This window comes from Mytilus trossulus, chromosome 14, assembly GCF_036588685.1.
Source record: "Mytilus trossulus isolate FHL-02 chromosome 14, PNRI_Mtr1.1.1.hap1, whole genome shotgun sequence".
NCBI classification, from domain to species: Eukaryota; Metazoa; Mollusca; class Bivalvia; order Mytilida; family Mytilidae; genus Mytilus; species Mytilus trossulus.
This window is the reverse complement of record NC_086386.1, coordinates 32332561-32404649: the sequence shown is the minus strand read 5'-3', so window position 1 is coordinate 32404649 and position 72089 is coordinate 32332561. Positions and strand designations below refer to the sequence as shown.

The following is a 72089-nucleotide window of genomic DNA, read 5'->3' as shown; positions in this document are numbered from 1 at the left end:
TCGTTAAAATCCGGTGATTGCAATACGCATAGATCTGTCTTTGTAATAAACTGTTATCTGATTGAACATGTAATCACGTGCTCAATATCCAGGCTTCTTTGTTGATTGTTTAATATAAGGTGACATTCGGTAATTTACGGTTTAATGACATTTTTTTACGAAAACTATAATGATTTTTTGTATCAAATTTTATTTATCACTAAGTTGCAGAAGTGTGAATGGCGGCGTTGTTGTTTTTGGACGAGTATTGTTGCAATTAGTTTCCCAGTTTGACCGATGCAATATTCTATATATATCTATATAGTTTGAATCCCGGCGAGGGAATAACGAAACATTTCCTAACGCAAATTGACAGTTCTAACATTGTTAGGCTGATATAAGACGAATTATATATCTATATACAAGTCAAAATTGAAAACTACGTTTCAACCTATGATTGCATTGGATAAAAAGCGCATTTTTTTACGTGTGCATGTTAAACAAATGTCGTTGTAGAAGGTTCTAAATACAGTACAAACAACATTTTCCAAAAGATCAAAAAAGTGATAAAGTATATTTTAACAAAATGCATTTGACTAACAGGTCGAACAACTGATGGTCTTATACTCTGTTGACTGTCATTGGCGATTGCCAAATAAATTGATCACAAGTGGTCACAAAATGGATCTTAATATGATTTTTTTACTGAACAGAAAACAATAAACTTGCAGCAAAGATGTTATACCACAAACATGAGATGCCAAATTTTTTTGTTTACACATACATGTTCTCGAATTTGGAAACATCTTGTCTTAATATTATTTAGTTTCTCTTTGTGTCTTTGATTTGCATATTCTTGGTATATTAACGAAAGTTTAACATGAAGTAAATATTGTAACCTTTATTTACCTATACATCCAATAACTGTAGAACGGTATCCCGGTTTACATTGACATGTTGGTCCATCTGCATTTACGCAAACTTCATTGACCTTACACTGGACATGGGCACATGTTTTCACTGAAATATAATTCGAACGTTAGATACTACAATTGCGTTTGAATACATTTTAACCACGTCATGTGACTTTCCACCCAAAAGTGGAAATAACTATTTATCTTTCTTTGAATAGGTTTGCAACTAATTTGAAAAACTTAATCTCTAATAGGTATTTATGTTGATATATATTGGAGGTAAAAAAATCATCATGTTTTCTGGATTTGTATATTTTTTTTAAATTTTAACATCCGTTAACTACTGTGGCTTTAATTTACCTGTACACTTGTTGTTCACGGAGATTTGTCCTTGTGGACAATCCTTGCATTCAAATGATCCTTGTAGGTTCACACATGTTTGAAGATTCGAGTTACAATTAGCAGTATTTGTGGCACACTCGTCGATATCTATACGAATATAACAAAACACATATTACAATTAAAATCAATTGAACACAAAATGAAAATGGTGAATCAATTACTTCATTTAAATAATGAACATTTGACAGTGTACATTAATCTGGAATTCAACATAGTTCTTCATATAACTTTTTTTAAATAATATCCGAGCACATTTAAATAAAAAATAAATTTTAATTAATTTCAAGATTTAGAATAAAATATTTTTCCCCACATTTCTTCTTAATTATAACATATTGAGAACTTGAAATCTCAGGATCCCATTTATTGTTTTTTGTTTAAAATTCTAGTTTCAACAGAACGTGTATTAAACTCTAGAAAGAACTTCCTTTTACCAATCAATACAAACTGATTATATATTTTTTTTATTTTAGATTAAATAATCTTGACTTAATATATCACATTAAAATAATCACAGTTGTATAAACGAATGTCCGAAATACATGTAACAGTTGACAAGAAAATGTTCCCAAAACAGAACAAAACAAAACCGTGGCATTCTCTGGTGACCCTCAGTTAAATTTCTAAACAAATTGGTAACTTATGTTAACTGAACCATTGAATTACTTACTCCAAATATATATATTGAGAGATGCACACGCCTGATGAAGCTAATTTGTTTAGCTAAATATTGCGTATTTCTATTTAACATCTAATAGAACTTTTTAATGTATCAATTAGTGTGTTTTAGTTATATCCTTATACATCAATATAATTTTAATTCAGTAACTGTATCAGTTTATTTTCACAAACTGATCCACGCTTAATTAGATTGGATGTTGATTGTTGCTATTTTAGACATTATATATATATATATATATATAAATATATAAAATCGTAATTTTTTTTGTTTGAAAACACTAGTTTGTGTATTTTCGTTGTGTTCAACAAAACAGATGAAATACGTGAGTTTCTTTTGAACAGTGTCAATAGAAGAAAAAATGGTGTACACTCGAATAATAATATCTATAACATTAAAAGAAAAACTGAAAAAATACTAGTTTTTCTTAATGTCAAATGAAAGCGCAAATTAAAAAGAATTGATGCATTTGTTATTCTATAACTAAAGGGATAGTTTTCGTTATAAATCTTATGTACGTTTACTGTTTATGGAATAAAATTCTTAAAATTGTCCACATTTAGAAGAAGTATATTTTTCCGAAATCATTTCCGTATGCCAGTGACCTAAGCGCGACCCTTCTCGTTAAAACCCGGTGATCGCAATACGCATAGATCTGTCATTAGAATAAACTGTTATCTGATTGTACATGTATATGAGTTTGACTGTCCCTTTGGTATCTTTCGTCCCTCTTTTATACATGTGTTCAATATCAATGTTTTTTTGTTGATTGTTTACTATAAGGTGACGACTGGTAAACTACGGTTTAAAGACAATTAATTGGCTGCCATATTTGTTAAATCATGACAGACAGAGAAAAATATAATTGACGATTATACGATATTTTTTCGTAATAAATGATAAAATATTCCACAGAAAACTAGGTTCATGATATATACATGCATTGGTTTAAGAATAAGATAAACATTATCTTTTCCTATGACTTTAAACAGAAATTTAAATGTATTTACCTACGCATTTGCCATCTTTTTTCTCGAAACCATTTTTACAGTCACAAACTCTCCCATTATCAGTATCTCTACACTGTTCAGTTGCTTGATTGCAGCCATCTGGTTTGTCTTCACATCTTGGCGCTGTAGTAAGTATAAAAGACTATTGTATTTCCTTCGTATTTAAGTGTTGTGCGATTATAAGTAGTTATCAAAGGTACCAGGATTATAATTTAGTACGCCAGACGCGCGTATACGCAGTTTACATTGCAATTCTTTTTACGGGCGTACAAACACGTGATCAGTTTTTAATATTTAAAAAAAAAACAAAAAAAAACGATAACGCAGAAAAAGGTAGAAAGCATGTCCCCTATTCATAATTGACATCTAATACACGCATTGTTGTGTCTGTCCTAAGTTACTTTGTTAGCCTGTTTAATGTTTTTCATTTATATGCTAAGAAGTTTCACGTGACGTTCTTTTTAGCTGGTCTAGTAGAAACTTTCTTTGGGTCAAGTTGAAGCCTGACTCCGGATGCGGTATTGAGCCACTTTTTTGAAGACTCATTGAGGTCCTTTTGATATTTTCTACTCTTTGATCGGTTGGTTGTCTCTTTGACACATTTTCCATTTCCAATCCTAAATTTATTTGGTTACAGAATCGCTACAGAAGTAGTTACCTGTTGGTCACCGAACAAAATTCCACAAATAAAAAAAAAATATATATCACACACGGTCGAGATGAAGTCATACCAGGCCAATGCAATAATGACAAATGATTAGATTTATGAGGAGGACCATATGTTTTATATGTGGAATAAAAAAAGTACTAAACAAATAAATGAGCTATTTGATCTGAATTTTAATGTGCGTATTGTTATGCGTTTACTTTTCTACATGGGCTAGATGTATAGGGGGAGGGTTGAGATCTCATAAACATGTTTAACCCCAACGTAATTGTGCTCCTGTCTCAAGTCAGGAGCTTCTGGCCTTTGTAAGTCTTGTATGATTTTTACTTTTAGTTTTTTGTGTATAATTTGGAGTTACGAGTTTCTCGCTACATTGAAGACCCATTGATGGCTTTCGGCTGTTGTCTGCTCTATGGTCGGGTTGTTGTAGCTTTGACACATTCTCCATTTCCTTTTTCAATTTTATATTTCATAAATCACTATAAATACCCAACAGTAAATTATATTTTTTCATCATGTTAAACTGAAAAAACTCAAATAGCGTGCCTTATCGAGTCAGTTTTATTCATAAAAATACGAAAATGCACCAAGGGACTTATTGCAATAACAGTTTACAACTATAGGTCATCGTACGGTCATCGTCTAAACATTGCCGTAATCAAAAATACTATCTTTCAAATGAAATTTGATAAGAAAGTGTTAACAGTGCACCCATTGACTCTGAATGCTTCGATGATGTAGATGAGTCACAAGGATATTTAACTAGTATTATAATTTTACATTATAGTTAAAGATTTGCCTTATATTGATATTAACTAATTGTCTTACCTTCACATTTCTTGCAGTCATCCAAAACTACAAAAAAAAGTTGAATAAGGATAACATGTGCTAAAAAAAATAGCCAAACGTTGGATTTTCTGTTATAAATATTAATGGGAGTAGTGTATACTAGTTCAAAGATAAAAATGAAAAGGAATATTGATTTAAAAATCTAGTCCTTAAAAAAAAAAATCTTTATTGCTTAAAAACTAATTTTAACCTAGAAGTTTCAACAAATTAGCCTTGATCGGGAAAGTTAAATTCAGAAAATTTGAAAACCGAAGTCGTTTGCATTTGTCGAAAAGCTTTTGGAACATACAATGAATACTAGTTTGACGATTTGATTGAATGTTATCTTCTTTTCCGTACAAATATTATTTCATTGGAAGCAGGGTGGAAAATATATTTCATGCAAAATTAATACACAAATGTAGTCCGTCAAAAGCTGATTTATACAGAGTTAATTCAGTAAATGACCGTAGATGTAAATGTAGATGTCAATTGGAAGATTCGAATATTTTTGTCCTTAAACTATCCACTCTACATAAGGGAGTAGGTTCAGAAAGACCTCTTTTTGGCCCCAACATAAAGCAGTTTTACAAAATTATTAAAATACAAACTTTTAGCTATTTATTGGAAAATAGAATACTTCTGCTACATAAATATGGGCAGGTTTTTTTACAATAAAATGCTTATATATCGGATTCTGGCTTCATTAAGTCACAGAAATCTTTACAATTTTAGAATTTTAGTTAAATTTTAGACGGTTTCCTCTGAAATGGAAGGGGCCGCATGCGTGTTCATTCTTAATATTTAAATGTTAGTTGTATTTGATGATAATATATAACATATATGAAGGTTGAGAGTGAACACGAATGACTTAATCAGTTCAAATATTTCACAGAAACTAGTTGAATGGACTTAAAAAGCCACTTAAGTGTTTAAAAAGTGTCCATAATCTTTCATCAATATGTACCTGAAATTTAGGGCTAAAAACGGCCCTAACCTGACCTACTCCTTTAAGAAATCACTTCTTTAAAAACATTCAACACTCAGTTACCATAGAACATTTTATGGAAGAAACGAAATTAGTATTGAACAAAACACACTCAGAAATATATATAAATATACACGCAATACAAACAGATTCTTTGATTAATATTGCTGAATGTTAAAGTATTCAACTGTCACTGTTTAATCATAAGATATTTATTGTACCTAATTTCCATATTGTACGGAATTAAATAATTGCTGTCATCTTGAAATTTTGTAAATTGTACTTATTTAGAGAGGATTATTTTAAGTTGTTATAACTTGTATCAACTCGTATTGTATATTTAGACAATAAAATATATGTTAACAAAATCATTTTCATTGCTAGTTAAACATCCCTCAAATTCCACGTAATTTTTTAACATCGAAAACATTAAACGTATAAAAACATGGAAACTTTATTTGTTAAAAAATACGTACCATCACAATCCCAGAGACAGTTCTCGTATCTGAGAGGATTAGAACCTGATAAAAATAAAATAGCATACATTATTCATATTTTTATAGACACACACTCGATCAAAGAAATTCTATTGAAACATTTAAATGCAAAAACACTGTTTAAATTGTAAACACTTCTGTAAATAAAAATGTTTACGATCACAAAATTTCGAAACAAGTTGGAAAAATTATTTAAAAAAAAATATAGCAAGTTGAACATAGGTAAAATAATGATACCGTATAAACCGGAAGTTCAAACGTCATAACTCTATTGCAAAGATACCCTCGATATGGTTAAGGGTTATCGGCTATGCACTATGTTTCACCTGCTATATGAATTTACACAATAACATATCGCGCAGTGAGTTTTGACACCAACACATAGAACCGATCTTCTATATATGTTTTGATAAAAAGTCAAGCATTTTTTTTTTATTTATCATCGGTGATTTTTAGTTTTGACACTATTGTTTCACATAGTTAGATTTGTTTCGACCTTAAATAAAGAATATGTGTTTTATATCTTTATTTTGTAATAAAAACCATAACCTCAACCCGAATTACAAAGGAGACAACTCTGTGAACAATTGCCTTCGTCCATTGATCTGGTTCGGACCGGAAGGACAACTAGAAAAATAGTCTTCAAAATTATGTCAAAACCCCCTTCAAAATTGTGTATTTCTTAAATGTATTCTGAATTGTAGAATTTCTGAAACTTTGGTTTAAGACAAAAAAGTATAACAAAATATTTTGAAAAAAAAAAATGTAATTATTATCATTTTATATGACAATGACGTACAAAGTGAAAATAGAAAAAAATCGTTATAAACTTACTCAGATGTTTGCACAATGTTTCACAATCTGAAAAGAAAAACGTAAATGTTATGTAAGTAAAGATACAGAAGGCATTGTTTGAATACAGTGGCATGAAATTATATACAAATTATGTAAATGTTCTGTAAGCAAGGATTTATAGATAGAAGAAGATGTGATATGAGTGTCAATGAGACAACTCTCTATACAAGTCGCAATTTGTAAAGGAAAACCATTATAGGACATAGAACGGTCTTGATAAAGACTGCATTGTTTAAATACAGGGGTATTCTGATTTGTCCTTTATTTGGTTATCAAATTGAATTCAAAAAATATATCAAACGATTTTTAAATAAAAAGTTTAAAAGGTTATTAAGTTAATTATAACGAATTTAGTTAATTAATTTATCAAAGACACCAGACTTAAAAACACCCTTACAAAGAAAGAGATAATGAAAAATAATTAGAATACTTCAACTTAAAACGGACTAGCACAATTTTGTTGGATAAGATAATCTTGTTTTCTTATGTGTTCAGTACCCAGAAGAATATAAACGGACTTACTTCCCATAAGATTACAAAGTAAATTAAAAAGTGTACAAAATACCGAAACCGCACATGGTAAATGACAATAAAAAATGTTAGAAATGAATTAAAGAACAGAAATATTTAATATGTAAAACTCAATCACTTCATGATGACGACTGAAACATTTGGAATTAAAGTAATTAGTTTAGCCTTGCTACATCATAACACTGCGAGGGTAGTTACGTATATTTAAGGTACATGGGGATCAAAATTTATATCCATAGAACTTGTCCATAATTTGTCAAATTGTACCTTGTTATTACGCTACATGTTGTGTGCACAATTGACAGATTTTGTATAGACTATGCATGATAAACCCAATTTTGTGTCATAAAACAAAAACTTTAGTCTTTTAAGATAAAAAGAAAAAAACATGTAGCTTTAATAATATGCTTTTAGATTAGAAATAAAAATTGGATAACCGAACTCGTGTTCTTGCTAAAAAATAAGATTGGTTAATTTCCAAAGCATGTAATTGTAAAATTTGCTGTATCTGAATTATCTTCCTTACATTGAGTTATCTACCTTTATTTTGCAAGGTTGAAACAAAATGATAAAACAGAAAATATCGATAATTTTTTTAAACGTATCTATAAATATGATAAAAACATATCATTTTCTGTACTGACATGAAAAGACTTACACATGAGTTAACATTTACTCTCGAAATTTGCACACTTTATTAAAGATCTAGACCGAAGGTTACCTGGTAGTTCCAAATCCAAGATGGCGGAAGACACCTATCTACCTTAATAAAGTTAATTGTATCCATTTATCGGCAAAACCGTAAAGAATCTTCCTATTTTAATGGGCAACATTAACACCATAAGCCGGAATAAACTTTATTTAATTTTTACTATATCAAAAGTTGGGAAGAAGAAAATGAAATCAGTCCGTTTAAAAGATTTTGTTTTAATTAAATAAATTATATCAAGTTCGCCTGTTTTGGAAGTTACTTGTAGTAATTGATGTATGTTTATTTTATTAAACAGTTTAAGACGATTATGTGGAGGATCGAATATTCATAAAATCTCAAACTCAAGGCGATATCAATTTTTTTTGAAAATATCATTTATTTCTTTACGATTAGACATGTCTTAATAAAATGTTTGTGCATTAATCATAAGTTTACATATCAGTCAGTATACTTACTGGTAGTAGCTGAAACTTGGCTCAAAAGAACAACTGCTATAACACCTCCGAACAACATTGTTCTGTTAATTTTCTGAACAGATTGAAAATTCTATGGCGCAACAGTGAATTATACCACCTCGCTACAAAATTAACCAATCACATTTAAAAAACAATATCACGTGATCATATACCTACACGTAAATTACGCAACAATTAAGAAACAAAATATGCAAAAGTACCAGATGGCTTCGACAAGAAAACAAAATTTTGTGTAAATTTACGAAAAACCATGTAGCGTTTTAGCATCTGTTGGTTATACTTGTTAATTCAATATAGATTTGCGTTTCGATTTTTATGTTTTAATATTTCTATACTTTCCTAAAATCTTATTAAGATGTTTTATTATTAAATGAAAACTAACAGCAGTAAATGACAAACGCTAAATCACAGGCTCCCAAAATTCAACTGACCCTAAAATAGTCTATTCGTTTTGATTGATTAATTCAACAAAACGTTTTGTTATCTTGATGATATTTTTTCTTCAAATAATCAAAATTTCTCTAATATAATGCCGAATTCTACAGAAAAATCTAGTAATTAAAATGATGAAATATAAATAGCAATAATTGTATACGTTTAATTCTTGGATTAAGATATTCCCGTTTAACCCAAGACAACTTACACAAAAAGGACTACAAAAGGAACGATTTCTTTTTATCTCTATTGTTATTTTTTTTTCTTTTTTGGACTGTTATGTTCTTTTTAACTTATAAACATGAATGTTTTTTAGTTGTTATTGGCTTTGAGGTAGATGTCAGTAAATACGAAATCCCACCGTGCAAGTGCTGTATATATAGCTAGCCAAGGTTGTTAAACAATATCGTCATCATCAGTAACTAAGAGTTCTCTCGAAAATGAAATATCTGTGTTTTTTGGTTGGTAGGGATGTATAGATTAAAGTCAAAATGATGTAGATTTTAGTTTGCTTACATTGTCACATTTGTGATTTATTTTTAACATTCCACTATAAACGACTTATTCAAAAAACATTTTTTGTCACCAAATGCCTTATAAAATATTGTCAGGACTGTTTTTGAACTGTTAACTTGGCACGAGTGTTGTATTCATATATAAGATTATGAGAATATGTATATACTCAAGATGTTTTATTGTATAATTGTCCTGTTATGACAGAATTTTGAAATATGTTTTGTAAGTGAAATTTTCCATACATTTGAACGGGAAGGATTGTGCCTGATGTTCATATTATGAAATCATAATCCTTCAGTCAGTTTAATTGAAGTCTGGAGCTGGCATGTCAGTTAACTGCTAGTAGTCTGTTGTTATTTATCTTTTGTTTATTTTCTTTGGTTACATCTTCTGACATCAGACTCGGACTTCTCTTGAACTGAATTTTAATGTGCGTATTGTTATGCGTTTACTTTTCTACAATGGTTAGAGGTATAGGGGGAGGGTTGAGATCTAACAAACATGTTAAACCCCGCCGCATTTTTGCGCCTGTCCCAAGTCAGGAGCCTCTGGCCTTTGTTAGTCTTGTATTATTTTAATTTTAGTTTCTTGTGTACTATTTGGAAATTAGTATGACGTTCATTATCACTAAACTAGTATATATTTGTTAATGGGCAAGCTGAAAGACGCCTCCGGGTGTGGGAATTTCTCGCTACATTGAAGACCTGTTGGTGACGTTCTGCTGTTGTTTTTTTATTTGGTCGGGTTGTTGTCTCTTTGATACATTCCCCATTTTTATTCTCAATTTTATTTGAGAAAGTTTTCCCGATTAACCAGGCACACAACCTGCACGTTTACACCATATGAAACATACTTTATGTAGTTAATCAAGAATTTAAATATTGATTGTATCTCCGTTTTAACAAGGAACAGAATAAATAACTGATTTTATGGCTGCATTAAATGTGTCTTTTAGACTTAGCTATTTGAGGAATAACAGTACTGTAGTTGAAGAGTTGCCACCGCCAATTGTAGATTTGACGGTCGCAAATGCAGTTCTACTGGCGATGCGTAGCGGAAACAGTAAAACGGAGAATTGCGACCGTCAAATCAAAATTGACGGTGGCAACTCTTCGACTACAGTACTGTTATTCCGATTCTAATTCATTTCAAAAAGAAATAATACAAAAAAAACTTAGGAAAATGTCTGAATTTGACAAATAAAAAAAAAATCCGCGAAACTTCATAAATGATTTTGGCACAAAGACGTCATGGCTAAACGTGACGTTTTACAAATGAAACTTTACAAACTGGAGGTTATTACGTTAACTGTACGCTTCAAGTTGGATAAAATTACATTAAAACGGTGAATTCGAGGTAGGTGTTGTTTTATTTTTGATTATATAGTAGTTTGTTAATTCATTAATTCAAGTTACGCCTGGTCAACTGTGGATTTGACGGCAACTTTTAGCCAATGAAAAAAATTGTTTCATCCAAATTGCATTAGAATTCAAATTATATTGTATCGTCTTGAACTTGCATGACATATTGACACTGTACGTTAAATAATTGTCATTTAATCAATTTAACTTGATCTTGAACATCACTGTTTACCTCATCAACTTTTTATAGGCCCTCATGTAGTAGCGGTGGCATCACCTTTGTCTCGTTTGGTTGGGTCTATTTGAAGACTCATATTCATTCTAATTTAGTAAAAAACTATTTCATATTCAATTTGTTAGTTTATCCTTTTTAGTAATGGGCATGTCATTATGTTCATTCAAGATATATTTGATCTTGTTTAAATCCAAAATTAAACTATTTAAATGCCCCAAAAAGCCGAATAAATCTTTTTCCGAATTTAACTTTATTGCAAACATTTTAGTGTGAAAATGATATTTGCACTCTTAGATTAAGAGGAGATAACTCACAATAGACCCATCATTTGATATATATAGCTCGTATCGTTGTTTTCGTTACATGATGATGACTGCTGTACCCATATTTTGACTATTTTATATATTATATAGATATAGGAAGATTTCTGTTTAGTTCACGCATCAAAATTGTAAATATAACGGAATTTGATGAGACTGTCATCAAAGTGAGAGGTTTAGCGCTTTAAAACCAGGTTTAATCCATAATTTTCTACATTTGAAAATGCCTGTACCATTTTGGAAATATGATAGCTCTTGTCTATTCGTTTTTGATGTGTTTTGTCATTTTATTTTGCCATGTGATTATGGACTTTCCGATTAGATTTTCCTCTTAGTTAAGTATTTTTGTGATTTTACTTTTTTCGTATGCTTTTGTAAAAAGCATATTGAAAATCAATTATCCTGTACTTCTATGAAGATTGATCGCATTTTCTCTAATTCAATATAATTATGTAATTTGCTTCAAGTATGTTTATAATTTACATTTACATGTACGTCTATTTAAATTTCTACTTACATATGAATAAATATGTTAACAGTACAGTCAGAGATTGTTAACCTGTACATTTTTCTGATTTAAAAATTGTAAGATTTGTAAGTAACTTATGATAACAAAGCAAACATAATTATGAATATTATCATAGATGTACGTACCTTTTTTATTTACTAGCTACTTGTTTTATCATAAAGGGCTTCAACGTTTTTGATACTAGGTTTTTAAGCGTTCTTGCCTAATTCCAAAAAGAGCTTCGAATGCTGAAATTAATAACATGATGTGTTCTTTTTTTTCTTAGGTTTATATTGTATGATAAACCACCGATTAGTTATGAATATAATATTGCTGAAGTTAGTTTCACCAGCATTACTGAAGAGGGAGATGACGACTGAAATATAAAGCATCGATTGATTTATGAAATGACTGACCGTTTGGTGTGAAACTCATTACAGTGTTATTGTGCAATTTTTCGGTTGTGAGTTTTTATTTGTGGAGGAAGCTAGAGTGCCACGAGAGAACCAACGACCACCTGTGAGAAAACTTTCAATCTAAGTCATATAAAAAAGAAGATTTGGTATGATTGCCCATGAGACAACTTTCCACAAAAGACCACAATGACACAAACATTAACAACTATAGGTCACCGTACGGCCCACACCGCATAGTCAGCTATAAAAGGGCCCGATAAGACAATGTAAAACAATTCAAACGAGAAAACTAACGGCCTTGTTCATGTAAAAAAATGTTGGGTCAACCAAATATCATCGCTATATATATATTTCAAATGTATGAGATGATGAAAATTGATGAAAAATAATAGCTTCTCCGAAGTATTGTAATACTATGCTTCCGTGTATTCTTGTCTTTCATTTTTTAGATAAAGATTTTTAATATCAAGAGCTTTTGCAAATATACTTTGTTTATTGACAATAGACAATATTTATTTATATGACTTACTGATACATATGGCTCTTTACCTATACATCCCGTCGTTTGCTATTGTTCTATGATATGCTTTGTATTCTTGTCTTTCACATTTGCCAATATGCTTTGTATGCCTTTTTGTGTCTCTTTGATACATATGACGTAGCTCTCTTCATTGTGTTATTGGGCCATGGAAAATGTTTGTTTTTGTTTGTTTTTACAGTGATGAATATGATAGCACAATGTTTACTGCTGTGTCCCTTTTTTGACATTTTCACCTCAAATGTCTTGTTTTGTTCACACATCGTTGTCAATGCAATATAATCATGATAATAGAAGTAAAGGTTTAGCTAGCTATAATTATATAATAGTTCTTGAAAAACTGGTCATTATCGTGATATATGGACTGTCCTACGGGCAGTCCATGTATCACGATAATGACCAGTTTTTCAAGAACTATTATGTTTATTTCATTGAGAAACCATGTTTTGGAAAATTCTCATAAATTCAAAACGCCTAAAGCGAACTCGAGTAGTTGTACTATTTCTATAGCAAAGAGTGAAAACCAGTCGTAGTAATACTGCCATTCATTTTAGTGCAACTTTTTAGTATATAAATTCTTAATTAAGTTCTCTTTAATTTTACAATTAACGAAACAAATATAATAAACAATTCAACAACTTACATGTAATATTAAAAACAGGAACAGGTTTTATAAAAGGTACATCTTTCTAAACAGAGAAACTACGCCCACTGGTCATTAACAGAGAAACCACGCCCCAACAGTCATTATCAGACGTAAACCACGCCCCACCGGTCCATAACATGTAAAAGTTCATTAACGACCGGTTTTCTGGTCCGTATTGTTCTGTTAATAACCGATGGAATTTATTACTGAGATTAATGAATGTCATGTGACCCCTCTTTATCCAATAAGAGAATCTTATTCTCAACCGGTATGAAATAACCAAGTTTAGTCCAACATTTTCTACATAAGAAAATGCTTGTTTCAAGTCAGGAATATGACAGTTGTTGTACATTCATTTCATGCTTTTAAGGTTTTGATTTAAACATTTGATTAGGAACTTTCCATTTTGAATTTTCCGCGTAGTTGATTTTTTTGTGATTTTTTCTTTTCAAATCTTATCATATAAGAGTTCAAACAGTAGTTTTCAAATATGAACTAAAACAAACGTTACACTTCTTTTATATCCCTTTATCTCAGTAGAGAAAAGGTCAACTTATTCTAAGAAAATTTGATACTATTGTTGTCTCCTCTTATCCTTTCTCTTTAAGAAATTATGTCATGTATTGAAAGAACAGTCCGGTAAGAGCAAGTTTGTTTATTTTTTAAGATTTATGCTAAAACATGGCTGTATGTTACACTGTCGTGTTTTGTAAACTCTTGTTCGTCTTTTAGTCGTGTTCGTTTTTATTTGTGAACTTTTCGTCGACTAAATTTGATTTTGATCAACTTATTGGGATCTTCTGCCTATTTGTTCACTCTATTTCGTTAATCACGAATTCAGTTTTATAATACGTGATGACTTTTTTGGATAGGCATATATCAAATTTAAAGTACTAGTAACAATTTCATTATTTATTTTGAAAAAAAAATAATAAGCCTGTCATTGATTTTACATATAATAGTAATTGTTTATTTTTTTCTGCAGCATATCATTATTCTAGCTGCTTTCACCACAGAAGTTTCATCTGGTTAAATAATCATCAATACAGCTACGAAGAGCATAAATCCACCGGACCACCCTATCACCATGGCAGAAAATCTATCGTCTGTCATTAAAATAAAGCGGCGACGGTATGATAATAACCGTTTTTTGTTTACATGCAAATCAGAGAATATAAACTGCGAATCTTTGCTTAGGGTAAAGTGTGGAGTAATACACGTGCACCATACAAACTGTAGAAGAACTGTTTGAGATGGATCAAGATGTAGTACTTGTCTGCGTTAAGTCAGACATTATAGGAGTACTGCTCTGAGCTAATATAGAACTTGTAAATGTATTTGTCAGAGGTAACATATATTCTGGTGTAGTTATTCTCTGAGTGCAAATTGATCCTGTTGGAAAACTCCTCTGATGAGTGATAGATTCTGCTGGATAAAAATAGTGTTCGATTAATGATACATGTGCTACAGGAACTCACCACATTGTTGGTCATATGTTTCATATTTCAAATGATCTACAGTAAAAAAATAAAGCGGTGGCAACATACCTTATACTATAAATCACATAGTGTGACGAATAGTATGAGGTATACGATATATATTGAGTCAGTAAATTTCAGATAGGGCAAAAGTGAGAGAAGCCCTCGCTGAAATACTCCAGAGCACATCAGATTGGGTGTTGGTGGGGTTCCTGTTATTAAGTCTTCAGTTTTTTATGTTGTGTTTTGTAGATTCCAGGTTGTCTTGTGTTTTTTGTTGTTGTCGCAATGGAATTGTCAGTAGAGTTTCGACTCTTGTGACAAACTGTCCTTTTAGTATCGTCCGCCTCTATCTATAATACTAAAATTACGAGGTCCAATTTGTCAGCCGTCATCACGTAAAAACGACGAATCAAAGAATTCAACTTTATATATAACTAATATAGTACAAAGGTGTAGATTAAAAATTACACCACTCCAGGGCTTTTTGTTTTCCATGTAATTAATATTGCCAATAATTAAGAAGTTACGGGTCGAGTCCGATACCGATACCAATAGTATATTCACCGGTTACCTATTACCTTATCTGTACATTCCGCATATGACAGGCACACCACCATGAACGGTGTATTCATTATTAATATGCTATATACACAAGTCATAATCACGGGGTTGACACTACTAAATTGTCAAATTGTAACCTATTGTAGTATTTTAATCAGTAAGACTTTCTAAGATAACAATACGAATACTAAAAATCTGGACTAAAAATAAGGCGTACAGGTACAGTTTTCAATTTGTTAGTAGGCATGACGTAAAACAACGAATCAAAGAATTCAAATTTATTTATAACTAATACTAGGACAATGCTGTTGATTAAAAAATACTCCATGACAGGACCTTTTGTTTTCCAAACAATCAATTTTACCAATAATTGATTCGACGGGTTAAAACAGAAAGATTTGAAAGCAGAGAAAACTGTGTATCTTATAATCGGTATGACTTTATCAGATGACAATACTAATACTAAAATAAGGCTTGCGCATAGTTATATACTTTAATTCAGTGACAGACTCGCGATATCACGGGTTTGTTCTAGTTTTATTTAAAACGCCGCAACAGAAGTAAGTGAGTAATATTCTGCTTGATACGAAATATTAAGAATAATCAAATGCTCCTGGAACAGTTTAGTTCAACAATTATCTTTTTCAAGTTCAGAGTTAAGGAAATCATATTTCAATTTTGATTAGGATTTTCGCTCTGTAAACATCTCTGTGTTGCTTTAAACTTATTTTTTACAGCATGCATTTATCATGCTATATTAAAGTTTAGTTGTTCATAACTTTAATCGTATAAATGCACTCATACTAGATTCCAGACACAACATTCTGTACACAAGACGTACAAAAAGCTCATGTTCATCATGATACTAGAATATAAAACATTAAATATAAAGAGATATAGGAAGATGTGGTATGAGTGCCAATGAAACAATTCTCCATCCAAATAAAAATTTATAAAAGTGAACCATGGTAGGTCAAAGTACGACCTTTAACACGGAGCACTGGTTCACAACGAACAGCAAGCTATAAAGGGCCCAAGAATTTACTAATGTAAAACCATTAAAACGGGAAAACTGTCGGTCTAATCTATATAAAAACGAGAAACGAGAAACACGTATGAACTACATATACAGACGACAACTACTGTACATCAGATTCCTGACGAAAGACAGGTGCAAACATTTGCAGCGGGATAAACCGTTTTTATGGTACCAAATATTAATGTCTACAATGAAAAGCTCAAACAATGAACAATCAAGCAAAATACAGATTTCTGTCGTTTTTGACAAAGATAAGTGTACATGGTTTCCAGAGGGTATTAGTAGTTAATGAATTTCAAAAGCCTGATATGAATAAAATAAAAGGCATCGTCAGTAGACCAAATAGTAAGCAATGAGTTTTATCCAATAATAAAGTAAACCATCCGCCTAAAAAAATTAAAGAGTCAACATTTGTGTACATGTATGAATGATATCAGTTAGTTGTTCAATCCTTTATCATTTATAATTCATCGTCAAAGTTTTACCTGTAGTATCACCAACCGTGGGTGTGGTTTCCGTTGAATGCTTGCTCTGTACTCCAATATTTCTAGAAGCTGATGACTGTGTTGTAACACCATAGTTCATGCCTTTGTATTTTATGAAGAAGAAAAAGTATAGTTACTTGCAAATTTTTACCCCCGAAACATGAATTTTTAAAATTCTTGTATTCCTTGCTTGGATCCAGCTTAAGATCATGTCAAACAAATGTTTAATTGAGTTCTGATTCCCAATGTCTAAAATAGCACACTCATGTCACCATTGAACTCCAGAATTACCAACTAAGTATTTAAATTATATGTTTCGAATTATTAGAGGGAGTACGGTGACTTATGTCTTAAAAATAGATGTTGAACCACCAATTCACTGACCCCAATCGAGAACATCATAATGTGTCCCATGCATTGAGATGCCAGTCAACTAACTAACACATTTGTAGAACTGAAAAAAAAGTGGTTAAAAGAGGGACGAGGGACGAAAGATACCAAAGGGACAGTCAAACTCGTAAATCTAAAACAAACTGACAACGCCATGGCTAAAAACAATAGTACACATGACACAACATAGAAAACTAAAAAATAAACAACACGAACCCCACTAAAAACTAGGGGTGATCTCAGGTACTCCGGAAGGGTAAGCAAATCCTGCTCCACATGCAGGGGACATCTTTAGAAGCAATTGACCTCTACAAGATTTTCAAACCTTATTCTTTGAAAACTAGCATACAAAAAAGTGATACACATACAATATAGGTTTCTATGGAATAAAACTTAAGGCAAATATATCTAGAAATCTGTAAGAATCGAAAAAAATGCTTGATCAAACAGGGGGTTCGTATGGTTATCTAAAACCTCTACGTCATTTGGTCTCGAGTGAGAAGGTGTTCTTGGCAATCAGACCACATCTGTGTTAGTCTTCAACTTTTTTAATTGTTTTGCTTTATAACTATTATGATCTGAGCATCACTGATGAGGCTTGTGTAGACGAATTGCGCGTCAACCGTTTTAAATTAATATCCTGGTACCTTTGATAACTGTTAGTCGTAATGTATTCGATAAAACTGTAACAAGAAAGGTAATCGAGAAAAATTTCTGTAAACATGACAATTGTTCAATAGATCGATTTCATCGACAAATAATGTTCAGACTAGATAAAATCAGACGTTTCACAAATTAAGAAAAAAGTGGTTGAAACGAAACACAAATTAAGGATAAAGATGAATTCTAGACTTAAAACAAAAAAATATATATAGCAATTTGACGAGTGACACAAAATAAAACGCAAATAAAAGATAAATTAGAATGTGTGGTATGAGTTCCACCGAGACAACTCTTCATCCAAAATATCAAGAACGTAATTATGAGATTAACTACTGGAAATTAAATTAAAACATTTCACACAAATGTCAGTTTTTGTTTCAGGTCATTCTTGATTATTCGACAGGGTTTGACTTGGTTTAAAAATATGACCACCCTAAGACATTCACCGTCTGGTCAGAATAAAAACCTTTACAAACGAAGAAAATTATCGAAGTGGTGATTTCAATATCATGACAATTGTTCAATAGATCGATTTCATCGACACATACTGTTCAGACTAGATAAAATCAGACGTTTCAATAATTAAGAAAAAAGTGGCTGAAACGAAACACAAATTAAGGATAAAGATGAATTCTAGACTTAAAACAAAAAAATATATATAGCAATTTGACGAGTGACACAAAATAGAACGCAAATAAAAGATAAATTAGGATGTGTGGTATGAGTTCCACTGAGACAACTCTTCATCCAAAATATCAAGAACGTAATTATGAGATTAACTACTGGAAATTAAATTGAAACATTTCACACAAATGTCAGTTTTTGTTTCAGGTCATTCTTGATTATTCGACAGGGTTTGACTTGGTTTAAAAATATGACCACCCTAAGACATTCACCGTCTGGTCAGAATAAAAACCTTTACAAACGAAGAAAATTATCGAAGTGGTGATTTCAATATCATGACAATTGTTCAATAGATCGATTTCATCGACACATACTGTTCAGACTAGATAAAATCAGACGTTTCAATAATTAAGAAAAAAGTGGCTGAAACGAAACACAAATTAAGGATAAAGATGAATTCTAGACTTAAAACAAAAAAATATATATAGCAATTTGACGAGTGACACAAAATAGAACGCAAATAAAAGATAAATTAGGATGTGTGGTATGAGTTCCACTGAGACAACTCTTCATCCAAAATATCAAGAACGTAATTATGAGATTAACTACTGGAAATTAAATTGAAACATTTCACACAAATGCCAGTTTTTATTTCAGGTCATTCTTGATTATTCGACAGGGTTTGACTTCGTTTCAAAATATGACCACCTAAGACATTCAACGTCTGGTCAGAATAAAAACCTTTACAAACGAAGAAAATTATCGAAGTGGTGATTCAATATCACCAATTGGAACTTTTTCTTTAAAGGATTTTATTTTTATGAAAAGCAAATTTCCATCAAGGAAATTATGATAGGAAACACAACTATTGAAATATCATATCAACTCAGAGATATATAATTCATATCAGGTGCTGCTGGAATGTTGCTACATAGAAAATGGAATGTTCATAATTAAGAAGATTATAGCTCTTCATCTTTTATATAAATTTTGGATTTCAAATATTTTGGCCACGAGCATCACTGAAGAGACATGTATTGTCGAAATGCGCATCCGGTGCAAGAAAATTCGTACCGTTAATTTTATCAGATCATGTTGAATTGACATATTATATAAGGAACTAAATTTTTGGAATATTTTATTCGGTATTTTTTCAAACTTGATTCTAAGCCTAAAAGACATGCACAAACAATCAAGATTATACATAAAAACAACATCAACGCTTGGTACTACTAAACACGCTCAATGATGTCTTCGATAGACATAAAGCAACGTATTTTTCAAACATAAAACCAATCGTCACACAAGTCAAAGGACAAATTAAAGTAATCTCATTTCCCCCCGAATGCTGACTTGGAAGGTCGTATAGGTACAATTAAAATGAACAAAAACTGCCCTTCACCCCTTTTAAAAAAATTAACAAAAAATAAACATTTTTTTTACAGAGAAAATAAGATTGCATTCTTTTAGAACAAATATTTTGGAAAATTGTGAAATATTTGAATACGTTTAATGTTAACTATAAAACTAAAAGTGACTGCGTGTGCATCCGCTTTGTTATTATTATAATTTATAGAATATGATGTTTTAAACTATTTTCCCGCTCTTACGTTTAATTTTAGGCAAACATCATAAAAGTTTGCGATCCAAAAATGTTTTAAACATTTTTTTTTATCAAAAACTATAATTTAACCATTTGAAGTATATCATCAAACCATAAATTCTGATTTTAAGATTTTTCATGTTAAGTAATCATAGATAGTAAGCCATGCTAACTTTATCAATAGACAAACACTAAGTCTATTGATTTCAAATGACGATGTACAAAATGATAAGACATAAGCCTCTCAAGAGCCTGAATCGCTCACATGTTCTTTTTAACTTCAATCTTTCATCATTGATTATTTTTGCTTTTCAGTATATATTAATGAGTGGCTTAAAAATGCCATTCAGGTGTTCATTGTATCTATCATTTATCCTACAAAATCAAATAAATGCATTTTACCCATATGTTCCATTGTAGCCATAGTGTCTATGATTTTTGACGTACAAGGAGGTAAAATACCAAATTTATACTAGATTCGTTTGAGAAGATTTCAAAGTAAGAAAACATAAAACAATTTATGTGTAAAATTTTCCTTAACGGTGATCAAGTTGATTTATTTATACATGTTAATTTGCTGAACAATTTTGCTGTTTACATTTTTTATTTATCTATTTTAATATTTAAGATAAAATGCAAAATTTCCGTAAGAGTACCAATTTAGGGGAAGCAACTCACCAACGTCTGAAAATTTAAAGGCAGAAAGATCTTGACCCGATGAATAATTTTACCGCTGTTAGATTTGCCCTAAATGCTTTTCTTTTGAAGATATGCCAAAAACTCCATTTGACAACTTTGTTCTATTTTTTGGTCATGGCGGCTATGTTTGTTGATGGATAAAAAATTTGTCATAAACTAGATTCCTACAGGAACATTTATTTGAAGTTTAGAAGTATTAGGTACAGTTGTGTCAAAGGAGAATACTTTTAAATGTTAGCAAACATGAATAACAAAATGTGAAAAAAAATATTCTATAAAGGACAATAACTCCTTAAGGCGTCGATTGATTATATTAATTTTTTTTACAGACCTTACTTTGGTAAACATTATTGCTCGTTTCAGTCTATCTCTATCAATTATTCAACATTACCAATTTAGTGGCAACATCCCAACAATGGGTTGTTCAATTAATATTCGTCTGAAAATTTGAGGGCTGATAGCTCAGATCAATCTTTTGGAGTTCTCTTTTTAGCCATGGTGGTAAGGTTTCTTGATGGATCAAAACTTCGGAGAGAATTTATAAATAAATACCCTAAGGAACATTCAGTTAAAGCTTCAAGGTATTTGGCTTAGTGGTTTCAGAGGAGAAGATTTTTTAACTAGTTTACGACGAAAGACGACGACAACGGATGATAGACGACGGACGACGGTGGACGCCAAGTGATGTCATTAGCTCACACTGGACCCTTCTAGCCCCGGTGAGCTAAACAGAGATTTAAGGAAATTTTAAATCGGGAAGTCCCTAATAAAATGGCAAAATCAAAAGATCAATCACATTAATTGAACGTAAAACACCTGTCCTAATTCTGTCTTGGTACATTGTAAAGACATTTACTCTATAGAAAAGGATGTATTAAAACTGGTTGGATAGCTACCGAAACCACTCACTTGTACGACCGTCGCAATAAATTCAAACATATTGACAACAATGTGTGAACAAATCAAACAGACATAATGGATCAAAATATCAAAATAGGGGTGTAGCAGTCAACATTGTCTTATTATATTATTGAGTATAAACACAAACAAACATGTCAACAAAGAAAAGTAAAATGGAAAAAGACGAATCAAATAAGCAAAAATGAAAGAAAGAAATTAAGAAAATGTCCACGACACAACAGTACTTTTGAGGAATACCACTGCAAAAATAGTTTACCAAAAATGAAATAAACAGTAAAGGTGAAGGTTTTATACCATTAAAACCCTCACAACCGCTGCAATTGTTTGAACTTGTCCTAAGTCAGGAATCTGATCTTCAGTAGTTGTCGTTTGTTGATGTTGTTCATTAGAATGTTTTTTTCTTGTTTTTTTTATATAGATTAGACCGTTGCATTTTTTTGCGTTTGATTGGTTATACACTTGTAGTTTTACTTTTATGAATTGTGACTTGGACGGAGAGTTGTCTAAATAGGCACTCACACCACATCTTAATATATTAATTAAAGGTTAGTAATTGACAAGACAAGTAAAGACTACCATCACACAACGGCAGTAGTTCAAATCTATACTTCAAGACCATCTTGTATAATTTATGAAGTTGATACTGAATATTTATCAACCTGGACTTGGTATCTGTGAATGAACTTTGTTTTAAAAAGGACGAGACGTTCTTTGATATAACTGTGGGTCATCATCTTCTGCTAAGACATTGGTGACTAGCAAAAGTCTGGATACCAGTTAGAAGGTATTAAATACAGGATGAGTCAGTAAACGCATATTCAATATGCAGGTGAAGTGGTTATATTGCTACTCAAGTGAAAATCGGATCACCATAGGAGTTGCTTCCCCTTCCGTAGTACAAAAGTGCATTCCCATTTGTGTGGTGTTTGTGTTTTCAACATGCTTGCAATTGGATGTCGGTCAACTACATTTAATTGTATTTATGATTATTTTCGTGATGGTGATTATTAAACTGATGTATTGTCGATTTCAATCGTTCTTCCTCATTTCTTTTTTAAAACATTTGTTCTGTAATGAGCGCATCCCTGTTTATGAACTACGTTTATGAGATTTTCGCACTCATTGCAATATGTGCTTTTCTTTATTGAGAAGCAGAAACTAATTGACATATCTTAAAGTTAATTTCAACAATTTTGCAAGATACCTTTTCTTTTTTTTTCTTTTAGTATTTTGTATGAATTCCACCTAACGTTAACACAGTTGAAAGTAGTCAAGGATTGGTGCACAATCAATTCGCATGTAAATATCAAACAAATTACAGCTGCTAAAACTACAATGCTAGGGAATCTTCAATCTTAAACAAAAATAACTGTTCCTTTTCTTTTGTCAATTGATAATTAATTTAGATGAGAAAGCATTATTATAGCATATTTTCTATGCCAACAAAATATAAAATTTAAGCTAGATTCACACTGCCGATCAGATTAATTCAAGCAAGCCCGATCAAGACAGATAAGATGAACGGGAGACTAGTCTGACTCAATCGACAAGAATGTTCGAGGTTGTCTACCTTGGTCGTCATCAATCTGATTTTCTACCCGAGAATTTTTTACATGTCAAAAACAATCGAGTAAGAATCGAGAAGCCACTCACTCGAGAAGAGATCGTTTAGTTTTCGAGTGTCGGTCGAATTTATTGGGAAAGGATCGTGTAGGGATCGAGTTTGGTAGGAATGCAATTATTTAACCGATCAATACTCGATCATCCCGACTATTATCTCATCATTTTCCGATCAACGCCGACCTGGTTGATATGTGGTGTCCAGATTAACTCTACCTATGTTATTCGAATTCAGATCACTGCGACTTCTTTTTTTCCCCCCATCTTTCCAGACAAACTCGACCAATACCCGATCTCTACATGACCACATTCGACCACTCTTCGATCTCTAGCCGGCCATACACGAGGACTCGTGACTGCTATGCAATTCTCTAAAATTGTGTGCAGATATGACTGTCATAACTTTGCTTCCGAAAAAATACACTGACACTGTTTCTTTTTAACTGTCCAACAATTCCTCAATGTACAAGTACTTGTCAGTACTTTTGCGAGAAGGGGTAAATGTTTTTAAATAAACGCAAACATGCCAAAGGATAAATATCCACTTTTTGAAACATTTTTCTGCAAATGAATGCAGGTTGTTGCCATGGATCGATACACTAACAAGAAATATCTATAACTATTCAACTCTAGATATCAATTTTATTGAGAATATTGATTACATACATATGCACTTAATGGACAAGAATTTTGATACACTTGGTTGTGGAAATTTGGACAATCGGGATCATCGAGTTGATTTAATCGGCAGTGTGAACTACCTTTACATAGTTCTCAAGTTTTCTAATGTAAAGAATAATTAATACTTTGTAATTTGTAGTTCATTTAGCGCTATTTAGCCTAAAACTCAAACGACAGATTTTTTATGGTGTGAAGACAATTTCAACGACCGTGGTACATTAAATGGAAACAAACTCCGTACATTCAGACTGTGCAAACAAACTGTAAACGTTGAATCATATGTACAAATGAACATTCTACTTAGTCAGAGAGAGATATGGCTATGTTTCGAGCCGGCTCGTTACCTCTGGCATTGGAGACGGGTCGCTACTCCAGGCCGCTAGTTCCACTTGAAGAAAGACTTTGTATATATTGTGTTCTCAGACCTGTAGAGACGGACAAATATTTTCTGATGGAGTGCCCTTTATATGCAGATATGAAATATAATTTTTTTGTGTGAATGTAATTAATTAATTGAGAAGTTTGATACAATGCATAATATGGACGATAAGTTTATATGTCTAATGAGATCCGACCAAATTCAGAAATGTATATGTAAAATTTTAAAGAAATGTTTTATGAGAAGGAAATTATTTACATTTGATTGAGGATATACAATGTTTTATTTTGATAGCCTAGTTTTTGTCTAAGTTTTAAACATTAAGCATATTTGTTTTTCTCAAATTTTTGAAATAAGATATTTTTATTCATTGAGATTATCAACTTCAAATATGTAGGCAGTCTCTCGGTTACACACCGCAGAAACTTATAAACTTTTATAATTTTTAATCCTATGATATTAATTATTTAGAAATAAGTATAACCAAATTCAGTCATCTGTATATAATTAAGTGTTTCCTTATGTTTCAAGGTGTTTATATAGTTGCTAAAAGTATACCCTAAGATAGTGCTCAACAAGTTATGGAGGAAGAAACTGAACTGAACTGTCTTAAAATGCAATATTTTTTAGATTTAAAAAAAAATATGTTTCCATGAAAGCATTCGCAAATACATAGGTCTTACTTATATATCAGAAGCTGTTCTGGTAATTTTAAACATGTAACCTAATAGTTTTCATTTCATCACATCTACGTGAAACTGATTATAACCACAGGGACTCGGTTAGCAGATTAAAATTTTGTGAAATAATGTTTTTTATACTTTTTTTTTATAGTATTTCCTGTCTTTTTGTATTACTTTATTAACGTTTTTGACGATGACATCGATTTTCTTTGTTTTCTAGCAGTGTGCAGTTTGCAATCAATATCCGTATACTGGAAACTCACTTGATTATTGTAATATTATAGTTTATTCATATTTATTTGAAACTAAATTGTGTGGTAATCTGTTTTTCGCCATTTGATAAATTAGAGATCATCAAAGGTTATATTAATTAATAGTTATATTTATATTTCTTTGTTTGACTAGTGAGCCCTAAAGATTTGCATATGGTGCCCTAGTAAAGTTATGTAAGGAGCACGGAACACTAGGGGTCCGGATCACCGGAGCACCCGGATTACCGGAGCACGGACTACACTTGCCCTAATTTTGTATTTGTATATAGGCTTGTAGGAGTCATATAAAAGAGAGAAAGAGCGTGAGATAAGGTGGGAGAGAATTTATGGTGAAAAGAGGACAGTTGCGTTTATTTAGTAGAGAGGAGAGCTGTATTGTTAAGCGTGAAGTCAAATGTACATTGTGTTTTACTTGTAACTTTGTTATAATCGTGTGATTTTAATAATACAGTATTAAAATTTTATTCGATTTCGTGTATATGTTCACTTACACGACTTTGTTTAGACTTCACCGGGATCATTTATTTATTTCTGTGACCAGGATTCCCTTTATCACGCTATCAGTAGATTTCAAGGGTAATCCTGTTAAAGAGTTTACTTGGCATTTGTCCATCCATGTACGAGTAAACATTAGTGTAGGTTAGTAAAAATGATTGGTTGTTGCTTGCTTAACCTCCAGTCGCAAATATGTAATGCATTTTTATGACGAGAGAAATATACCATTTGATACACAAGCTAAGTCCTGTAATCGTCAATTTATTTAAATCAATATCAATGAATCTGAAATAATGATACCATTCAGAAATTAACATCGAGGGTTGGTTGACATCTAAAACTTTACGAAAAAGTGATGATTTAAAATTTTCTTTTGTGAACGTTCCATTTCCACCTGTGCCTGTATATATATACGATACGATAAGATACAATAGTCAAGTTTTCGGGTTTTCTTTCTTATTGTCTTGATAGAGAGTTGCTACTTGCAAGGATGCTGTGATACCAAGGGTTTCAATGAGCGGAGAATCATGATAGATTAATGATTCAGAAGGATTTTTGAGTTTTGAATTTTGAATTTTGAATTTTTGAATGATCCTTCTCGGCTTTCGTAAAAAAGCACTAAAATGACACCGGTTAAACAATTCTAACAGAAACACACACAGTATAATCTGTATGCATAAACCAGAAATGAGAAACACTTATGAAACCCACCATCAAACAACAACCACTGAACAACAGGATTATAACTTAGGACAAGCTGGTGGACGTTTCGTCCCCGAGGGTATCACCAGCCTAGTAGTCAGCACTTCGGTGTTGACATGAATATCAATTATATGGTCAATTTTATAAATTTTCTGTTTACAAAACTTTGAATTTTTCGAAAAACTAAGGATTTTCTTACCCCAGGAGTAGGTTACCTTAGCCGTATTTGGCACAACTTTTTGGAATTTTGGATCCTCAATGCTCTTCAACTTTGTATTTATTTGGCTTTTTAACTATTTTGATCTGAGCGTCACTGATGAGTCTTATGTAGACGAAACGCGCGTCTGGCGTTTAAAATTATAATCCTGGTACTTTTGATAACTGTTTACATCACTGGGTCGATGCCACTGATGGTGGACGTTTCGGTCCCGATGGTATCACCAGCCCAGTAGTCAGCACTTCGGTGTTGACATGAATATCAATTATATGGTCATTTTTATAAATTTTCTGTTTACAAAACTTTGAATTTTTCGAAAAACTAAGGATTTTCTTACCCCAGGAGTAGATTACCTCAGCCGTATTTGGCACAACTTTTTGGAATTTTGGATCCTCAATGCTCTTTAACTTTGTATTTATTTGGCTTTTTAACTATTTTGATCTGAGCGTCACTGATGAGTCTTATGTAGACGAAACGCGCGTCTGGCGTTTAAAATTATAATCCTGGTACTTTTGATAACTGTTTCCATCACTGGGTCGATGCCACTGATGGTGGACGTTTCGGTCCCGATGGTATCACCAGCCCAGTAGTCAGCACTTCGGTGTTGACATGAATATCATTTATATGGTCATTTTTATAAATTTTCTGTTTACAAAACTTTGAATTTTTCGAAAAACTAAGGATTTTCTTACCCCAGGAGTAGATTACCTCAGCCGTGTTTGGCACAACTTTTTGGAATTTTGGATCCTCAATGCTCTTCAACTTTGTATTTATTTGGCTTTTTAACTATTTTGATCTGAGCGTCACTGATGAGTCTTATGTAGACGAAACGCGCGTCTGGCGTTTAAAATTATAATCCTGGTACTTTTGATAGCTGTTTACACCACTGGGTCGATGCCACTGCTGGTGGACGTTTCGTCCCCGAGGGTATCACCAGCCCAGTAGTCAGCACTTCGGTGTTGACATGAATATCAATTATATGGTCATTTTTATAAATTTTCTGTTTACAAAACTTTGAATTTTTCGAAAAACTAAGGATTTTCTTACCCCAGGAGTAGATTACCTTAGCCGTATTTGGCACAACTTTTTGGAATTTTGGATCCTCAATGCTCTTCAACTTTGTATTTATTTGGCTTTTTAACTATTTTGATCTGAGCGTCACTGATGAGTCTTATGTAGACGAAACGCGCGTCTGGCGTTTAAAATTATAATCCTGGTACTTTTGATAACTGTTTACACCACTGGGTCGATGCCACTGCTGGTGGACGTTTCGGTCCCGATGGTATCACCAGCCCAGTAGTCAGCACTTCGGTGTTGACATGAATATCAATTATATGGTCATTTTTATAAATTTTCTGTTTACAAAACTTTGAATTTTTCGAAAAACTAAGGATTTTCTTACCCCAGGAGTAGATTACCTCAGCCGTGTTTGGCACAACTTTTTGGAATTTTGGATCCTCAATGCTCTTCAACTTTGTATTTATTTGGCTTTTTAACTATTTTGATCTGAGCGTCACTGATGAGTCTTATGTAGACGAAACGCGCGTCTGGCGTTTAAAATTATAATCCTGGTACTTTTGATAGCTGTTTACACCACTGGGTCGATGCCACTGCTGGTGGACGTTTCGTCCCCGAGGGTATCACCAGCCCAGTAGTCAGCACTTCGGTGTTGACATGAATATCAATTATATGGTCATTTTTATAAATTTTCTGTTTACAAAACTTTGAATTTTTCGAAAAACTAAGGATTTTCTTACCCCAGGAGTAGATTACCTTAGCCGTATTTGGCACAACTTTTTGGAATTTTGGATCCTCAATGCTCTTCAACTTTGTATTTATTTGGCTTTTTAACTATTTTGATCTGAGCGTCACTGATGAGTCTTATGTAGACGAAACGCGCGTCTGGCGTTTAAAATTATAATCCTGGTACTTTTGATAACTGTTTACACCACTGGGTCGATGCCACTGCTGGTGGACGTTTCGGTCCCGATGGTATCACCAGCCCAGTAGTCAGCACTTCGGTGTTGACATGAATATCAATTATATGGTCATTTTTATAAATTTTCTGTCTACAAAACTTTGAATTTTTCGAAAAACTAAGGATTTTCTTACCCCAGGAGTAGATTACCTCAGCCGTATTTGGCACAACTTTTTTGAATTTTGGATCTTCAATGCTCTTCAACTTTGTATTTATTTGGCTTTTTAACTATTTTGATCTGAGCGTCACTGATGAGTCTTATGTAGAGGAAACGCGCGTCTGGCGTTTAAAATTATAATCCTGGTACTTTTGATAACTGTTTAAACGTTTTAACAGGCAACAACCATCATCCTAATCAGAGACAGTAGAGTAAAATTACGACATAAAAGACCAGAGGCGGATCCAGCCATTTAAAAAAGGGGGGGGGGGGGGTCCAATTACATGTCCCAAATCAAATGCATTGATTGTCCAAAAAATGGGGTGGTTCCACCCCCTCACACCCCTCCGGGTCCGCACCTGAAGACAACGTATAAAACATTGATTGATATGGTTAATCTCGATCAAAATGACATTCGTTTGTTGCCGTGTTATATATTTGTTTTTTTCGTTCAATTTTGTACATGAATTATGCCGCTAATTTTCTAATTTCGGAACCTTTGATGGCTTACAATATCATATGGGCCTTTCTCATTGTCGCACGGGTACCTTTAGTTTTGATATTCTGTATCATTGATTGCCTTGTGAAGATTCATAAACCTTGGCAAACATACCACATCTACATTTTTTTACAGCTGACTATGCTGTACTGGCTTTGCTTACTTTTGATAGCTGTATGGTGACCTATAGTTGTTAATTTCTGTCTCATTGGCAATCATATCACATCGTTGTTTTGTTACATGATGAACATCGGTAAACCATTTCCCACAAATTCATGGTAACAAGCTTTTTTATATTTGGAGATGTTAAATTGTCATCTGATAAAATTCTTTCAACAGGGCTCAAGCCCCTGCAATGCAATACAACAAGAAAGATCTCTATTTTAACTAAAATTTTATTTCAATAGAAGAATTTGTGTTTCTTCATCTCTGGCCTAAAAGTTCCTCCTGATCTGAAAATTTCTCTGTAATTCTTTAAATATTTTTATCGTAAAACAAGGTAAAACAAAACAGAACAATCAAAAGTTGTAGAATGAGAATAATTTGAAATATCGAATTAAATAGTCGGAAAAAAGTACAGAATATATATATGTTAACATGACAAAGCCGTCTATCTACCATAGTCACCTGAAATATAAAGAAACATGATTAAAATCTACCTACATAAATCATAAATACATAAATTATAAATACATAGATCAAAAATACATAAATTTACAAATAAATCAAAATCATCTAACGAAGAACCCAAAAAAGTTGTGTTCCTATTACCAGCTAGAGAAAATCCGATCAATTATAGAATACACGTTCATACAATAATAAAGAAAAAATATGTTGCAATAATGTGAAGCTTTAAAATCTTTGGTATTAAATTTAATGACATGTAAATATATTTTTTTCTTCAAGACTTTGAACATCGAGTACCTATCAACTGGTTACCATCGTTTACATTTTCAACAGACGCATGTCCTAAATCAAGTTCTTGTTATGGTAATAGTTGGTTTAATAATGTATGCATAAAAGTTTAGGTTTGTATTTAAAAAACACTACATATTATTCAATGTCTTTAATGTAAAGGTTAAGTTATAAGGAACATATGGTTATTTTTTATAAAAGATACGCTGTCGTTATATTGTCAAATTCATTTATATATACAAATCTAAGAGCAAGGCATTAATACATTATTTTATGTTGTATTTATCGGTTCCTGTATTAGACAATGGAAAACAGGTGGTTATTTAGTGTCTAAGCCGTAAGTACCAATTTTCGCGGATTTTTTTTTAACTTGAAGACGGATCGTACTTACGCTGATGTTTGAATATGTGGTTTTGCAAACTAAGAATACAGTCATAGAAAATTGTAATTCGGTTTTTGAACGCATAAGGTACTGACTAATGTTATATATGGTTATTTTTTTCTCTCAGAAATATGATGTATTTCTACTTTTATTATAGATGTTTAATATTTCTAACCAGGGTTATTTCGTTTTACAATATATTTTGCACGTGATTGATCATGGTTTGTCCTTTTACTTCTTTAAAAATGAAACAATATTTAATCTTTATCACCAATATGTCTAAACTAGCTTACCATTGCAGTAATAGGAATAACATGATTTGTACATATAAGCTGAAACAAAACATGACAGACGTATTAGATTGAAATCATTGCATAAACACAAATATAAGCAGAGCAAATATTTAAAATACAATTGATGGTAATAAATTATTCAATTGACACTATATGTAGCAAATATAGGAAAACTAATAATGCATATTTGAGATGCATATACTATCAAGATGGTATACATGTACACGACAACCACTTTAAATTGAAAAACTTGTGTCATTTTTAACAATAACGTACGTTCAAACTAATCATTTCCGATCATTTTGACTTTGTTATGTTTCAGGAGTTTTTTTCAGTGAAATATAAAGATGTTCGTGTTGCTGCTGTATGACAACTTAGTTATGGATCAGCAGATTCCCTGGTGTTGTGACATTTGATTTTAAGCGGTTTTGATGAGGCTTAATAAAAACAAGTCCTATGGTCGTGAAAGATTTTAAATTCTTTGAAATATCTTGCGATTAAATCTTTTGTAAAAATATTTAAAGAATAGTTCTGCTTACTGATTTGATTTTTGTTTTCTTTTACATCATCATTTATAACATAATAGAGTGCATTCAAAATGAAAATTTGATGTATGTTTCCGAATTGCCTTTTATAAATATCTTGTTTTGACCGTTTTGATAATGATAAACGAATTAATGGTCAACAGAATTTTCAGAATCGTTTCCATTCACTACATTAATTGCCCTTCTCCCCCCAACAAAGAATATGATAAAATAAATGACTTACTTCCCTCTGTATATTGCTTGCAGATAACTTTACATGCTACAAGATAAGAATATGTAAATTGATATGTGTTATCAATTCCCTGTTCAGAATATAGTGCATTCTAGATGATATTTTCAAAATCGTACACCAAGTACGTTGTTATTTGCTAACACGTTCAAAACAATTGAAATTCAACCAATGACGTAAAGTTACTTTTATTTGGGTGTTCGAGATTACCCAAATACTGCTTTAAGGCGAATTGCTCAATAATACTAACATTTGATATGTTTATTCATTTAATCGCCCACGGTAACAACCTAGAAAATTGTGGCTGATCGTTATATGTTTTTTCCCCAGAAAATAATGCTCAGGAATTCGTCGTTTCAAAATCTTATCCACTCTACAAACTATGAGATTATCTATGGTCCGTCAAATTCTGAAATGTCGAATCAAACTCATATTAACGATTTATTTTAGTGGAGACAAAATTGTTTGTACGGCACCTTTCATAACCATAATTAAATAGTACCAATATTTTTCTGCTTACAATGCGCATTTTGAGTAAATCACATCTTCTTATTTACGTTCAGTGGTACTCGATGCCAAATGATTTGAAAAAAAATATTCTTAATATGAAGTGCTGATAAAACCCAAAATGGACAAAAGGTAAAGCAAAAGCGCATGTGCAACGTTTTTCGACGGAATATATTTTCTACATTTCAACTTTTATATGAATACGTTAATTCTAAACTGATCTGAAATAAGGAAATACAACTCTGTGTTATCAGATGTTGGGGGGACTTGTATTATATATTTTTTATTGAAAAACTTATTGCCGATACTTACGATAGCACTTTCCAGTTTTAGTGTAACAGTATTCATTATAACTACACTTCACATGAGGACATTTCACAGCAGCTGAAATATTATACATAATTGAAAATTACTTAAAGAAACACATTTTTACTAAATGCAAAATCGCCGATTGTGCGATATGGGTTTAACTCATCAGTGATTGCTGTACGGTCACCTGTCATTTTAACTTTTACTCCATTTACTCTCCAGTAAAGAATTGCCGTTTTGTCAATCACATCACATCTTTCGTTTTGGTTTTTCTTAAAAATTTGATGTGAATAGTTTTTGATTAATAAGAACATTATAAATAACATGAAACAATTCAATAAATTAAGAGAAATGCATCTCTTTAATAAAAAAAACCAAAAACGTTTATCCTATCAAGGAAACGATATAGATCTGTTTACAATACATAGCATTACGGAATGATTGGTTTATCTTGATATATACATTAGAAATTAATGCATAAAAAGTTTTGGTCTTAGCGGTACTCTTTGAACTTACGCATTTACGAACGTGACATTGTCGTCCGTAAAAAGGTTATACCTTAATAGTTATCAAAGGTACCAGAATTACAATTTAATACGTCAGACGCGCGTTTTGTCTACATATGACTCATCAGTGACGCTCATATCAACATATGTATCAAGCCAAAACAAGAAAAAAGTTGAAGAGCATTGAGGATTCAAAATTTACCAAAAATTGTGCCAAATACAAGGGTCTGGAAAAGCAAAAACTAAGAACAATTGAATATTAAATTGTTTTAAACATATACATCTTTATAAGGTACGTTACCATTTAAAAATGTATAAAAAAAATTATTACCTTTACATGCGTTTTCATGGTAATAGTACCCCTGCTGACATTCACATTTGGGTCCATGCTCTGTATTTTTACAAACTTCGTTGTATTCACACTTGTAAGTTGCACATGTTGCCACTGTGAAATATAACAATAACGTTCACACTGGAATGAGTTTTGATAAAAAATATTTTTTTGTTAATTGACCTTCATTGAATGAATCAATAGTTTTTTTCTGAGACGTTTTTTCACAGTGTCTATAACTAGTATAAAGTAGTTGATAATTTGGTAAAAGTATACTACTTCTGAAGAATATACTATAAGTAAAACACTGTGAAAATAAGGGGATGTGGTACGAGTACCAATAAGACCTATCCGTGTAGGACAAAAAAGACAAATATATTAAAAAAGACACGTATTTGTTTTTTTAAATTGTACACTTCATATATTCTTTTTCCTTGCCCCTTGATCCTAAAGTAAAAAAAACCCACAAAAATAACATCCTCATATGATTTAAGGCATCAAGGTTGTTTAATATATAACATACGAATATTTCATATATCCATTAAAGACCATAGGACTCAGACATCAATATTAGGTCATGGTATGCGGCCTTCATCAAGACTAAATCACTTATCAAAGAGAGAATTAATGCACAGAAAAGACTCTATTTAAAACTTGATTGGCTAAAACAATTCGGGACAGACAGGAACCATAGATGGACCCGGGTCTATACGATCGGGTTAAAAGCAAGAAGCAAATACACAAAGATATGAAATGTTTGTAAGAGGTCTAAACTTACACTGTGACAATGATAAAACCATGCAACATTCGAAAAGCTAAAAAAATTCAGTTTGAATATTTTGACTTGGCAGATTGGTATTGAGAATACGTAGAACCAAATAAGCTTTAAACAAGAGTGTCCTTTTCATGGATCATGATGTACCCATATGACAAATGTCCTTACCAAAAACATATTTTCTAAGATTGTTTTATATATCTTTTAGATAAAGCAGAAATAATCTCATTTACACCAGAATAATAATATAGTGTTTTCAGTGATTAAATAGTTGCATATTTTTTGTGAATAATGTGGTTCAAAGATCTTTCCGTTTATAAGATCTCTTGTAATTCGTTATTTTTGTTATTTAACTGTTCACAACTGAGTATATAAGCGTAAAAATTGAAGCCAATTTAGGTTAAATTTGACAACTTTGTCTTTTTTTTATGTAGCTCATTTCTTTTTTTCTTTTCAGCACATAGCAAATAAAGATGGACTGGTATCCATGCATCAAAGTGGAAAATCAATGATAAATATATCCTATAGACTTTATACATTATATAATTAATTGTTATGTGTTTGTTTTTTAAATTGATATATTTTAAACTGTTCTCTTCATATTCCGTGGTAAAGGAGAATGCATTGATAACAAATTTTTACCTTTACATTTATCTTCATGGTAGTAGTACCCCTTTTTACATTTACATTTGGGTCCATAAGCTGTATCTATACAAACCTGGTTGTATTCACACGTATGATGAGCGCATGTTTTCACTAAAATAGAAATTGTATGCATACACATATGGTTTTGCTTTTCGTTATTTCCCCAAGACATGTGGATTTTGATCCAATGAATAAAAATGGTTTTTTTTTCTAGTTGAGCTTACAATCAGACCGTTTACCGTTTTTTTTTTTGGTTTCACATGAAATTAAATGTTCATTTACCTTTCTTAACGTTTGATTTTTTTAAACATGTTTAAGCATTTCTATACACAGCCTAATGCTCAGCTGCATTTTGTACAATTTGTCGGAATGTTTCTATTTGTTGCGGTTCAACTTCGGCTGTTATTTGCATAATGAATTATTTTGTTTCAAGCACCATATGTGAGTATATACGGACTAATGTGTGCGGTTCGTATCTTTAATCGGTTGTTTTAATAATATTTTTTTTTGTTACAAAAGAAAAGAAAAATATGTAGTATATAAAGTAACTTGAGTTGAGACTTTATGTTTTGAATTCTCCTCTGCATTATTCTACTTTTGATAAATATTCTCTCTCGGCCATTGATACATTTTGTGTTAATTTTGTTTTTCCTTGATTAATATCTACATAGACCATTACTTCATTTTATCACAGGTTAACTAGTGTCACCTTAATTTACCTTTACATCCATTTACAGTATAAAAGTGTCCCTTCACACATACACATTTTGGTCCATTTTCTGATTCCTTGCACTCTTGATGTTCGCCACATTTGACATGGTTACATGTTTTCACTGAAATATAGTTCGAACGTTAATTTCATTGTGATTTTGTGTATCAATGGCTTTAGAATGAAGATTGTACGTCACGTGACTCATATTGAGAATTCAACCTATAGTTACTGGTAACTACCGTTGTATAGAAATAGTCTTTCATAACTCGGTCTCATGAATGAAAACAATATAGAAACGCCTGCTAATCTAAAACAACATACTTCAAATCGCAGTAATTGACCAATAAGTGGACATTACTGTCACTCTTTCTTTGCAATTAATTTTGGAAAATCAATCCCTACTTAGCTGGATTTGGCAAAACTTTTAGGAATTTTGGTCATCAATGCTCTTCAACTTCGTACTTTATTTGGCTTTTTTTTATTTTTATTTTTTTATTTTAACTTTTTTGGATTCGAGCGTCACTAATGAGTATTTATTAGACGAAAAGGAAGGCTGGTGTATATATAAAAAAATTAGTCCTGGTATCTATGAAGAGTTTATTTATAGGTATTTATGTTTAAATATATTGGTGTAAAAAAAGTCATCATGTTTCCTGGATTTGTATATTTTTTTTAAATTTTAACATCCGTTAACTACTGTCGCCTTAATTTACCTATACACTCGTTGTTCACAGGGATTTGTCCTGTTGGACAATCTGTGCATTGATATGATCCTGGTAGGTTTTCACATATTTGATTCGGTTTACAATTAGCAGTATGTGTGGCACACTCGTCGATATCTATATGAATATAACAAAACACATGTTACGATATATTAAAATCAATTGAACACAAAATGAAAATGGTGAACAAATTACTTCAATTAAATACTTTAAATTTGTCAGTGTGCATTAATCTGGAATTCAACATAGTTCTTCATATAACTTTTTTTGAAATCCGAGCACATCAAAAATGAAAATAACCAATTACTCCCATAAATACTTTTTATTGAAGAAAATTCTTTCGTTCATCCACATTTAGAAGAAGTATATTTTTGGAATTGCTTGCTTCTTCATATAACTTTTATCAAAATCAGTGCACATCAAAATAAAAAAATAATTTTTAGTTAATTTCTAGATTTAGAATAAGTTAAATTTTAACCTCATTCCTTCTTAATTGTAACATTTTGCAAACGTGAAATCTCAGGATTCTGTTTACTCATTTTCTGTTAAAATTCAAGTTTCAAAATGCGATGTCTAACCCTCTAGAAAGAACTTCCTTTTACCTATCAATAAGTACTGATCATAAAGAATCTTGATATCAGATCAAATAATCTTGACTTATGATACCACATAAAAATTATCATATTTGTATAACCGACACTCCCAAATACATGCAAAAGTTGACCAGAACATGTTTCCAAATACAAACAAAACGTGGTATCCTCTGGTGACCCTCAGTGAACAGTTAAATTTCTAATCATTTCGATAATTTATGTTAACTGAATCATTTAATTACTCACTCCGAATATATAATTATATAAAAAGCGAGAACTTGAGTCTTGGTCGATACAACAACGAGTTCTGGATTAGGTATTGTTTTTCAAAGTGTCACACTTAGTTTAAACCTTGGAAAATTAATTTTTTTCTGAACCCAGCTACCAAAATTATAATAGTATAGGCGTATGAAATACAACATATTTTATGTTAATGCTGCTCAAATTCGCGTTTTACTTGACCAACAAATGGTATAGAATCGAGTGTCATTGGTAGACAAAGCGCTCGTCTATCGAACCAAAGTATGAGACTAGTATTTCGATCATTTTTTATAATTATTGTTTGCCTTTTGCAACAAAAAACGTTCAGGAAAAGATTGTGGTAATCGGAGTAATCTGTATAAATAAGTTCTCGAATTTGAAATCATTTTGTCTTGATTTTCTTCAGTCTCTGTTTTTTCTTCGATTTGTCTATACTCAGAGGATTTACGAAAGTTTAACATCGGGTAACTACTGTCGCCTTTATATACCTTTACATCCGTCGCCAGCATTTTCGTATCCCGATGCACATTTACATGTTGGTCCCGCAGCATCTGTTTGTTCGCATACTTCATTGTCTCCACACTGTACATGCTCACATGTTTTCACTGAAATATAATTCGAACGTTGCATACATTGATGATATAATAGATATAATTTATATCAATGGCAATTAATGACATGAAGATTGTACCATGTCACGTTACACGAATTGATAATAGTTATTACTGTATTTTTGAGGTAGTCTTTATAACTTGTTATAATAAATTAAAAACAGATATACAGATGCCGAAGTGAATGTATTTAATTAAGATAATGTTATATCGTTTTCTATTATTTGAATAAAAGTTTGTAAATTCTTCACTCTAATAAGAATTTGATGATGCTGAAGATCAACTTTATTTCTGAGCATTTGTTCAGATGATACGTAAACATGTAGATGAGTCTTCAAAATTAATACACACATATAAGTGGTATATATATATATATATATCTGAGAGCACAAAAAGCAACATAATTTACTATTTTATAAACAAACTAATGGATATGGACCATGTGGTAAATATTGTGCACTATTATCACATATAAATGAAACCAAGGTATTTTGTGATATAGTTATTTCCACAAGACATGTGGATTTTGATCCAATGAATAAAAATGGTGGTTTTTTTTCTGGTTGAGCTTACAAATGAATGAAAACAATACAGAAACACCTGCTAATCTAAAACAACATACTTCAAATCGCAGTAATTGACCAATAAGTGGAAATTACTGTCACTCTTTCTTTGCAATTAATTTTGGAAAATCAGTCCCTACTTAGCTGTATTTGGCAAAACTTTTAGGAATTTTGGTCCTCAATGCTCTTCAACTTCGTACTTTATTTGGCTTTTTTTTATTTTTATTTTTTTATTTTAACTTTTTTGGATTCGAGCGTCACTAATGAGTCTTTATTAGACGAAAAGGAAGTCTGGTGTATATATAAAAAAATTAGTCCTGGTATCTATGAAGAGTTTATTTATAGGTATTTATGTTTAAATATATTGGTGTAAAAAAAGTCATCATGTTTCCTGGATTTGTATATTTTTTTTAAATTTTAACATCCGTTAACTACTGTCGCCTTAATTTACCTATACACTCGTTGTTCACAGGGATTTGTCCTGTTGGACAATATGTGCATTGATATGATCCTGGTAGGTTTTCACATATTTGATTCGGTTTACAATTAGCAGTATGTGTGGCACACTCGTCGATATCTATATGAATATAACAAAACACATGTTACGATATATTAAAATCAATTGAACACAAAATGAAAATGGTGAACAAATTACTTCAATTAAATACTTTAAATTTGTCAGTGTGCATTAATCTGGAATTCAACATAGTTCTTCATATAACTTTTATTGAAATCCGAGCACATCAAAAATGAAAATAACCAATTACTCCCATAAATACTTTTTATTGAAGAAAATTCTTTCGTTCATCCACATTTAGAAGAAGTATATTTTTGGAATTGCTTGCTTCTTCATATAACTTTTATCAAAATCAGTGCACATCAAAATGAAAAATAATTTTTAGTTAATTTCTAGATTTAGAATAAGTTAAATTTTAACCTCATTCCTTCTTAATTGTAACATTTTGCAAACGTGAAATCTCAGGATTCTGTGTACTCATTTTCTGTTAAAATTCAAGTTTCAAAATGCGATGTCTAACCCTCTAGAAAGAACTTCCTTTTACCTATCAATAAGTACTGATCATAAAGAATCTTGATATCAGATCAAATAATCTTGACTTATGATACCACATAAAAATTATCATATTTGTATAACCGACACTCCCAAATACATGCAAAATTTGACCAGAACATGTTTCCAAATACAAACAAAACGTGGTATCCTCTGGTGACCCTCAGTGAACAGTTAAATTTCTAATCATTTCGATAATTTATGTTAACTGAATCATTTAATTACTCACTCCGAATATATAATTATATAAAAAGCGAGAACTTGAGTCTTGGTCGATACAACAACGAGTTCTGGATTAGGTATTGTTTTTCAAAGTGTCACACTTAGTTTAAACCTTGGAAAATTTATTTTTTTCTGAACCCAGCTACCAAAATTATAATAGTATAGGCGTATGAAATACAACATATTTTATGTTAATGCTGCTCAAATTCGCGTTTTACTTGACCAACAAATGGTATAGAATCGAGTGTCATTGGTAGACAAAGCGCTCGTCTATCGAACCAAAGTATGAGACTAGTATTTCGATCATTTTTTATAATTATTGTTTGCCTTTTGCAACAAAAAACGTTCAGGAAAAGATTGTGGTAATCGGAGTAATCTGTATAAATAAGTTCTCGAATTTGAAATCATTTTGTCTTGATTTTCTTCAGTCTCTGTTTTTTCTTCGATTTGTCTATACTCAGAGGATTTACGAAAGTTTAACATCGGGTAACTACTGTCGCCTTTATATACCTTTACATCCGTCGCCAGCATTTTCGTATCCCGATGCACATTTACATGTTGGTCCCGCAGCATCTGTTTGTTCGCATACTTCATTGTCTCCACACTGTACATGCTCACATGTTTTCACTGAAATATAATTCGAACGTTGCATACATTGATGATATAATAGATATAATTTATATCAATGGCAATTAATGACATGAAGATTGTACCATGTCACGTTACACGAATTGATAATAGTTATTACTGTATTTTTGAGGTAGTCTTTATAACTTGTTATAATAAATTAAAAACAGATATACAGATGCCGAAGTGAATGTATTTAATTAAGATAATGTTATATCGTTTTCTATTATTTGAATAAAAGTTTGTAAATTCTTCACTCTAATAAGAATTTGATGATGCTGAAGATCAACTTTATTTCTGAGCATTTGTTCAGATGATACGTAAACATGTAGATGAGTCTTCAAAATTAATACACACATATAAGTGGTATATATATATATATATCTGAGAGCACAAAAAGCAACATAATTTACTATTTTATAAACAAACTAATGGATATGGACCATGTGGTAAATATTGTGCACTATTATCACATATAAATGAAACCAAGGTATTTTGTGATATAGTTATTTCCACAAGACATGTGGATTTTGATCCAATGAATAAAAATGGTGTTTTTTTTTCTAGTTGAGCTTACAAATGAATGAAAACAATACAGAAACACCTGCTAATCTAAAACAACATACTTCAAATCGCAGTAATTGACCAATAAGTGGAAATTACTCTCACTCTTTCTTCGCAATTAATTTTGGAAAATCAGTCCCTACTTAGCTGTATTTGGCAAAACTTTTAGGAATTTTGGTCCTCAATGCTCTTCAACTTCGTACTTTATTTGGCTTTTTTTTATTTTTATTTTTTTATTTTAACTTTTTTGGATTCGAGCGTCACTAATGAGTCTTTATTAAACGAAAAGGAAGTCTGGTGTATATATAAAAAAATTAGTCCTGGTATCTATGAAGAGTTTATTTATAGGTATTTATGTTTAAATATATTGGTGTAAAAAAAGTCATCATGTTTCCTGGATTTGTATATTTTTTTTAAATTTTAACATCCGTTAACTACTGTCGCCTTAATTTACCTATACACTCGTTGTTCACAGGGATTTGTCCTGTTGGACAATCTTTGCATTGATATGATCCTGGTAGGTTCTCACATATTTGATTCAGCTTACAATTAGCAGTATGTGTGGCACACTCGTCGATATCTATATGAATATAACAAAACACATGTTACGATACATTAAAATCAATTGAACACAAAATGAAAATGGTGAACAAATTACTTCAATTAAATACTTAAAATTTGTCAGTGTGCATTAATCTGGAATTCAACATAGTTCTTCATATAACTTTTATTAAAATCCGAGCACATCAAAAATGAAAATAACCAATTACTCCCATAAATACTTTTTATTGAAGAAAATTCTTTCGTTTATCCACATTTAGAAGAAGTATAGTTTTGGAATTGCTTGCTTCTTCATATAACTTTTATTAAAATCAGTGCATATCAAAATGAAAAATAATTTTTAGTTAATTTCTAGATTTAGAATAACTTAAATTTTTAACCCCATTTCTTCTTAATTGTAACATATTGCAAACGTGAAATCTCAGGATTCTGTTAACTCATTTTCTGTTAAAATTCAAGTTTCAAAATGCGATGTCTAACCCTCTAGAAAGAACTTCCTTTTACCTATCAATATTTACTGATCATAAAGAATCTTGATATCAGATCAAATAATCTTGACTTATGATACCACATAAAAATTATCATATTTGTATAACCGACACTCCCAAATACATGCAAAATTTGACCAGAACATGTTTCCAAATACAAACAAAACGTGGTATCCTCTGGTGACCCTCAGTGAACAGTTAAATTTCTAATCATTTCGATAATTTATGTTAACTGAATCATTTAATTACTCACTCCGAATATATAATTATATAAAAAGCGAGAACTTGAGTCTTGGTCGATACAACAACGAGTTCTTGATTAGGTATTGTTTTTCAAAGTGTCACACTTAGTTTAAACCTTGGAAAATTAATTTTTTTCTGAACCCAGCTACCAAAATTATAATAGTATAGGCGTATGAAATACAACATATTTTATGTTAATGCTGCTCAAATTCGCGTTTTACTTGACCAACAAATGGTATAGAATCGAGTGTCATTGGTAGACAAAGCGCTCGTCTATCGAACCAAAGTATGAGACTAGTATTTCGATCATTTTTTATAATTATTGTTTGCCTTTTGCAACAAAAAACGTTCAGGAAAAGATTGTGGTAATCGGAGTAATCTGTATAAATAAGTTCTCGAATTTGAAATCATTTTGTCTTGATTTTCTTCAGTCTCTGTTTTTTCTTCGATTTGTCTATACTCAGAGGATTTACGAAAGTTTAACATCGGGTAACTACTGTCGCCTTTATATACCTTTACATCCGTCGCCAGCATTTTCGTATCCCGATGCACATTTACATGTTGGTCCCGCAGCATCTGTTTGTTCGCATACTTCATTGTCTCCACACTGTACATGCTCACATGTTTTCACTGAAATATAATTCGAACGTTGCATACATTGATGATATAATAGATATAATTTATATCAATGGCAATTAATGACATGAAGATTGTACCATGTCACGTTACACGAATTGATAATAGTTATTACTGTATTTTTGAGGTAGTCTTTATAACTTGTTATAATAAATTAAAAACAGATATACAGATGCCGAAGTGAATGTATTTAATTAAGATAATGTTATATCGTTTTCTATTATTTGAATAAAAGTTTGTAAATTCTTCACTCTAATAAGAATTTGATGATGCTGAAGATCAACTTTATTTCTGAGCATTTGTTCAGATGATACGTAAACATGTAGATGAGTCTTCAAAATTAATACACACATATAAGTGGTATATATATATATATATCTGAGAGCACAAAAAGCAACATAATTTACTATTTTATAAACAAACTAATGGATATGGACCATGTGGTAAACATTGTGCACTATTATCACATATAAATGAAACCAAGGTATTTTGTGATATAGTTATTTCCACAAGACATGTGGATTTTGATCCAATGAATAAAAATGGTGTTTTTTTTCTAGTTGAGCTTACAAATGAATGAAAACAATACAGAAACACCTGCTAATCTAAAACAACATACTTCAAATCGCAGTAATTGACCAATAAGTGGAAATTACTGTCACTCTTTCTTTGCAATTAATTTTGGAAAATCAGTCCCTACTTAGCTGTATTTGGCAAAACTTTTAGGAATTTTGGTCCTCAATGCTCTTCAACTTCGTACTTTATTTGGCTTTTTTTATTTTTATTTTTTTATTTTAACTTTTTTGGATTCGAGCGTCACTAATGAGTCTTTATTAGACGAAAAGGAAGTCTGGTGTATATATAAAAAAATTAGTCCTGGTATCTATGAAGAGTTTATTTATAGGTATTTATGTTTAAATATATTGGTGTAAAAAAGTCATCATGTTTCCTGGATTTGTATATTTTTTTTAAATTTTAACATCCGTTAACTACTGTCGCCTTAATTTACCTATACACTCGTTGTTCACAGGGATTTGTCCTGTTGGACAATCTTTGCATTGATATGATCCTGGTAGGTTCTCACATATTTGATTCAGCTTACAATTAGCAGTATGTGTGGCACACTCGTCGATATCTATATGAATATAACAAAACACAGGTTACGATACATTAAAATCAATTGAACACAAAATGAAAATGGTGAACAAATTACTTCAATTAAATACTTAAAATTTGTCAGTGTGCATTAATCTGGAATTCAACATAGTTCTTCATATAACTTTTATTAAAATCCGAGCACATCAAAAATGAAAATAACCAATTACTGCCATAAATACTTTTTATTGAAGAAAATTCTTTCGTTCATCCACATTTAGAAGAAGTATAGTTTTGGAATTGCTTGCTTCTTCATATAACTTTTATTAAAATCAGTTAAAACAGAACGTGTCTAAAACTATTAAAAGAACATCCTTTCACCTATCAATAAAAACTGATTAATTTAATTTTGGATGTAACGTGTCTTGTTATTGGCTGACGTCGTTTTTTCTTGATCAGCCCACATATATAATTTTATCATGCGACCGTGGAGTTAGCAACGTGTTTTCAAGATTTCCTCCGTTTTTAAATGGAATTAAGAATTATTCAGTGTGCATCACAATTTTTATGTTATTTCTTCATAATCAGAACAAAATATTACAGTCAAATATTATATTAAATAGTCACGACTTATAATACCACATATAAATATTCATAGTTGTATAAACGACTGTCCTAATTACACGTAACAGTTGACAAGAACATCTTTCCAAATCAAATTAAAAAACAATGTGGCATCTTCTGGTGACCCTCAGTGGACACTTCAATTTCGAATCAAATTGATAACTTATGTTAACTGAACCATTAAATTACTTTCTCCAAATATATGTTTGAAAACTCTAATTTGTGTATTTCGATTATTTTTAACCAAAAACACAAAATACGTGAGTTCTTTTAAACAGTGTCAATAAAATAAAAAGTGTAGACTCGAATAATAATACCTAGAACATTTAAGACAAAACTGGAAATTTACTTGTTTTTAATGTCATATGAAACCGCAAATGAAAAAGAAATGATGTATTTGTTTTATTATTAAGTTTCATTATAAAACTTATGTACATAGACTTTTAATTGAATATATTTTTTTTATTTGTTCACATTTAAAAAAATATTTTTGAATTGCTTGCTTCCAGGAAGCAATTCGCCGAAATCATTTACGTATGCAAGTGACCTAAGCGTGACCCTTCTCGTTAAAATCCGGTGATCGCAATACGCATAGATCTGTCATTGAAATAAACTGTTATCTGATTGTTTATGTTATACACGTGTTCAATATCCATGCTTCCTTGTTGATTGTTTACTATAAGGTGACAATCGGTAAACTACGGTTGAAAGACAATTAATAAGCTGCCATATCTGTTAAATCATAATAGACAGACAAAAAGTAAATAAATATTATACGATATTTCTGCATTATAAATGAAAAAATGTTCCACAGAAATCTAAGTTATGATATATACATGCGTTGGTTTAAGAATTGGATAAACATATTTTTTCCTATGACTTTAAATAGAAATTTGAATGTATTTACCTTTGCATTGGCCGTCTTTTTTCTCGAAACCATCTTTACAGACACAAACTCTGCCATCATCAGTATCTTTACAATTTTCAGTTTCTGAATTGCAGGCATCTGGTTTGTCTGCACATCTTGGCGCTGTAGTAAGTATATAAGACTATTGTAATTCCTTCAATAGTGTTTAAGTGTTGTGCGATTATAAGCACTTTACATTGCAGTTCTTTTTACGGGGCGTACAAAATACATGATAAGTTTTTAATATTTAAACTAAACAAAACTGATAACGCCGGACGAACAAACCATAACATTTAGGTAGAAAGCATGTCCACTATTCATAATTGACATCTTATACATGCATTGTTGCGTCTGTCCTAAGTTACTTTGTGAGTCTTTAATTTTTTCTATTTATATGTTTCGGAGTTTCGTGTGACGTCCTTTTCGCTGATCTAGTATAAATTTGTTTAGAGTCAAGCTGAAGCCTGCCTTTCGATACGGTATTTAGGCACTGTGTTGAAGACTCATAGGGGTCCTTTGGATATTTTCTACTCTTCGGTCGGTTTGTTGTTCTTTTGTAACACTTTCCATTTCCATTCCCAATCTTATTGGTTACAGAAAGTTGAAGAAGTAATTACAAGTTAGTCACCGAGCAAAATTCCACCAAAAAAAAAAAAAAAAAAAGAATATATACTACACAGAGTATAGATGAAGTCACTCCGGGCCAATGCACTAATGACAAATGTTTAAACTTATGAGGCGGACCGTATGTTTTATATATGAAAAAAAAGTCTTATGGTACCAATAAATTCATAAATAAGCTACATTGTATTTCAAATATCACTATAAATACCCAACACTAAATTATATTTATTTTTTAAAGTTAAACTGGAAAAGAAAACTCAAATAGCGTACCTAATCGAGTCCGTCTTATTCATAAAAATATGAAAATGTTCTTATTTGCAAAATCTGCAATAGGGACTTGATGTAATAATAGTTTACAACTATATGTCATCGTCTTAACAGAGAACATTGTCGTCGTAATGAAGGAAAGTAATCGACATATAAACTATCGATTAAGATTTAAAAAGAAAGTTTTAACATTGCACCCCTCCACTCTGAATGCTTCGTTGTCGTAGCTGAGTGGCAAGGACAATTTACTGTTATCATAATTTTACATCATAGTTAAAGATTTGACTTATATTGATATCAATTAATTGTCTTACCTTCACATTTCTTGCAGTCATCCAAAACTACAAAAAAAAGTTGTATAAGGATTGCATATGCTCCAAAAATAGCCAAACTTCGGATTTTCAGTTGCAAGTATTTAAGTAGTAGTGTATACTAGTTCAAAGGTAAAAATGAAAAGGAATATTGACTTGAAAATTTAGTCATAAAAAAAATCTGTATTGCTTAAAAACTATTTTTTACCTTGAAATTTCAACAGATTAGCCTTGATCGGGAAAGTTAAATTCAAAAAAAATTTGAAAAACCGAAGTCGTTTGCATTTGTCGAAAAGCTTTTGGAACATACAATGAATACTAGTTTGACGATTTGATTGAATTGGTATCTTCTTTTCCGTAGAAATTCCGTTCAAATAGACAGAAAGTAAGGGACGACATCAAAAATTCAATGCAGGATAAAAAACTTAATTCATATAATTTTTTCACTGACCCCCTTCCCCCCTTTTAACTTAATTTGGGAAAAAAATATTGACCCATAAGGAATAATGAAAAAAAATTACAAATCTTGCCGCAATTTGACCCCAACCCTCAAACTATTTTAATTAAGTTTTTTTTTCCTTCATTGATTTTTCTATATCGTCCCTAAATTTGTATTTGCAGTTTTGGGCCCTCAATTCTTTACAACTTTGTACTAATTTTGTCTATTTAGGTGTTTTTTTTTCGCGACTGGTGTGTCGTTTGTAGAATTTTTTTCCGCAGATTGTTAGATAAATGGTGGGAATTGAGGGTATATTATATATATATCCTTACTTTGAAATGTTAATATTAGGAAAATGACAATGAAATGGAGAGGCATTACTTTTGTACAAGGAAGACAAGTTAAACAATAACCAAATCACTCGTGATTCATATTTTAAAAAGAAATCAATCAACCATGATAAATACAAAAAGGACAAAATTAGACATTAGACTATACAACTAATAAACCGATTGGAAAAACAACTGTTATATTCCTTGCTTTGATCGGTGTTTTCTTTTAGATTGGAAATTGGAGTGTAGAAATATTTTTGGTACCTACATATTATTTCATTGGAAACAGGATGGAAAATATATTTCATGCAAAATTAATAAACAGATGTAGTCCGTTAAAAGCTGTTTTTTACAGAGTTAATTTAGTAAATGACCATAGATGTAAATGTAGATGTCAATTAGAAGATTCGAATATTTTTGTCCTTAAAATGTCCACTCTACATAAGGGAGTAGGTTCAGTAAGACCTCTTTTTGGCCCCAAAATAAAGCAGTTGTACAAAGTTGTTAAAATACAAACTTTTAGCTATTTATTTGAAAGTAGAATACTTCTGCTACATGAATACGGGCTGTTTTTGACAATACAATGCACATATACCTCATTAAGTCATGCTAAATTACAGAAATCTTTACAATATTAGAATTTTAGTTAAATTTTAGACGGTTTCCACTTAGATGGAAGGGGCCGCTTTCGTGTTTATTCTTAATATTTAAATGTTAGTTGTAATTGAAGAATATATAACATATATACAGGTTGAGAGTGAACACGAATGACTTGATCAGTTCAAATATTTCACATAAACTAATTGAATCGACTGAAGTAGCCACTTAAGTGTTTAAAAAATGTCTATAATCTTTCATCAAGATGAACCTGAAATTTAGGGCCAACATCGGCCCTTACTGGACCTACTCCTTTAAGAAATCAACTCTTTGAACGATTCAACACTCAGTTACCATAAAACATTTTATAGAACAAACGAAACACAATCATTTTTAGAAATATATATAAATATACACGCAATACAAACAGATTCTTTGATTAATATTGCTGAATATCAAAGTGTACTCGTATCCAGCTGTCACTGTTTAATCATTATATATGTATTGTATATATTTTTCATATTGTACGGAATTATATAATTGCTGTCATCTTTAAATTTTGTAAATTGTATTTGTTTGGAGAGGATTATTTTAAGTTGTTATAACTTGTATCAAATCCTATTGTATATTTAGACAATAAAATATATGTTAACAAAATCATTTTCATTGCTATTTAAACATCCCACAAATTTCACGTAATTTTTTCAACGAGTCGTTATACGGTATGAAATAATAACTAATAATTGCAAAATAGAACAATGTCAAGTTGACTAAGTGGACAAATGAAAAAAACATTCTCATGATAACATCGAAAACATTAAACGTATAAAATCTGGTACGACGTGGAAACTTTATTTGTTAAAAAATACATACCTTCACAATCCCAAAGACAGTTCTCGTATCTGAGAGGATTAGAACCTGATGAAAATAAAATAGCATACATTATTCATATTTTTATAGACAAACACTCGATCAAAGAAATAATATTGAAACATTTAAAAAATGCAAAAACACTGTTTAAATTGTAAACACTTCTGTAAATAAAAATGTTTACGATCACAAAATTTCGAAACAAGTTGGAAAAATTATTTGAAAAAAAATATAGCAAGTTGAACATAACGTGACGGTACCCAAATTGCACCTATTTTGACAGTTTTTTCACCTACGTTTTTTTATGATGAAGAAAAAAATGTCCATACTGTGTTTATTTTGTAGCCCTATCCTTCTTGATTGTATAGGTACACCAATTTAAATTTTAATCCATATTGAGTCATTGAAAAATGGGTTTGAATCAACCTCCAAACTATCCATGATTCTGTAATGAGGAGTACCCAAATTGCATCCATGCTTAGATTCACATCGTCAAAAGTCTAATAACCGGGCTTTTGTTTACTTTCTTCAAGTATTTTGATCAATTGGATATTTGTCCATGCTTACTCTTCATATTTTACGAAATGGATACTTATAATATATTGTATTTGCTAATTTTAAAAAGATGACGTTTTGATGACGTCGCATGGTGACGTTTTCGTACATTTTGCTTTTTCAGTAAACAGTCCATCTGTTGATAAAAACTGTGAACGTTTTGTGTATATCTAAATACGTTTATCTATGTTGAAAGACGTGCATAGTATCAAATCATAGAAATACAAATTGTTTAGTCTCTAGGAAATCTTGTAAGATTTTTGTTGCTATTTTTTTCTAAATAGGTGCAATTTGGGTACTCGGTGCAATTTGGGTACCCTTACGTTAGGTAAAATAATGATACCGTATAAACCGGAAGTTCAAACGTCATAACTCTATTGCAAAGATACCCCTCGATATGGTTAAGGGTTACCGGCTATGCACTATGTTTCACCTGCTATATGAATTTACACAATAACATATCGCGCAGTGAGTTTTGACATCAACACATAGAACCGATCTTCTATATATGTTTTGAAAAAAAGTCTAGCATTTTTTTTTAATTTATTATCGGTGATTTTTAGTTTGAACACTATTGTTTCACATAGTTAGATTTCTTTCGACCTTAAATAAAGAATATGTGTTTATATCTTTATTTTGTAATAAAAACCAAAACCTTAACCCGAACAACTCTGTGAACAATTGCCTTCGTCCATTGATCTGGTTCGGACCGGAAGGACAACTAGAAAAAAAGTCTTCAAAATTATGTCAAAACCCACTTCAAAATTGTGTATTTCTTAAATATATTGTGAATTGTGGAATTTCTGAAACTTTGGATAAAGACAAAAAAGTATTACAAAATACTTTTAACAAAAAAATATAATTATTATCGATTTTATATAACAATGACGTACAAAGTGAAAATAGAAAAAAAATCGTTATAAACTTACTCAGATGTTTGCACAATGTTTCACAATCTGAAAAGAAAAACGTAAATGTTATGTAAGTACGGATACAGACGGCATTGTTTGAATACAGTGGCATGAAATTAAATACAAAGTATGCAAATGTTCTTTAAGTTAGGATTTATAGATAGAAGGAGATGTGATATGAGTTTCAATGAGACAACTCTCTATACAAGTCGCAATTTGTAAAAGAAAACCATTATAGGACATAGTCCGGTCTTCAACACAGAGCTTTGTCTCGCACCAAACACCAAGCTATAAAGGGCTCCGAAAGTGGCCAGTGTACAACAATTTAAACAGGAAACCCAACGGTCTAATCTTATCTAACACGTATGAACCACATCAACAAACGACAAGTACAGAACATCAGATTCCTGATAAAAACTGCATTGTTTAAAAACAGTGGCATTCTGGTTTGTCCTTAATGATCTTTCATGTGTATTTTATACACATTTTTATTTCTTTAGTTGGTTGTCAAATTGAATACAAAAAATATGTCAAACGATTTTCAAATAAAAGTTTAAAAGGTTATTACGTTAGTTATAATGAATTTAGTTAAACAATTTATCAAAGACACCAGACTTAAAAACACCCTTACAAAGAAAAAAATAATGAAAAATAATTAGAATACTTCAACTTAAAACGGACTTGCACATTTTTGTTGGATAGGATAATCTTGTTTTCTTATGTGTTCAGTACCCAGAAGATTATAAACGGACTTACTACCCATAATATAACAAAGTAAATTAAAAAGTGTAAAAAATACCGAAACCACACATGGTAAATGACAATAAAAAATGAATTAAAGAACAAAAACATGAAAAGACTTACACACGAATAACCATTTACTCTCGAAATTTGCACATTTTATTAAAGATCTAGACCGAAGGTTACCTGGTAGTTCGAAATCCAAGATGGCGGAAGACACCTATCTACCTTAATAAAGTTAATTGTATCCATTTATCGGCAAAACCGTTAAGAATCTTCTTATTATAATGGGCATCATTAACACCATAAGCCGGAGTAAACTATATTTAATTATTACTATATCAAAAGTTGGGAAGAAGAAAATGAAATCAGTCCGTTTAAAAGATTTTTTTTTGAATAAATAAATTATACCAAGATCGCCTGTTTTGGAAGTTACTTGTAGTAATTGATGTATGTATATTTTATAAAACAGTTCTAGACGATTATGTGGAGGAATGAATATTCATAAAATCTCAAACTCAAGGCGATATCAGTTTTTTTTCTATTAAAGATGCTGTAAGTATCATTTATTTCTTTACGTTAAGACATGTCTTAATAAAATGTTTGTGTATTAATTATAAGTTTACATTTTCGTCAGTATACTTACTGGTAGTAGCTGAAACTTGGCTCATAAGAACAACTGCTATAAGACCTACGAACAACATTGTCCTGTTAATTTTCTCAACAGATTGAAAATTCTATGGTGCAACAGTGAATTATACCACCTCGCTACAAAATTAACCAATCACATTTAAAAAACCATATCACGTGATAATATACCTACACGTTAACTACTCAATAATCAAGAAACAAATTATTCAAAAAGTACCAGATGGCTTCGACAAGAAAACAAAATTTTGTGTAAATTTACGAAAACCATGTAGTGGTTCAGCATCTGTTGGGTACAACATTTTACTTGTTAATTCAATTTAGATTTGCATTTCGATTTTTATGTTTTAATATTTCTATACTTTCCTAAAATCTTATTAAAAAGTTTTTTTCTATTTAATAAAAAATAACGGCGTGACTCCTATACAAAACAATGAACGAAAAAACTAAAATTATAGACAGCAATAAATGACAAACGCTAAATCACAGGCTCCAAAAATTCAACCCACCCTTAAATAGTCTATTAATTTTGATGGATGAATTCAACAAAACTTTTTGTTATCTTGATAATATTTTTTTTCTTCAAATAATCAAAATTTCTCTAATATAATGCCGAATTCTACAGAAAAATCCAGTAATTAAAATGATGAAATATAAATAGTAATAACTGTATACGTTTAATTCTTGAATAAAGATATTCCCGTCTAACCCAAGACAACTTACACAAAAATTACTACAAAAGGAACGATTTCTTCTTATCTCTATTTTGTTATTTTTTTCTTTTTTGGACTGTTATGTTCTTTTTAACTTATAAACATGCATTGTTTTTAGTTGTTATTGGCTTTGAGCTAGATGAGTTACTACAAAATCCCACCGTGCAAGGGCTGTATATATAGCTAGCCAAGGTTGTTAAACAGTAGCATCGACATCAGGAACTACGAGTGTTCTCGAAAATGAAATATCTGTGTTTTTTGGTTGTTAGGAATGTATAGATTAAAGTCTAAACGATGTACATTTTAGTTTGCTTACATTGTGACATTTGTGATTTCTTAATTACATTAAACTATAAACTGATTATTTCAAAAACATTTTTTGTCATCAAATGCCTTATAAAATATTGTCAGGATTGTTTTGAATGAAAGGTGGCTTAATTTTGCATTTAATTGTATATACAGTGAAAAAGACAGTCCAGTTTACTCCATCTACATGTATAATTTCAAACTTGAACTGTTATATTGGCACGAGTGTTGTATTCATATAGAAGGTGAATATGTATATACTCAAGCATTTTTATTGTATAATTTTCCTGTTATGACAGAATTTTGAAATATGTTTTTCAAGTGAAATTTTCCATACATTTGAGAAAGTTTTCCCGTTTAACCACACTCACAACCTACACGTGTACAACATATAAAACATACTTTATGTAGTTCATCAAGAATTTAGATATTGATTGTATCTACGTTTTAACAAGGAACAGAATAATTAACTGATTTTATGGCTGCATTACATGTGTTTTTAAACTTACCTATTTCAAATTATATTGTATCGTCTTAAACTTGCATGAAATATTGACACTGTACGTTAAACAATTGTCATTTAAGGTGGTATGGGAGTCTAAAGTAGAAATGATAGAATTTGTTCATACTTTGACAAAATGTAGTATTTATTGATACATGTTCAAAAATATTATAAAAATGATAGGTCACCGCGCATTTTCTCAAGCTACAGGTTGTGACAAAATGACAGATTTTGTATGGATTATACAGAAACTTAACAAAATGATAGAATTGTGAAATAAATTAAGAAAAGATAGCTTTCAGACAATGCTTTGAGAATATAAAAAGAAAAGATAGGGTCACCGTACGTTTTTTCCGACTAAAAGACAAAATAGGAAAATTTCTTGTAAAGTCCTTCAGAAAATGCACTGTTTTAGAGTTATCTCCCCTTAAAATGTCAATTTGAAATGGGCGTCAAGTTGGTTACCTATTCCCTATTCCCTATTCGTTACCTATTCCCTATTCCCTATTCGTTACCTATTCGTTACCTATTCCCTATTCCCTATTCGTTACCTATTCGTTACCTATTCCCTATTCCCTATTCGTTACCTATTCCCTATTCCCTATTCGTTGCCTATTCGTTACCTATTCCCTATTCCCTATTCGTTACCTATTCGTTACCTATTCGTTACCTATTCCCTATTCCCTATTCGTTACCTATTCGTTACTTATTTGATTTTTAATATCCTTCCCCCTTTTTTAATTATGGCATTGAAAAGTTTAATATGGCTGCCATGGAAACGGCACAATTGTGAAAAAAAATCTTTTTTTTTTTTTGGTGAACTGTTTGGATATGCTTCAACTCAGAATCATCATATTTTAAAACAATGTAGGTGCCCACTATATACAGGTGTTGGATGACTTTGGCGATCATTGGAACTACAATGTTGCCATGGAAACTACACCAAAATTTTCAAAATTCTCAAAATGCTCAAAACTTCATGAAACTTCACAGTAATGATGAGCAACAATGGTAGATGTGGCATTTGGAGTTGGAATTTCCAAAATAGGTCTTGTTACCATGGAAACAATGCAAAAAGGTCAAACATTTCAAAAATAAGAATTTTGAGTAAACTGGATGAATCTTTACAGGATGGTAACTGGCATAGGCAGAGTCGGATTTTGAAGTTAGAATTTTCAAAATGGCAGCCGTAACCATGGAAACAGCAAAAATATCAAACATTTCAAAATGTTCAAACTTAATGAAACTTTGCAAAAATGTTACTAGACATCTGTAGATGCTCTCTTTCACTTTGGAATTGTCAAAATGGCTGCCGCTCACCTGGTAATAGGGGGAAGGGTGCCATCCGTTATTGCTAGCAATTACAAATCTAGTTGTTTATACTCTTACATATGGTAATAGTTCTAAATTTGTTGAGGTAAAATGATCTTTTTATGACCTATTTATATGTGTTTGTGCTCAACCGATCCTTTTACTTCATGTTCGATACGCATTTGTTCCTTACTTGTTTTTTTTTATACGTTCTACTTTTTAACTGCTTTATGTCTGTATGTTTGAAGATGGATCTTGGTTCGACGGGATGAAATCACCGTGTTAGCACTTGCATAAAAAAGAAGATGTGGTATGATTGCCAATGAGACAACACTCCACATTAGACCAAAATGACACAGAAATTATCAACTATAGTTTACTGTACGGCCTTCAACAATGAGCATAGCCCAAACCGTGTAGTCACCTATAAAAGGCCCAGGCATGATAACCTCATACAATTCAAACAACAAAATTGACCGCCGTATTTCATATACAAAAAAAAACGGAAATATGTAACACAAAAACAAACAATAACTACTTAATTTCAGGCTTATAATACGAGTATCTTACGTTGCACCTTTTAAAACATCATTTTCAATTGTTTTGTTGTCACTGGTGGAAGATTTGGGCTCTTAGAGGTGATATAACTCTATAAGTGCATTTGTATCCGTTCCAGCGCTCGGAAAATACCCTGTTACCTATTCGTTACTTATTCGCTTTTCAAAAGTTTTTTGTACGTTGCACCTTTTAGAAAAGAATTTTCAATTAAGTTCATATCTCTGGTGGTAATAATGTGTTCTTATAGATGAAATACCCCTATTAGCAAATATGTACTCGTTCTAGCGCTCGGATAATACCCTGTTACTTATTCGTTCCTTATTTGCTTTTAATGCACGAGGTATACGTTGCACCTTGAAATAAATCGTTTTTTAATTGTGTTCATGTCTCTGGTGGTAACAATGTGTTCTTAGGGATGAGATGACCCTATTAGAGCGCATGAACCCGTTCCAGCGCTCGGTAAATAACTTGTTACCTATTCGTTACCTATTCGTTACCTATTCACTTATGATACGTTTGTTGTACGTTGCACCTTTGAGAAAAGGATTTTCTATTAAATTCATATCTCTAGTGGAAATAATGTGTTCTTATAGATGAAATACCCCTAATACCGCGTATGTACCCGTTCCAGCGCTCAGTAAATACCCTGTTACCTATTCGTTACGTATTCGTTACCTATTCACTTATAATACGTTTCATGTACGTTGCGTCTTTTAGAAAAGAATTTTCAATTGTGTCCGTGTCTCTGGTGGTAAAAATATGTTCTTAGAGATGAAAATACCCTATTGGCGCGCATGTACCCGTCCCAGCGCTCCGTTAATAACATGTTACCTATTCGTTACCTATTCACTTTTAATATATTTGTTGTACGTTGCACCTTTTAGAAAAGGATTTTCAATTGTGCCCATGTCTCTGGTGGTAACAATGTGTTCTTAGATATGAAATGACCCTATTAGCGCGCATGTACCCGTTCCAGCGCTCGGTTAATACCCTGTTACCTATTGTTACCTATTCGCTACCTATTCGTTACCTATTCGTTACCTTTTCGTTACCTATTCACTTATAATACGTTTGTTGTACATTGCACCTTTTAGAAAAGGTTTTTTAATTGTCTACATGTCTCTTGTAGTAACAATGTGTTCTTAAAGATGAAATTACCCTATTAGCGTGCATGTACCCGTTCCAGCGCTCAGTAAATACCCTGTTACCTATTCGTTACCTATTCACTTTTAATATATTTGTTCTACGTTGCACCTTTTAGAAAAGGATTTTCAATTGTGCCCATGTCTCTGGTGGTAACAATGTGTTCTTAGAGATGAAATGACCCTATTAGCGCGCATGTACCCGTTCCAGCGTTCGGTTAATACCCTGTTACCTATTCGTTACCTATTCACTTATAATACGTTTGTTGTACATTGCACCTTTTAGAAAAGGATTTTCAATTGTGCCCATGTCTCTGGTGGTAACAATGTGTTCTTAGAGATGAAATGACTCTATTAAAGCGCATGTACCCGTTCCAGCGCTCGGTAAAAACCCTGTTACCTATTCGTTACTTATTCGTTTTTAATGCGCGGGGTATACGGTGCACCTTGAAATAAATCGTTTTTTAATTGTGTTCATGTCTCTGGTGGTAACAATGTGTTCTTAGAGATGAAATGACTCTATTAAAGCGCAAGTACCCGTTCCAGCGCTCGGTAAATACCCTTTACCGATTCGTTACTTATTCGCTTTTAATGCGCGGGGTATACGGTGCACCTTGAAATAAATCGTTTTTTAATTGTGTTCATGTCTCTGGTGGTAACAATGTGTTCTTAGAGATGAAATGACCCTATTAGAGCGCATGTACCCGTTCCAGCGCTCGGTAAATAACACCTATTCGTTACTTATTCGCTTTTAATGCGCGGGTTATACGGTGCATCTTGAAATGAATCTTTTTTTAATTGTTTTCAAGTCTCTGGTGGTAACAATGTGTTCTTAGAGATGAAATGACCCTATTAGCGCGCAAGTACCCGTTCCGGCGCTCGGTAATACCCAGCTACCTATTCGTTACCTATTCACTTATAATATGTTTGTTGTACATTGCACCTTTTAGTAAAGGATTTTCAATTGTGCCCATGTCTCTGGTGGTAACAATGTGTTCTTAGAGATGAAATGACTCTATTAAAGCGCATGTACACGTTCCAGCGCTCGGTAAATACCCTGTTACCTATTCGTTACTTATTCGCTTTTTAATGCGCGGGGTAAACGGTGCACCTTGAAATAAATCGTTTTTTAATTATGTTCATGTCTCTGGTGGTAACAATGTGTTCTTAGAGATGAAATGACCCTATTAGAGCGCATGTAACCGTTCCAGCGCTCGGTAAATAACCTGTTACCTATTCGTTACTTATTCGCTTTTAATGCGCGGGGTATACGGTGCACCTTGAAATGAATCGTTTTTTAATTGTTTTCAAGTCTCTTGTGGTAACAATGTGTTCTTAGAGATGAGATGACCCTATTAGAGCGCATGAACCCGTTCCAGCGCTCGGTAAATAACTTGTTACCTATTCGTTACCTATTCACTTATGATACGTTTGTTGTACGTTGCACCTTTGAGAAAAGGATTTTCTATTAAATTCATATCTCTAGTGGTAATAATGTGTTCTTATAGATGAAATACCCCTATTACCGCGTATGTACCCGTTCCAGCGCTCAGTAAATAACCTGTTACCTATTCGTTACCTATTCGTTACCTATTCACTTATAATACGTTTCATGTACGTTGCGTCTTTTAGAAAAGAATTTTCAATTGTGTCCGTGTCTCTGGTGGTAAAAATATGTTCTTAGAGATGAAAATACCCTATTGGCGCGCATGTACCCGTCCCAGCGCTCCGTTAATAACATGTTACCTATTCGTTACCTATTCACTTTTAATATATTTGTTGTACGTTGCACCTTTTAGAAAAGGATTTTCAATTGTGCCCATGTCTCTGGTGGTAACAATGTGTTCTTAGATATGAAATGACCCTATTAGCGCGCATGTACCCGTTCCAGCGCTCGGTTAATACCCTGTTACCTATTGTTACCTATTCGCTACCTATTCGTTACCTATTCGTTACCTTTTCGTTACCTATTCACTTATAATACGTTTGTTGTACATTGCACCTTTTAGAAAAGGTTTTTTAATTGTCTACATGTCTCTTGTAGTAACAATGTGTTCTTAAAGATGAAATTACCCTATTAGCGTGCATGTACCCGTTCCAGCGCTCAGTAAATACCCTGTTACCTATTCGTTACCTATTCACTTTTAATATATTTGTTCTACGTTGCACCTTTTAGAAAAGGATTTTCAATTGTGCCCATGTCTCTGGTGGTAACAATGTGTTCTTAGAGATGAAATGACCCTATTAGCGCGCATGTACCCGTTCCAGCGTTCGGTTAATACCCTGTTACCTATTCGTTACCTATTCACTTATAATACGTTTGTTGTACATTGCACCTTTTAGAAAAGGATTTTCAATTGTGCCCATGTCTCTGGTGGTAACAATGTGTTCTTAGAGATGAAATGACTCTATTAAAGCGCATGTACCCGTTCCAGCGCTCGGTAAAAACCCTGTTACCTATTCGTTACTTATTCGTTTTTAATGCGCGGGGTATACGGTGCACCTTGAAATAAATCGTTTTTTAATTGTGTTCATGTCTCTGGTGGTAACAATGTGTTCTTAGAGATGAAATGACTTTATTTGAGCGCATGTACCCGTTCCAGCGCTCGGGAAATAACTTGTTACCTATTCGTTACTTATTCGCTTTTAATGCGGTGCACCTTGAAATGAATCGTTTTTATAATTGTTTTCAAGTCTCAGGTGGTAACAATGTGTTCTTAGAGATGAAATAACCCTATTAGCTCGCATGTACCCGTTCATGCGTTCAGCGCTCGGTTAATACCCTGTTACCTATTCGTTACCTATTCGTTACTTATTCGCTTTCAATATGTTTGTTGTACGTTGCACCTTTTAAAAAAGGATTTTCAATTGGGCACATGTCCTTGGTGGTAACAATGTGTTCTTAGAGATGAAATGACACTATTAGAGCAAATGTACCCGTTCCAGCGCTTGGTAAATAACCTGTTACATATTCGTTACCTATTCGCTTTTGATGCGCGGGGTATACGGTGCACCTTCAAATACATCTTTTTATAATTGTGTTCATGTCTCTAATAGTAACAATGTGTTCTTAGAGATGAAACCCAGAGACATAAACACAATTAAAAAACGATTTATTTCAAGGTGCAACGTATACCTCGTGCATAAAAAGCAAATAAGGAACGAATAAGAAACAGGGTATTAACTGAGCGCTGGAACGGGTACATACGCGCCAATAGGGGTCTTTCATCTCTAAGAATACATTATTAACACCAGAGATATGAATTTAATTGAAAATCCTTTGCTAAAAGGTGCAACGTACAACAAACGTTCTATAAGTGAATAAGTAACGAAAAGGTAACGAATAGGTAACAGGGTATTTACCTAGCGCTGAAACGGGTACATGGCGCTAATAGGATAATTTCATCTCTAAGAACACATTGTTATCACAAGAGACATGGAGACAATTAAAAATCCTTTTCTTAAGGTGCAACGTACAACAAACGTATTATAAGTGAATAGGTAACAGGGTATTAACCGAGCGCTGGAACGGGTACATGCGCGGTAATAGAGTAATGTCATCTCTAAGAACACATTGTTATCACAAGAGACATAAAGACAATTAAAAATCCTTTTCTAACAGGTACAACGTACAACAAACGGATTATAAGTGAATAGGTAACGAAAAGGTAACGAATAGGTAACGAATAGGTAACAGGGTATTTACCGTGCGCTGGAACGGGTACATGCGCGCTAATAGGGTCATTTCATCTCTAAGAACACATTGTTACCACCAGACTTATGGGCACAATTGAAAATCCCTTTCTAAAAGGTGCAGCGTACAACAAATATATTAAAAGTGAATAGGTAACGAATAGGTAACAGGTTATAAACGGAGCGCTGGGACGGGTACATGCGCGCCAATATGGTATTTTCATCTCTAAGAACACATTTTTACCACCAGAGACACTGACACAATTGAAAATTCTTTTCTAAAAGATGCAACGTACAAGAAACGTATTATAAGTGAATAGGTAACGAATAGGTAACGAATAGGTAACAGGGTATTTACTGAGCGCTGGAACGGGTACATACGCGGTAATAGGGGTATTTCATCGATAAGAACACATTATTACCACTAGAAATATGAATTTAATAGAAAATCCTTTTCTCAAAGGTGCAACGTACAACAAACGTATCATAAGTGAATAGGTAACGAATAGGTAACGAATAGGTAACAAGTTATTTACCGAGCGCTGGAACGGGTTCATGCGCTCTAATATATATAGGGTCATCTCATCTCTAAGAACACATTGTTACCACCAGAGACATGAACACAATTAAAAAAACGATTTATTTCAAGGTGCAACGTATACCCCGTGCATTAAAAGCAAATAAGGAACGAATAAGTAACAGGGTATTATCCGAGCGCTAGAACGAGTACATATGTGCTAATAGGGGTATTTCATCTATAAGAACACATTATTACCACCAGAGATATGAACTTAATTGAAAATTCTTTTCTAAAAGGTGCAACGTACAAAAAACTTTTGAAAAGCGAATAAGTAACGAATAGGTAACAGGGTATTTTCCGAGCGCTGGAACGGATACAAATGCACTTATAGAGTTATATCACCTCTAAGAGCCCAAATCTTCCACCAGTGACAACAAAACAATTGAAAATGATGTTTTAAAAGGTGCAACGTAAGATATTCGTATTATAAGCCTGAAATTAAGTAGTTATTGTTTGTTTTTGTGTTACATATTTCCGTTTTTTTTTTGTATATGAAATACGGCGGTCAATTTTGTTGTTTGAATTGTATGAGGTTGTCATGCCTGGGCCTTTTATAGGTGACTTCACGGTTTGGGCTTTGCTCATTGTTGAAGGCCGTACAGTAAACTATAGTTGATAATTTCTGTTTCATTTTGGTCTAATGTGGAGTGTTGTCTCATTGGCAATCATACCACATCTTCTTTTTTATGCAAGTGCTAACACGGTGATTTCATCCCGTCGAACCAAGATCCATCTTCAAACATACGGACATAAAGCAGTTAAAAAGTAGAACGTATAAAAAAAAACAAGTAAGGAACAAATGCGTATCGTACATGAAGTAAAAGGATCGGTTGAGCACAAACACATATAAATAGGTCATAAAAAGATCATTTTACCTCAACAAATTTAGAACTATTACCATATGTAAGAGTATTAACAACTAGATTTGTAATTGCTAGCAATAACGGATGGCACCCTTCCCCCTATTACCAGGTGAGCGGCAGCCATTTTGACAATTCCAAAGTGAAAGAGAGCATCTACAGATGTCTAGTAACATTTTTGCAAAGTTTAATTAAGTTTGAACATTTTGAAATGTTTGATATTTTTGCTGTTTCCATGGTTACGGCTGCCATTTTGAAAATTCTAACTTCAAAATCCGACTCTGCCTATCTATGCCAGTTACCATCCTGTAAAGTTTCATCCAGTTTACTCAAAATTCTTATTTTTGAAATGTTTGACCTTTTTGCATTGTTTCCATGGTAACAAGACCTATTTTGGAAATTCCAACTCCAAATGCCACATCTACCATTGTTGCTCATCATTACTGTGAAGTTTCATGAAGTTTTGAGCATTTTGAGAATTTTGAAAATTTTGGTGTAGTTTCCATGGCAACATTGTAGTTCCAATGATCGCCAAAGTCATCCAACACCTGTATATAGTGGGCACCTACATTGTTTTAAAATATGATGATTCTGAGTTGAAGCATATCCAAACAGTTCACCAAAAAAAAAACAGATTTTTTTTCACAATTGTGCCGTTTCCATGGCAGCCATATTAAACTTTTCAATGCCATAATTAAAAAGGGGGAAGGATATTAAAAATCAAATAAGTAACGAATAGGTAACGAATAGGGAATAGGGAATAGGTAACGAATAGGTAACGAATAGGGAATAGGGAATAGGTAACGAATAGGCAACGAATAGGGAATAGGGAATAGGTAACGAATAGGCAACGAATAGGGAATAGGGAATAGGTAACGAATAGGTAACGAATAGGGAATAGGGAATAGGTAACGAATAGGTAACGAATAGGGAATAGGGAATAGGTAACAAATAGGTCACGAATAGGGAATAGGGAATAGGTAACGAATAGGGAATAGGGAATAGGTAACCAACTTGACGCCCATCAATTTGAAAATATTTAAAAACAACCAAAAATAATCTACACTTGTAACAATATTAATATTTTAAAGTTATGTTCTTATAAATTGGGTCTTTTAAATGAAAATTCACATTAAATATCTGCATTCCGCATAAAGTTTTGCTAACTTGATAGAAAATACGGACCTCAGATTCTCTGTTTTTACAATCCAACATGGCGAAGACACCCATACCACCTTAATCTATTTAACTTGAACTTGAACATCACTGTTTACTTCATCAACTTTTTGTAGGCACTCATGTAGTAGCGGTGAGATCTTTGTCTCGTTTGGTTGGGTTTATTTGAAGATTAATATTAATTCTAATTTATTAAAAAACTATTTCATAATTTTTTTTTTTTATCCTTTTCAGTAATTGGCATGTCATTATTGTCATACGAAATATATTTGATCTTGTTTAAATCCCAAATTAAAGTATTTAAGGTGGTACCTAACACTACAGGGAGATAACTCTTTAAAACAGCTAAACGTTTTAATTACGTTGTGTTGTTAAGGAAATATTAAGCTTCTCAATGATCAAAATAAGTCTTTTTCAAACTGCTATATAACCAGTGTAATTTTTCTGATAAAAACGGTTGGTTCAAAATTTTTGAAATTTTTATATTTTTTTCAAAGGATCAAAGTAAATACTTTGACAAAATTTTATGAAAATTAAACGAGCCAAATTATTTTTAGCTAAAGTGTTGGGTACCACCTTAAATGCCCTAAAAAGCCGAATAAATTTGTTTCCGACGTTCAACTTAATTGCAAACATTTAAGTGTGAAAATGATTTTTGCACTTTTAGATTAAGAGGAGATCACCCACAATAGACTCATCATTTGATATATACAGCTCGTTTCGTTGTTTTCGTATAGTTTTGTAACATGCTTATTAAAAATCAATTATCCCGTACTTCTATAAAGATTGATCGCATTTTCTTTAATCTAATATATGTAATTTGTTACTTGTACTTATGTTTTTAATTTACATTCACATGTACGTCTATTTAAATTTCCAGTACATATGCATACATATGGTAACAGTACTGGGAGAGATTATTAACCTGTACATTTTTTCTGATTTAATAATTATAAGATTTTAAAGTAAATTATGATAATAAAGCAAACATAATTATGAATATTATTATAGATGTATGTATCTATTTTATTTACTAGCTACTTGTTTTATCATAAAGGGCTTCAACGTTTTTGATACTAGGTTTATAAGCGTTCCTGCTTAATCCCAAAAAGAGCTTCGAATGCTGAAATTAATAACATGTTGTGTTCTTTTTTCTTAGGTTTATTTTGTATGATAAACTATCGATTTGTTATGAATATAATATTGCTGAAGTTAGTTTCACCAGCATTACTGAAGAGGGAGTTGACAACTGAAATATAAAGCATCGATTGATTAATGAAATGACTGACCGTTTGGTGTGAAACTATTGTGCAATTTTGCGGCTGTCAGTTTTATTTGTGGAGGAAGCCAGAGTGCAATGAGAGAACCACCGACTACTAGTCAATTGATATCGGGTCGACCAAATATCATCTATAGCTATATATTTCAAAGGTATGAGAGAGTTAGAACATCCCATTATCTTATATGTAATTCTTTTTCTTAACTAATCGTGTTGTTGTTTTAATATGTGAACCTTTACTCTCCCCAGATCCACATTAAAAGGGGGGACTAGACGACTTAAGTTTAAAAGACCAGTATAAGTAATATATTTTCTAACTGACATTTTAGTCTCGAAGATCTTCAGCAACTGTGAGCAGCCATATTTTGTTTTTCAGTTCTTGATTTTGTTTTTCTCAGTGCTTATCCATTGCGTACCCGGTGACCCTCGTTTCGTTCACAATCTGACAATCATTAGTTAAAATCAAATGAAAAAAAGTGTAAAAGGCAATATAAAATACTATGTTGACAAGCATAACCGTCTAAACAAATCCGAAAGGTATTGTAAAAACGAGATGACAAATGTAACGGTTGTAATGTCTTACTAACAACTAAATCTTCTTTACAGTATGTATTTTTAAATACCAGTTTAAGATAAGGTGGAAGTTGAATTTGCAAAAATTTGTTTTTTGTTTGCTTTATTTGAATTACTATTTTTTTTGGACCTTTACAACTATCTTTTTTTGTTACAGACATAGAGGAATTAACTAATATAATCGATGGTTCTGTTGGCATATTTTAGTTTCGTTGTAACAAAATGTACAGAAATTTCCGCAAAGAACGATAATTCACTTTCGTCTGTAAGAAAATGTTTCAACTATAATCAATTACGTCTTTATCTTTATAATTTTTATCATTTGTGATATAAGAAATACATATTGTTTAATCAGTAGCTGACTTTATAAAGAATAAAATAATAACGGAGGCACTTGACATGAATTATCATTGATATGGTTATATTTATAAAGGAGTAGGTCCGGTAAGGACCGTTTTTGGCGTCAAATTTCATGTTCATCTGACAAAAGATTTTGACCTCTTTTTAAACACTTAAGTGTCTATTTCATTTGAATCAATTCGTTTATAAGAAAGATTCTAACTGATTTTTTCATTAAAAACGATCCGATTCAAGCTTAAATATAAAAAATCTACCAAATATGTCGAAAAATGTCACTTTTCAGATTGTTTTTGTCAAAAATGAAAGTGCCGCAGCCGTGTTCATCCAAAACCTTTATATATGTTATGTATTATCATAAATTACAACTCACATTTCAATATAAAGGATGAACACGAACGCGGCCACTTTCGTTTTACACGAAAACCGTCTAAAATTTAACTAAAATGATAGAATTGTGAAGATTTCAGTAATTAAGCGTGACTTAATGGTTCTAGTACTCGATATATGCGCATTGTATTGCCACAAAAAACTCATATTTATGTAGCAGAAGCATGCTACTGTCCAATAAATAACTAAAAGTTTACCTTTTAACAGTTTTGTAAAATTGCTATTATTTTGGGGCCAAAAAGGGGTCTTACCGGACCTAATCCTTTACTGTTCACAAAATTTAGAATTTTTGAAAATTAAGGCTTTTTTACCTCACGCATAGATAACCTTAACTGTCTTAGGCAAACAGTTTAGGAATTTTGGTCCTCAATGCACTTCAACTTTGTACTTTATTTGGCCTTTTTAACTGTCACTGATGAGTCTTTTGTTGACGAGACGGGCGTCTGGCGTATATACAAAATTTAGTCCTGGTATCTATGATTAGTTTATATACGTCTAGTATTCCACTATAGGCGCAAATACTAACATTTTCTGAATTAACATTTTGTACGATAATTTGATTGATTGATCGATACATGAAGCTGTTAAAAGACACTTTCAACATTAATTTGCTATTTCGTGGAGGTCAGTTTTTTATTGTTGGAGGACGACAGCGCTACAAACGTTCGGTAGGAAAACTGACATTCATATTTTATCAAAATTGGAGACGATAATTCGGGATTCGAAATTTCAATCTCAGTATGGACAGCCAAAAAAAATAGTTGGCATACTTAGACCACTCAGCCACCGAGGCCACCTGTGTGATTCAAACTATGACAAGAAAGCTCTGTGTTTAAGTTTTTTTTTAAACTATCCATAGGAACCATTACTTACAAAACGTTGATGAAAAATCGGTAGCCTCTCCGAAGAATTCTAATACAAATATGCTTCCGTGTATCCTTGTCTCACATTTTTGTAAATAAAGATTTTCAATTTCAACAACTATTTTTGTTGTCAGGAACAAATGTGATTTACAATCTCAAGAGCTTTTGTAAATATTTAAATTGAGGTTCTGAAAAAGGAAATCACCAATTCACCAACATTCCAACTGACTCCATTTTCAGAAAACGAAATCTGTAACAAACATAAACTTTTAGCCACCGCTTTACCAGCAGAGCCAAATACAATGAAAGTCCCAACTATGTATTGGCTTCCGAAGCTACACAAAACCCATTACAAATATAGATTTATTTCGTCTTCAAGCCATTGTTCAACTACTAAATTGTCTATTCTTCTTACCAACACACTTGGTACAATTAAAACCTTATAATAAATTGTTCAAATAAGGCCTTCGAAAATAGTGGAATCAATTACTTTTGGAGTGTTAAGAACTCGTTGGAAGTACTTGATAAATTGCATGCTTATATGGGTGATTTTGAATCTGTTCAAATTTTTGATTTTTCTACCCTGTATACCACATTACCTCACATTCTCATTAAGAACAAATTCACACACCTAATTAAATGGGCATTCAAAAAATCAGAATGTGAATATATATGTTCAAATTCTTTTAGGTCATTTTTTAGTAGCAATAAACAAAAAAACTATGTTAATTGGACATGCTTTGATACTATATATGCCCTTGAATTTTTACTAGATAACATTTTTGTTCGCTTTGGGGATTCCGTATATCGTCAGATTATCGGAATTCCAATAGGGACTAACTGTGCACCACTTATTGCGGACCTCTTTTTGTATTGTTATGAGTTACAATTTATGACAAATATAAGCAAAGACCCATCAAAACAACATCTGATAAACAAATTGAATAATACTTTTAGATATTTGGATGATATTTTGGCTCTCAATAATGACGACTTCAGTATGTATATTAATGAAATTTATCCTGCTTAACTTACTTTAAATAAAGCTAATATTAACAATGATCACTGCCCTTTCCTCCATCTTGATATCTATATCACTAACGGAAAGCTGAATACTAAAATTTATGATAAAATGGATGATTTTTAATTTCCTATCGTTAATTATCCGTTTTTATATGGTGACGTTCCCTTGTCACCATCTTACGGTGTTCATATATCTCAACTTGTATGATTCGCTCGTGTATGTAACATTGTTTTAGAATTTAACGAGAGAAATTTATGTATTACTGAAAAATTATTACACCAGGGTTTCGATATCATAAACTAGTCAAAACATTTACTAAATTTTATCATCGGTAATAAGACATCATTCGTAAATATAGCTCAACATGCAGACTTCTTATACGTTCAGGTATTTCACATCCAATTTTTTATGGAAATATTCTTTATAAAGCACAAAGGTGTCAGTATTTACCTCAGAAACTTACAAAACCTTTGAATAGACTTATTAAGAAGGGATAAAATTACGATACTGGTGTCAAGTCATTAAAGATTGCATATTTTGGCGTTAATATTGAGTCACTGATAAGGTCTTTGCGTCGGAACTAAACACATTTATTCTAAAAACAGTTGTTGGCATAACACGGGTTATGTTCTTCTCATATATGTTATGATGGTATGATACTAAACCCCTAACGGGAAGGATTGTGCCTGATGTTCATATGATGAAATCATAATCTTTCAGTCAGTTTAATTGAAGTCTGGAGCTGGCATGTCAGTTAACTGCTAGTAGTCTGTTGTAATTTATGTATTATTGTCATTTTGTTTATTTTCTTTGGTTACATCTTCTGACATCAGACTCGGACTTTTCTTGAACTGAATTTCAATGTGCGTATTGTTATGCGTTTACTTTTCTACATTGGTTAGAGGTTATAGGGGGAGGGTTGAGATCTCCTAAACATGTTTAACCCCGCCGCATTTTTGCGCCTGTCCCAAGTCAGGAGCATCTGGCCTTTGTTAGTCTTGTATTATTTTGATTTGAGTTTCTTGTGTACAATTTGGAAATTAGTATGGGATTCATTATCACTAAACTTGTATATATTTGTTAAGGGGCCAGCTGAAGGACGCCTCCGGGTGCGGGAATATCTCGCTACATTGAAGACCTGTTGGTGACCTTCTGCTGTTGTTTTTTTATTTGGTCGGGTTGTTGTCTCTTTGACACATTCCCCATTTCCATTCTCAATTTTATTTATTCATAGAAAACAGACATTATTTATTTAACTGACTTATTGATACATATGGCTCTTCAACTATACATTTCGTCGTTGTGCTATTGTTCTATGATATCTTCTGTAATCTTACCTTTCATTTTGCTTCAATGATTTGTCTATATGGCTGTTTGTGTTTCTTGGATACTCTTTACGTGACTTTATGTATACACTCCGTCGTTGTGCTATTGTTCTATGATAGATGTTTTGTATTTTTGTCTTTCACATTTGCCAATATGCTTTTTATGCCTTTTTGAGTTTCTTGGTCACATATGACGTAGCTCCCGTCATTGTGTTATTTGGGCCATGGAAACTGTTTGTTTAAATTTTTGTTTTTACAGTGATGAATATACTAGCCAAATATTTACTGCTATGCCCCTATTGTTGACATTTTTACATATAAAGTCTTGTTTTGTTCACACGTCGTTGTTAATATAATAAAAGTAAAGGTTTAGCTAGCTATAACCAAGTTTATTACAACGTTTTCTACATAGGAAAATGCTTGTTCCAAGTCAGAAATATGACACGACAGCTGTTGTCCATTCATTTGATGCTTTAAAGGTTTTGATTTTGCCATTTAATTAGGGACTTTCCGCTTTGAATTTTCCGCGTGGTTGATTTTTTTGTGATTTTACTTTTTTCTAATTTTATCATATAAGAATTCAAACTGTAGTTTTTCAAATATAAACTAAAACCAATGTTACACTTATTTTATATCCCTTTACCTCAGTAGAAAAAGGTCAACTAATTTTAAGAAAATTTAATACTATTGTTGTCTCCTCTTATCCTGTTCTCTTTAAGGAATTATGTCATGTACTGAAAGAACAGCCCGGTAAGAGCAAATTTGTTTATTTTTAAGATTCACGGCTGCATGTTACATTGTTGTTTTTTGTTGACACTTGTTTGTCATTGAGTCGTTTTCGTTTTTAATTGTCAACTTTTCATCGACTTAATTATTTGGATCTTTCTCCTAATGTTTTACTCTATTTGGTTAATCATGAATTCAGTTTTATAATATATGATGGTTTTGTTGGGATGGTCCTATATCAAACTAAAAGTAACAATTTTATTGTTAATTATTGATATTACATAATTATAACAGTAATTGTTTATATTCTTCTGCAGCATATCATTATTCTTGCTGCTTTCACCACAGAAACTATATCTGGTAAAATAATCATCAATACAGCTATCACGAGTATAAATCCACCAGACCACCCTATCACCATGGCAGAAAATCTATCGTCTGTCATTGAAATAAAGCGGCGACGGTATGATGACAACCGTTTTTTGTTTACATGCAAATCAAAGAATATAAACTGCGAATTGTTGCTTGGAGTAAAGAGTGGAGTAATACACGTGCACTCACAAACTGTAGAAGAACTGTTTGAGATGGATCCAGATGTAGTACTTGTCTGCGTTAAGTCAGACATTATAGGAGTACTGCTCTGAGCCAATATAGAACTTGTAAGTGTATTTGTCAGAGGTAACATATATTCTGATGTAGTCCAAATTGATCCTGTTGGAGAACGGCTCTGATGCGTGATGGATTCTGCGGGATAAAAAATAGTGTTCGATTAGTGATACATGTACCACATTTTTGGTCATATGTTTCATATTTCAAATGATCTACAGTAAACAAATAAAGTGATGGCAACATACCTTATACTATAAGTCACATAGTGTGACGAATAGTATGAGGTATACGATATATATGGATTCAGTAAATTTCAGATAGGATAAAAGTGAGAGAAGCCCTCGATGAAATCTTCTAAGGCACCTCATATCGGGTGTTTGTTGGGTTCCTGTTATGTAGTCTTCAGTTGTGTTGTGTTGTGTTTTGTAGATTCCAGTTTGTCTTGTGGTTTTTGTGTGGTTGCTGGAATGAAGTTGTCTGTAGATTTTCGACTCTTGTGAAAAACTGTCCTTCTGGTATCTCTCGTCTCAATTTTATATAAAATGGCGCATCAGACATAACTGAGTATTATTCTGCTTGATACTAAATTATTAGAAAATCCAATGCTCATTGGACAGTTTAGCTTAACCATTGTCTTTCTCAAGTTTAGAGTTAAGGAAAAAATATTTCGATTTTAAATTCACATTTTCTCTCTGTACACATAGTTGTCAAATCTCTGTGTTGCTTTAAACTTATTCTTTACTGTATGAATTTATTATGCTATATTAAAGTTTAATTGTTCATAACTTCAATCGTGTAAATGCACTCATACAAGATTCCAGACACCACATTCTGTACATCAGACGTACAAGCAAAATACAGATTTCTGCCGTTTTTGACAAAGATAAGTGGACATGCATTCTAGATTGTATTAGTAGTTAATAAATTTTAAAAACCTGATATGATTTAAATAAAAGGCATTATCAGTAGACAAAGCAGTAAACAATGAGTTTTATCTAATAATTAAGTAAACCATCTGCCTAAATAATTTAAAGAGTGAACATTTGTGTACATGTATGAATGATATCAGTTAGTTGTTCAATCCTTTATCATTTATAATTCATCGTCAAAGTTTTACCTGTAGTATCACCAACCGTATGTGTGATTTCCGTTGAATGCTTGCTCTGTACTCCAATATTTCTAGAAGCTGATGACTGTGTTGTAACACCATAGTTCATGCCTTTGTATTTTATGAAGAAGAAAAAGTATAGTCATTGCAAATGTATACCACCTAAACATGCATTTTTAAATTCCTTGTATTCTTTGTTTGGATCCAGCTTAAGATAATGTCAAACGTTCTGATTCCCAATGTCTAAAATAGCACACTCATGTCACCATTTAACTCCTGGATTACCAACTAAGTATTTAAATTATATTTATCTCATTGTTAAAGGGAGTAAGGTTACTTATGTCTTAATTATGGATGTTGATCCCCAATTCACTAACCCGAATACACGGCATCATATTATGTCCCATGCATTGAGAAAAATGTGCTTTCGATGTCAGTCAACTAACCAACACATTTTAAAAAATGGAAAAAAAGGGCTTAAAGACAAAGATTTCTAAATATTATGAGCTACACTTTACTTTGATTCAATCTGCATTTAATTTAAGAATTAATGCGCTCAGTGTATATACGAAAATGTGGAACCAGTGCAATGAAACAGTGGTGTACTTATGTAAAATTTCCAGACTACCAGGAGATATCTTTAGAAGCAATTGACCTCTACAAAATTTAAAAACCTTATTCTATGAAAACTAGCATATAAAACAGTGATACACAAACAATATATGTTTCTATGGAATAAAACTTAAGGCAAACATATTAAGAAATCTGTGAGAATCGAAGAAATTGTTTGATCAAATAGGAGTTCATTTGGTTATCTAAAACCTTTACGTCATTTGGCGTCGAGTGAAAAAGTGTACTTGGCAATCAGACCACATATGTGTTAGTCTTCAACTTTTTAAATTGTTTTGCTTTATAACTATTTCGATCTGAGCATCACTGATGAGTCTTGTGTAGACGAATTGCGCGTCAGCCGTTTTAAATTATAATCCTGGTAACTTTTATAACTGTAAGTCGTAATGTATTCGATAGAATTGTAATAAGATAGGTAATCGAGAAAAATTTCTATAAACATGACATTTGTTCAATAGATCGATTTCGTCGA

The 72089-nt window shown here is 31.9% G+C and overlaps 2 protein-coding genes across 2 annotated transcripts in view; both read right to left on the bottom strand.

The window, feature by feature from the left end:
- LOC134697001 (fibrillin-1-like) overlaps window positions 1-8616 on the bottom strand; it is a 21609-nt gene extending 12993 nt beyond the window's left edge. The window contains exons 1-7 of the mRNA XM_063558999.1: window positions 8518-8616; window positions 6799-6825; window positions 5944-5988; window positions 4480-4506; window positions 2985-3107; window positions 1254-1382; window positions 889-999 (exon numbers count right to left, since the gene is read on the bottom strand). Coding sequence (XP_063415069.1) covers window positions 889-999; window positions 1254-1382; window positions 2985-3107; window positions 4480-4506; window positions 5944-5988; window positions 6799-6825; window positions 8518-8575 — 520 coding nt within the window. The 5' untranslated portion in view covers window positions 8576-8616. The remainder of the gene's footprint in view (window positions 1-888; window positions 1000-1253; window positions 1383-2984; window positions 3108-4479; window positions 4507-5943; window positions 5989-6798; window positions 6826-8517) is intronic.
- Window positions 8617-30039: 21423 nt separating this feature from the next.
- On the bottom strand, window positions 30040-51958 carry LOC134697002 (protein kinase C-binding protein NELL2-like). Its single transcript, XM_063559000.1, has 13 exons — window positions 51891-51958; window positions 50522-50548; window positions 49041-49085; window positions 46803-46829; window positions 45598-45720; window positions 43981-44106; window positions 35819-35932; window positions 35097-35210; window positions 33680-33793; window positions 32846-32917; window positions 32021-32056; window positions 31253-31291; window positions 30040-30289 (listed from the first exon to the last, which is right to left on the bottom strand). Exons 1-13 carry the CDS (start codon window positions 51946-51948, stop codon window positions 30273-30275), a joined length of 912 nt encoding a protein of 303 aa, XP_063415070.1. The 5' UTR covers window positions 51949-51958; the 3' UTR covers window positions 30040-30272.
- Between the last annotated feature and the right edge of the window lie 20131 nt (window positions 51959-72089).

Excerpts from the sequence above, each read along its gene's own strand:
- LOC134697002 (XM_063559000.1), bottom strand. The coding sequence starts at position 51,948 with ATGTTGTTCGTAGGTCTTATAGCAGTTGTTCTTATGAGCCAAGTTTCA. Across the intron at positions 45,721-46,802 it reads TGACTGCAAGAAATGTGAAG|CGCCAAGATGTGCAGACAAA; the intron begins GTAAGACAATTA and ends TACTTACTACAG. Across the intron at positions 44,107-45,597 it reads AAAAGACGGCCAATGCAAAG|ATATCGACGAGTGTGCCACA; the intron begins GTAAATACATTC and ends ATATTCATATAG.